The 70,481-nt window shown below is 48.7% G+C and overlaps 3 protein-coding genes and 1 pseudogene across 3 annotated transcripts; 2 read left to right on the top strand and 2 right to left on the bottom strand.

Moving 5' to 3' along the window:
- Window positions 1–1,298, bottom strand: part of LOC141471193 (TRPM8 channel-associated factor 2-like) — a 19,562-nt pseudogene extending 18,264 nt beyond the window's left edge.
- A 10,817-nt stretch (window positions 1,299–12,115) lies between these two features.
- PIGU (phosphatidylinositol glycan anchor biosynthesis class U) lies at window positions 12,116–30,884 on the top strand. Its single transcript, XM_074156906.1, has 12 exons — window positions 12,116–12,245; window positions 13,957–14,021; window positions 15,696–15,755; window positions 16,692–16,754; window positions 18,282–18,391; window positions 20,089–20,189; window positions 22,184–22,281; window positions 25,661–25,815; window positions 26,310–26,453; window positions 27,230–27,354; window positions 29,156–29,298; window positions 30,771–30,884. Exons 1-12 carry the CDS (start codon window positions 12,116–12,118, stop codon window positions 30,882–30,884), a joined length of 1,308 nt encoding a protein of 435 aa, XP_074013007.1.
- Window positions 30,885–33,840: 2,956 nt separating this feature from the next.
- TLDC2 (TBC/LysM-associated domain containing 2) lies at window positions 33,841–36,521 on the top strand. Its single transcript, XM_074157612.1, is given in 7 exon segments — window positions 33,841–33,895; window positions 33,898–33,956; window positions 33,958–34,257; window positions 34,821–34,973; window positions 35,175–35,270; window positions 35,913–35,986; window positions 36,386–36,521. Coding segments are annotated over 7 exon segments (873 nt in total).
- Window positions 36,522–40,847: 4,326 nt separating this feature from the next.
- Window positions 40,848–69,098, bottom strand: SAMHD1 (SAM and HD domain containing deoxynucleoside triphosphate triphosphohydrolase 1). The gene is made up of 16 exons (XM_074156905.1): window positions 68,898–69,098; window positions 68,739–68,805; window positions 63,377–63,449; window positions 62,068–62,228; window positions 59,543–59,658; window positions 58,863–58,933; window positions 57,699–57,854; window positions 55,543–55,643; window positions 55,325–55,433; window positions 54,643–54,734; window positions 53,109–53,224; window positions 50,099–50,238; window positions 46,613–46,702; window positions 45,332–45,436; window positions 44,849–44,986; window positions 40,848–43,006 (listed from the first exon to the last, which is right to left on the bottom strand). The coding sequence occupies exons 1-16, from the start codon at window positions 69,091–69,093 to the stop codon at window positions 42,884–42,886; spliced, it is 1,854 nt and encodes a 617-aa protein (XP_074013006.1). The 5' UTR covers window positions 69,094–69,098; the 3' UTR covers window positions 40,848–42,883.
- Window positions 69,099–70,481: the final 1,383 nt, after the last annotated feature.

The raw sequence follows: 70,481 nt of genomic DNA, 5'->3' as shown, positions 1-70,481 counted from the left end.
GCCGTACCACACCTGTCCAGGCTTTGAGCGCCTTCCCCCGCCTGTCATTGTGCCACCCCCCTGCACTCACCAGATGGCTCCAAGCCCTTGCCTTTGCCCCTCAGGTGCTGCACAAAGCCCACCAGATGGCTCTGCACCTCTCCCCCTGCCCCTCGGGGTGTGCCACCGTGCTCTCCCAAGACCAGACCCACCAGAGCCCTCCATGCCCCTCCCCCACTCCTCAGGGTGCCGCCCGCGCCCGCTCAACCTCTCCGTGCCCTTCCCCCCGCCACTCAGGGAGCTGCACCGGGCCCACCCGATGGCTCCGCACCCCTCCTCCCACCCATTGGGGTGCCACACCACACCCACCAAAAGTCTTCATGCCCCTCCCCCTCAGTGTGCTGCACCACTCCTGCCAGACAGCTCCACACCCTTTCTCCCCGCTGTTGGCTTACCGCCTGTGCCTGCCCAATCTCTTTGGGCTTCCCCTGAAGAAGCACTGCGGCAGCCCAACCTGTCTGCTCCCCTTGCCACGCCCGTCAGAGTGTCACAGCATGCCTGCCCAATGCCTCCAATCCCCTTCCCCCACCACTCGGGGTACCGCACAGCGTGTGCCCGAAGGCTCCATGCCCCTCCCTCCCGCCCCTTGGTGTGCCGCACCACACACGCCCGACGGCTCCAGCCCCTCTCCCTGCCCCTCGGGGTGCCACATCATGCACGCCCGACCCCTCAGTGCCTTTTCCCCTGACGCTCATGATGCTGCACCAGACCCACCAGAGCCCTCTATGCCCCTCCCCCCACCGCTTGGGGTGCTGCACCGCACCTGACAGATGCCTCAGCGCCCATCCCCTGCCCCCTGGGGGTTCCACACCGCGCTCGCCAGACCTTTCTGCGCCCCTACCCCCACCCCTCGGGGTGCCCCACCGCACCTCCATGACCCCTCCATGCCCCTGCATCTGCCCATCTGGGTGCTGCACGCGCCACACCCACCTGACAGCTCCACGCCATTGCCGCGCTCCTTGAGGTGCTGCACCGTGCCCTGGACCCCTCTGTGCCCCTCCCCCTGCCCCTCAGGGTGCTGCACGATGACTGCCCAACCCTTCTGCGGCCCTCCCCCCAACCCTCAGGGTGTCACACGCACTCCCACCCAACCCCTCCCTCAGGTGCCCCTACCCCCATCCCTCAGGATGCCCCACCGCGCCTCCACAACTGCTCTGCGCCGCTCACCCTGCCCCTCCGTGTACCGCACCACGCCCGCGCAATGGTTCAGCGTCCCTCCACCCGCCCCTCGGGGTGACACCCCGTGCTCACCCGACCATTCTGCGCCCTCCCCCCATGCCTCGACATGCTGCAGCGTGCTTGCCTGATGCATCCACTCCCCTCCCCCTGCCCCTCAAGGTGCAGCACCACGACCAAACGATCCCTCCAACCCCTCCCCCTGCACCTCAGGGTGCTGCACCACACCCACTCAATGGCTCCACGCCTTTTCCCCTACCCCTCGGGGTGCCGCCAGCACCCGCCCAATCTCTCCACAACCCTCGCCCTGCCCCTTGGAGTGGCACGCTGCACCTGCCCAAACCCTCCGCACCCCTCTCCCCACTCCTCGGGGTGCCGCACTGCACCAGCCTGACCGCTCCGCACCCCTCACCCCACCTCTGAGTGCCACACCGCACCTGCCTGACCCCTCCATTCCCCTCCCCTCACCCCTCGGGGTGCCCCACAGTGTGTGCCCAAAGGCTCTGCACCCCTCTTCCCGCCCCTCTGGGTGCCACACCACTCCTGCCCAACGGCTCTGCGCCCCTACCCCCACCCCTCAAGGTGGCACCTGTGCCTCTTTGACCTCTCCGCACCCTTTCCCGCTGCCTCTCGAGATGCCGACTGTGCCCACCCGACTTGTCCGCACCCTTCCCTGCACCCCTCGGAGTGCCGCACTGAGCCCGCCCAATGGCTCCCCGCCCTCCCTCTGCCCCTCAGGGTGCTGCATCGCACCCGCCCGATCCCTCCATGCCCCTCCCCCTACCCCTTGGGGTGCTGCACTCTGCCAGCCCGATGGCTTCACGCCCCTCCCCCGGCCCCTTGGGGGTGCCGCACCACACCCACTGGACAGCTCTGCACCCCTCAGGGTGCCACACTGCACCTGCCAGACCCCTCTGTGCCCCTCCCTCCTCCCCTCGGGTTGCTGCACTGCAACACTTGACCACTCCGCACCCCTCCCCCCTCCCCTCAGCATGCCGCACCACACCCACCAAACGGCTTGGTGTCCCTCCCCTTGTGGTGCTGCCCCGCGCCTGCTCCTCCCCTCCACACCCCTCCCCCCATTCGTCGCCTGTTGCACCACACCCACCGGATGGCTCCACACCTTTTCCCCTGCTCTTCGGGGGGCCACACTGTGCCCGCCCAAGCCTTCCTTGCCCCTCCTTTCCCTCCTCAGGGTGCCGCACCGCGGCTGCTTGACCCCTCTGCACCCCTCCCTCTGTCCTTTGCAGTGCGACACCACAGTCACCCAAAGGCTCCGATTCCATCGCATCACCCCTCTGAGTGTGGCACCACGCCAGCCCAACCTGTCCGCACCCCTCGTCACGTCCCTCAGAGTGCCACAACACGCCTGCCCAACCTCTCCAATCCCCTCCCCCCACAACTTGGGGTGCCGCACAGTGCATGCCCGAAGGCTCCATGCCCCTCCCCTCCGCCCCGTGGTGTGCTGCACTGCGCACGACTGACAGCTCCAGCCCCTCTCCCTGCCCCTCGGGGTGCAGCAGCGGGCCCTCCCAACCCCTCTACACCCCTCCCCCACCCCTTGGGGTGCCGCACTACACCTGACAGATGGCTCAGCGCCCATCCCTCCGCCTCTTGGGGGTTCCGCACCACGCTCATCAGACCTTTCTGTGCCCCTACCTCCACCCCTCAGGGTGCCCCACCGCACCTCCATGACCCCTCCACGTCCCTCCGTCTGCCTGTCTGAGTGCTGCACATACCACGCCCACCTGACGGCTCCACGCCATTGCCCCACACCTTGAGGTGCCGCACCGTGCCCGACTGACCCCTCCGCGCCCCTACCCCCTTCCCTCAGGATGCCCCACCGCGCCTCCACAACTGCTCTGCGCCCCTCACCCTGCCCCTTGGTGTACCGCACCACGCCCACCCAACACCTCTCCCCCCGCCCCTTGGGGTGCTACACTATGCCCGCTTGATGGCTGCACGCCCTTTCTGCTGCCCATTGAGTTGCCCCACTCCACCCGCACAATGGCTCTGCAGCCCTGCTGCAGCCCCTCGGGTTGCTGCACCGTGCCCACCCTACCCCTCCATGCCCTTCCCCCCTACCCTCGCGTTGTCAGGTTGCCACATTGCACCCGCCCAACTCCTCCGCACCCCTTCCCCACCCCTTGAGGTGCCGCACCGTGCCCAGTCGATGGCTCCGCGCCTCTCCCCCTGCCCCTTAGGGTGCCACACCACACCCACCCAACCCCTGCATGCCCCTACCCCCGCCCCTTAGGTACCGCACCCACCCGAAGGCTTTACACCTTTCCCCTACACCTCGAGGTGCCGCACTGTGCCCACCCGACCCCTCCGTGCCCCTCCCCCCATCCCTTGGGGTGCTGCACCACACCCACCCGATAGCTTCTCACCCCTCCCCCTGCCCTTCTGGGTGCCGCACCGCACCCACTTGACAGCTCCATGCCCCTTCCCCTGCCCCTCTGGGTGCTGCACCGCACCCGCCCAACCCTCGGGGTGCTACACTGTGCCACACCGCGCCCACCACCAGGCAGCCAAGATGGCTGCCTAGCCCCCCAAACCACGACTACCACTCCCAACAGGCTCCGTGAGCCAATATGGCTGCCCTGTGCTTCGGTCCAGTACTACCACTCCAAGCAGGTCCAGGAACCCAAAAGGAACCCAGCTGCCTCTGGCCTTTATTACCACTCCCAGAATGCCCCAAGAGTTAAGATGGCTGTCAAAGGCCCCGGGCCAGGACTACAGATCCCAGCAAGCTGAGAGAGCCTGGCTCCCTGGGCCTAGACTACTACTCCCAGCAGGCCTTGGGAGCCAAAAGGCTCCTGTGCTCCATAGTCAGGTACTACCACTCCTAGCAAGCCCAGGGACCCAAAATGGCCACCGGCTGCCTCTGGCCATGACCACTGCTCCCGGAAGGCCCCAAGAGCCACGATGGCCGCCAAAGGCCCTGGGCCCTGACTACAGATCTCAGCAAGCCACTAGAGCACAGATGGCCACGAGTTGCCCTGGGTCTCGACAACCGCTCCCAGCAGGCCCCAGGAGCCAAGGCCCTGGGAAGGAAATAATGGTCCCAGTAGGCTGCAAGAGCCAAGATGGCTGCCAGGCACCCTGGCTCTAGACTACTGCTACTATTAGACCCTGGCAGCCAAGATGGCCACCAAGCATCCCGGGCTGCGACTACCACTCCCAACAGGCTCCAAGAGCCAAGATGGCTGCCATGTGCCCCAGTCCGGTACTACAGCTCCCAGCAGGCTCAGGGACTCAAAGTGGCTGCCTGCTGCCTCTGGCCATGACTACCGCTCCCAGAATGCCCCAAGAGCCAAGATGGCCACCAGAAGCTTTGGTCCGTGATTACCGCTCCCAGCAGGACTTGGTAAGCTAGATGACCGCTTGGGGCCCCGGGCCGGGACTACCCAGTCCCAGCAGGCCCTGCAAGCACCAATGGCCACCACAGGCCCCCAGGTCGGGAATACAGCTCTCAGCTGGCCCTGGGAGCCAAGATGGCAGCTGGAGGGTCTGGGCCATGATAACCACTCCCAGCAGACCCTGGGAGCAAAGATGCCTGCTGGGCACCCTGCTCAGGGACTACCACTCCCAGCAGGCCCCGGGAGACAAGATGGCTACCAGTCACCCTGGGCCTTGATTACTGCTCCCAACAGGCACTAGGATCCAAGATTGCTGCCATAGGCCCCAGGCTGATGCTACAGCTCCCAGCAGGGCCTGGGAGCCAAGATGGCCACCAGGCATCCCATGCAAGGACTACAGGTCCCAACAGGCCTCGGGAGGAAAGTTGGCTGCTGGGGGACTCCTGGCTGGGACTACAGCTCCTAGAAGCCCCAGAAGCCAAGATGGCTACCAGGAGCCCCATGCCAGGATTACAGCTCCCAGCAGGCCCCGGGAGCTAACATTGTCATCAGACTCCCCAGGAAGGGACTACCGCTCCCAGTAGGACCTGTAAAGGAACATGGCCTCCAGCTGCTTAGGTCTCAGGGCGAGGATCCCAGCTCCCAGCAGGCCCTAGGAGGCCTGATGGCTGCCGGAAGCCCCTAGCAGGCACCCTGGCTCCCGGAGGACCCCACAAGGCCAGATGGCCGCCAGTGCCTCAAGTGGGGACCTCGGCTCCCAGGAGGCTTTGGGAGGCCATCTGGCCACCAGGGGCCCCGGGCAGAGACCCCAGCTCTCAGGAGGCCCTGAGAAGTAAGATGGTGGCCAGGAACCCCAGGCCGGGACTACAACTCTCAGCAGGCCCCAGGAGGACCAATGGCCACTGCAGGCCCCTGGGCCAGGACTATGGCTCCCAGCAGGCCCCAGGAGCCACGATGGCTGCCAGGGGCCCCAGGACAAGACTAGAGCTCCCAGCAGGCCCCAGGAGCCAAGACAACTACCGGGGCCCAGGGCTGGGACTACAGCTCCCAGAAGGCTCCGGGAGCCAACATGGATGCCGGGGCCCCAGGCCACGACTAGGGCTCCCAGAAGGCCCCGGGAGCCCCAGTGCCTGCTGGTAGCCCTGGGCTGGGACTACAGCTCCCAGCAGGCCCAATAAGGCAACATGGCCACCAGGTGCCCCAGTCTGGGACTATAGCTCACAGCAGGCACTGGGAGCCAAGATGGCTGCTGGAGGCCCCAGTCTGGAACTACAGCTCCTAGCAGGCCCCGGAAGCCAAGATGGTGGCCAGGAACCCTGGGATGGTACTACAGCTCCCAGAAAGCCCTGGGAGCCAACATGGCTGCTGGGCACACCAGGACGGGACTACCACTCCCTGCAGGCCCCAGGAGCCAAAATTGCTGCCAGAGGCCCCAGGGCCAGGACTACTGCTCCCAGCAGGCCCCGGGAGCAAAGATGGCCACCAGCTGCCCCTGGCCATAACTACTGCTCCCAGAAGGCTCTGAGAGCCAAAAAGGCCACCGGGCACCCTGGGCTGGGACTACAGCTTTCAGCAGGACCCAGGAGGCAATATGGCCACAGGGCACCTTGGGCTGGGACTACCGTTCCCAGCAGGGCCCGGGAGCAAAGATGGCTGCTGGAGGCCCTGGGCCAGGTATACCGCTCCCAGGTCCTCCTGGGAGCAAACATGGCCACTGGGCACCTCAGGCTGGGACTACTGCTCCCAGAAAACCCCAGGAGACAAGATAGCTGCCAGGCACCCCTAGCTGGGACTACCACTTGCAACAGGCCCTAGGAGCCAAGATGGCCGCCCAGCAGTCTGTGGGAGGCAAGATGGCTGCTGGAGGCCTCAGGGCCAGGACTACAACTCCCAGCGGGCGCCAGGAGCCAAGATGGCCACTGGGTACCCTGGTCCTGGACTATAGTTCCCAGCAGGCTCCAGGAGCCAAGATGGCTGCCAGGCGCTGCAGGCCTAGACTACAGCTCCCAGCATGCCCTGGGAGCCAAGGTGGGCACCAGGGGCCCCGAACCTGGACTACCACTCCCAGCAGGTCCCTGGAGAATCAATGGCCGCCGCAGGCCCCTGGGCCGTGTTCTACAGCTCCCAGCAGGTACTGGGAGCAAAAATGGCTGTCACTGGGAGTACTGCTCCCCACAGGCCCTGGGAGCCAAGATAGGTGCTGGGGCCCTGGGCCAGGACTACAGTTCCCAGCAGGCCCTGGGAGCCAACATGACCACCAGAGGCACTGGGCCCGGACTACCACTCTCAGAAGGCCCCGGGAGGCAACATGGCTGCTGGGGGCCCTGGGCTTGGCCTATGGCTCCCAGTAGGCCCCAGGAGCACCAATGGCCACCAGGTGCCCCAGGCCAGGACTACTGCTCCCAGCAGGCCTTGGCAGGCAAGATGGCTGCAGGGGGGGGCTTCAGGCCAGGACTACAGCTCCCAGCAGGCCCTGACAGCCAACAGGGCCACTGGGCGCTCTGGGCTGGAACTATGGGTGGCCACAGGGACCTCACTGGTGGCTACGGGGACCTTGCTTGTGGCCACGGGGACATCACTGGTGGACAATTGGACCCACAAGTGGTTACAGCGTCCTAACAGGTTGACACAGGGACTTCACTGGTTGCCACAGGACATAATTCGTGGCCATGGAGACGTCAAGGTGGCAGCAGGGATGTCACTTGGGGCCCATGGGACCTCACTGTTGGCCACGTGGCAATCACTGGTGGCCACAGGGATCTCAGTCCTGGGGACTTGGACCCCACTTTTGGCCATGGGGACCTTGCTGGTGACTGCAAGGACCTCACTGTTGGGCACCAAGACCTCACTGTTGGCAACAATGACTTTGCTGGTTGCCACGGGGACCTCGCTGGTGGCTACGAGGGCCAACTGGTGGCACTGGGGACCACACTGGTGGATACGGGGACTCCCTTGGTTTCAATACTGACCTATGAGTGGCCACCGGGACTTTGCTTGCAGCCACGGAAACCTCACTATTGGCCACAGGACCATCACTGGTGGCTACGGGGACGCACGGGTAGTTACAGAGACTTCACTGGTGGCCACCGGGACCTTGCTTGTGGCCACGGGGATCCACTGGTGGCAACAGGAAACTCGCTAGTGGCCACAGTCATATCACTGGAGGTCAGAAGGACCTCACTAGTTGTCAAGGGGACCTCGCTGGTGGCTGTAGGGACATGACTGGTGACCATGGAGACCACGCTGGTGACCACAGGGACATCCTAGGTGGCCACAGGGACGACAGGTGGCAACAGTGACCTCATTTGTAGCCACAGGGACCTCACTTGTGGCCACAGGGACATCACTAGTTTCCAAAGGAACCCCCAGGGTTACACAGGGACATCACTGGTGGCCATTGTGACTTCGCTGGTGGCCACGGGATCATCAATGGTGGTCACGAGGACCTCGCTGGTAGCCACGGGGACATAACTGGTTGCCACAGAGACCCATGGGTTTCCACAGGGACATCACTGGTGGCCACGGGGACCCAGGAGTGGTAACAGGGACCGCCCTGGTGGCCATGGGGACATCACTGGTTGCCATGGGGGTCTAGCTGGTATCCAAGGGTTTTCAGAAAGCTTGTAGGAACCCCCGAGTTTTTTAGAGGTCTCATTTAGCTGAAAGTGGGTTCAAAAGTTACTGCCAGACAAAAGGCAGCACCACACAGTGTGCGTATGGTTATTTCAACTCCTTAAAGACCCAGGTGTTGTGTGAAGAGGAAAAATAGTTTTGGCAGAAAATAAACCCCCTTGCGTTCTAACACTCCTCACCGAGGTGGGAGGCTAGGGGCAGCTGGGTTTAAATTCTGAGTGATGCCCAATTCACCACTATCAGTCCAGTTGCGTTTAATATATTAAACTTGCACGATTCCGGATACAGTAATAATGGACTGCACCTTCTATGCACTGCTTCTTCTGCACCTGCACATCTAGTCGTGCTCATGAACTAGCACGGCCACACTTTAGTGTCTGGTTGTGTTCAGTGAGAAACCGAAACGGCTAGCTACTTAAGCAGTGCAGTTTATTTAAGCAATAGATATAAAGGTTCTTATGGTTTGCCGGTGATAAATACACTGTCTGCAAAGCACGAGAAGTAAAAATATTGTTATAAATATAGTTAAAATATTGTTAAAAATATTGTGCGACAAAGTTCCAAACAATACAGCCTGGCTATAAATGTAACAGGTAACCCTCTAGAGAGATTTCTAAGTTCCCCGAGGAAGCACTCGGTATAGTCTAAGTCTTACCCACAGGCGTCCCTATTGGGGGGGGAAGAAAGGCTCAGCCCCTCGACTGGTCCCGCAAGTCAAAGGCAGTCCGTGATGGGGTCCTCCCTGACTTGTTCACGATGGTGGCTTCCCTAGCATCCCCCCTTTCTCAGGCTATTTTTATACTATTTTTTACCTTCAAGGTGGAGTTTGGGTGACTCTAATCATAAATACCTTTATTATGATTGGTGTAAAATTCTCTCGCCTCGCATTTAAAGGTATAGTTTACAAAAAATTCAGGGCGCAAACTCAAGGAGGAGCGGTCCCACCTTGGAGGCAGGTAGCCTTCGGGCTGGAGGTGTGTTTTGGTATTATAATGACATTATAATGAGCAAAGTTCGCACAAAGGACAGCATTTCATCAAAATCTGACAGACTGTTGGCTCAGGGTAGCAAATATGCAGCTTATCACTTCCATAGGATCACCTTGTTCCCTTATGTGCTGTGTAATCACAGAGCTTGGCCGTGGAATCTTCACTCCACTCCATCCTCCGTGTTGCTTTGCAAGCAATATTGTTCAGGGAGTCATAGATGTAGCAGATTCCCCACGTACCAGGCGCTGCTGTGTTCCACCCTGGAAATGTTTCCATTTCACACCTTTCCTTAATGTGTGAACAATGCTATATTTTTAATATAATTTTATTTTAGGAATTATTCCACACCAAGTCTAACCCCGAAATTAGTGTCAGCCTGTAGACAGATACCAAGACTCTAGCACTAAACCTACCCATGTTTGCCTTCTATATCTGATACTTTCAGGGGGCTGAACATGTGGACTTAGCTTATGAACTTGACTCCATTGCTAGTCCAGAATCTCCTACTGGAGAAACATTTGAGCAAGCATATGCTACAGAAATAATTGCTACATTTGTCATGAATTATTCTTTTGACCTCTCTTTTTAGTTAGCTTTTGCACTCAAACTAAATACAGAGCAATTGTCGTGGCATGAGTTCACATCTGATTCCTGGTGCCCTCAGAGACTATCTGAATTTCCCCAGGGCTTTCATTTCCCTGTGCTGCATCAGATGGTGCTGGAAAGCACGTGGCACAGATCAGACTAGCAAAATCAGCATCTCGGAGCAGGGCAGCTTTAACCACACAACTGTATCCCAATTATGCAGCAAAGTAGCACTCTCAGGCAACTGCTGTCAATTACATTGGATCAGAACTGTCACTTGGAGAGCAATCAGTGCTGAGAAAAAAAGCATTTCTGATGAGAAAACTCAAGAGAGCATTGTTAACAGCTGCAAAGAAGAAGCAGCAGCATTTCTGGCTTCTCATCTACAGATGTCTGCACAAATAAATTAACTTGAACAAATCCACTCTGATTAATCAGAGGATGTGTCAAGCGCAGTCAGTCCTGGGGCCGTCAAGTCCCATGGCCAGCTCACGCTCATGCTAACAGGAAATCAGTTGTACCACCTTCATGCCTGCTGCCTGAGAGCAGAAGAGTTGCCCCATGGTGGACTGAACACCGAAGCTCCCTTTATTGCTTCAGGAGCAGGTTTGTTGTCCTGTGGCAGTGGATAGGACCACATATGAAGAAACCCCTGCAAAGGCAGCAGCTGAACAGATACGCTGCCTTACCGCGGCAAGGGAGTGAGCACAGCAGGAAACACACATTGGACCATCTGGCTGGTTTTGCAGCATGAAAGCGTTAGTGCTGTTCTAAGTACCTATGGTCTTGGTCCAGAAAGTGAATATGATTTACCAGCTAAATCCACCAGTCTCTCCAGTCCTGGGGAGTGTATATGCTGTGCCATCAGGACCTTTAAGGATCATGTCCCAGAGGCATTCAGCCTTTCTCCATTCCTGGAGGTGGGTGCAAGTCTACACTATGGCTCTGAAGCTGCGTAAATGCAATGTAAATGTGACTTGGACATTATCCATCTCTTATAAATCACAACCTCAGTACTGTCAGCAAATCCTACTTGTCTTCACATATCATGGTATGAAGTGCATATTTCCATTCTGTCCCTCAATTTTCTAAGAGATTACCTGGTCTTCCTTCCATTTGTCTCCACTCTAGAGGAAGTGTTGTAAAGGCTGCTTCCGTGAGATTGTGTGAATGGGCTGTGCAAGTACCTGTGGATGAGGATGATGCAACAGTTATCAAAAGACAGCAGAAAAGCATGTGCTGGGAAGGTAGTGTATGAAAGTCTCCCAAGAACTCATAAGCTCTGGAGACTGATGGTCCTGTTGAAACCACACAGACTGACATCTCAGTTTGCCAAGAGCCTGCTGAAACTGTACAAGGCCACCAGCACTCACTGCCATCAACAACAGCTGTGTAACTGCCTATAGCCAAAAGTGTGGTGGCAGCTACATGCAGGCAAAGACTACAGGGGTGTACATATCTGATGAAATAACAGCCTGAGGGACTTTCCAAACACCTGCCCAGAAGCCACTGATCCTCCACTTCTGAGTATGCAGCTGGGCTCAGCTGCCAGCCTCTGTTCCAGCGGGGCGACCTTGTGAGTGGAAAGCAAATGCCACGTGCAAGTGGCTCATGCTGGGAGGCAGAGCTGCCATCCAGAGGCACCTCCATTGGCTGAAGAAGCGGGCCAAGAGGCCCCTGATGAAACCCAAGGACACATACAGAGTCCTGCAGCTCAGGAGGAGGAGTGCAGGACTCCCACGACGCTCAGGTGCTGGAGCACCGGCTCCCAGGAGAGGCTGAGGAACCGGGGCCTGCTCCGTGCGGGAGGCAAGACGGCTCCTGGGGCAGCACGGTCCCCCGCAGACACGGCGCCAGGCCCTCTACAGAGGCGGGAGGTCGAAAGGCTATGGCAGGAGTGGGGAGCGGAGGGCCTTAATGAGGCGCTGGGACAGGCCCGGGCTCTGCCGCGGGGCCACACCGGCCGACCGGGGAGCGCAGAGCTGCCTGGAAAGGGGCGGGATGAAAGCGGGCTTACCCGCCGCGCACCACCAATAGAGTGGGAGACCCCCCCTTCCGCTACCGGGCCCGGCCTGCCCAGCCCGCCCCCGCCCCCGCCCCCGCCCCCGCCCCCGCCCGGCGGGACAGGGGAAGCCGCCCAGCGCCTTCGCGCTCCGACTAGGTTGGCCCCGCTGCGCTCGCCGTAGCGCTCAGGCTGTGCCGGGAAGCGGCGGGGCGGCGCGGAGCCGCCTGGGATATGTAGTCTTCCCGGCCGGGCCGGTGCATTGGCGCCGCGTTCTCCGGCGCCGCCCGGGAACTACAGGCGGCGGCAGCCGGTGTCTGCCCGCGAGGATGGCGGCTCCCTTGTTGCTGGTGGTCCTGGTGGCCGTGACGGTACGGGCCGCGCTCTATCGCTCCAGCCTCGCTGCTTTCATCTCCGAGCGGGTGGAGGTGGCGTCCCCGCTGAACGCCTGGAAGCGAGGTGAGGCCCGGCGGGCCCGGGTCGGAGCACCACTCCCCGGCGCGGCTGAGGGGCCGAGGCCTGCAGGGTGCCCGTGGGGGGGGACCCGCCGGGCCGGGAGCGCGGCTGCAGGCGGGCAGGGGCCTGTCCCTACGCTCGGCCCACGGGGAGAGCGCTGGGCTGCAGTCTCGGGGCTAGGGACGGGCCCCTCCGCTCTCAACCCGCCCGAAAGCTGCTTGAAATGGGGGGTGGAAGTTGTCCCCCAGGACAGAACGAGGGTCTGTCAGCGGCAAAGGGACAGGAACGACACCGGCCTGAGGGCAGGAGGACGGGAGTTTAGCCATCGTGTGCGGCCTGCTTGCACTTGCACAGGCCGATTGTTTCGCCCATGTCCATAAAATGGAAGAATGATAAAATTTGGCAGTGAATATGTAGTTTCAGTAGCCTTGATTGAGTTACTTTCCTCATGCACAAGCACTGTCTGCCAGTATGAACATGACAGCGTGTCTCCAGTTTGTGCAGAGATATCCGCCCTTTCATTTTCCTTGCTCAGTTTGTGGCCCCACACATTGTCACCAACATGAGTCAAAGTCTCTTCTGAAGACTGAGGTACAGTCTAATTGAGGCTTTTTGGTGGCATTGATCTCTGTAGCATCTGAGCCCATTAGGAACCTTCATTTATTTTAAAGACAGCCCTTTGGGAAAATAATATCCAGTAATTATGCAGGTAAAATTATTTGCAGTTTTTGGAGTGAAACAGTGGTACAGAGTAATAAAGGTCAAAAGCATGAATGCATTTGATGACCTGAGGCCTCTGTTGCACAGTGTGTAGCACTTCACACTTCATCGTTTCAAAATACAGCTCCCAAAAATTCCCTTGCAGCAATGGATACTTTCTAAATCTTACCATAGAGTGTAAAGGTGGTCATCTAGAGAGTAAGGAGCACAATTAGGATCACCTCGAAAAGTCTGGGCTGTCATCATACGGGAACTTTGTGGCAGAGACAGAATCTACTTCTCCAGCATATTGCTGAATGGAGACCCTCTTGCTGCCACTTGCAGTCTCCTGCCTCACTTCCCTCTGAACAAATGGACCTGTTTCCCATAGCTTCCACTGCATATGCTGGTACCCAGGGAACATCTTTGCCCTATAAAGGGTAAAACGTGCCTGCATTGCAGTGCAAGCTGTAATGACATTGCAAAGGATCTGAATTAAGTTTGCAAAATGTCAGGAAGTTTCAACGGATAATGCTTTTTGCTTTGCCTGGTAATATTTCTGCTCTTTTATTTTGGTTTTGGACATTTCAGCTCTCTCTACATCTAATCTGGCAAAATAGTTCAAATTCTATAACATATTCTGATTTGTCCTCTTAGAATTAAGTATTTCTCCAGCATAGATACCATGTATCAGATAGTAGGTGACTTAAAATCAGTAAAAATCATACATGCGATTTATAAATAGTTAAGTGCTAAACACTTCAGCTATAACATTTTTAGCTGAAACAAATAAATAGATTACAATGAACTATTCAGTTAGTAAAGAAATTTGCATGGCAAATGTAAGAAAGCAATCGATTCTAGCTGGCTGTTGGATTTGTGAGATTTTGTCACCCATTCAGATGGTGATTCCATGTGAGATTCTTACCAGTGTGGATATTTTTAAAACTACAGTTTTACCATCATGAGATTTTTCTCTTCCCACATTCTAATGCAGGCGTTTTGTGTGTTTCAGTGGTCGAAGGATTAGCTCTGCTGGATTTAGGGGTCTCTCCATATTCTGGAGCTATTTTCCATGAGGTTGGTATGCATACTTCATTTTAAACATGATATTCAAGTGGCACATTTCTCAGTCTTACTGCTCATGGACTGGCAAGGACCAGGGACCTCTCTCTCGTCCCAAAGACTTCAGAGAACTTGGAGTTCTGCAGTTGCCTGTGCAGTACTTGTACATGCAGTGACTAGCACAACGAGAAAATGCAGTTTGTTACTGAATACTCATTGCTGTGCAGGTGATAGGCATCGTAATATTTGTTACTGCGTAAGTAGAGTCTGAAATAGGGGAAATCTGTAATAAGTAAAATGCTCTATTCACATCCAGATGTTTCTGTCAGCAGAAGCTGGAGCAGGGATAGACAGTGTCATTGTGAGTCTGAACACAATTTTACTGGATAGCAGCATCTTGAGTTTCTACATTTGCAGAAATACTAACATTAGCACAAGCATGCAGTACATTTATTCCTTATCTTGAAAACAGCACGTTCCTCCAAACACTTAAATGCCTCTGGCGTTTTGTGCCCTTGAGTGTTCGTTCTCACTGTTATGAAAGCACACTCACACCTAGTGTCACCTAGGGGGAGGCAGATACTTTGTATACCTCTGAAAACTTGTTTCTCTTTATTAAATTCTTCTTCTTTAAACAGTTTTCTCCCAGACTGTGAAATATGGTCTAAAGTTGTGGCAGGGGAGGTTTAGATTAGATATTGGGAAGAATTACTTTACTGAGAGAGTGGTCAGGCACTGGAACAGCCTGCCTGGGGGGGTGGTGGAGTCGCCATCCCTGGAGGTATTTAAGAAACATGTAGAAATGGCACTTCAGGGCATGCTCTAGTGCCCAAGATTGTTGGTTTGCATCTGTTTGTGGGTGGGTGTGGTGTGTGGTTGTGGGTGTTTGTTTTGTGTGGTTTTGGGTTTTGTTTTGGTTTTGGTGTGTTTTTGTTGTTTTTTTGTTGGTTTGTGGGGTTTTTTTGTGATTGGACTCGATGATCTCAAAGGTCCCTTCCAACCAAGAAGATTCTGTGATATTTTTCTATGCTTATTTATACCATCACATTGTTTTAAAAGTATTTCAAAAGAGATATATTTTCTCACAGTGAAGACTGAATTTACAACATGTAAATGTACTACTTCCAGATTAACCTTTTCCATCAAAGAAATGATTCAGAAACACACTCTTTCTCTTACCATAGTAGGGAAAAGCTGTGGGAGTAAGAGGATGATAGGACTGTAGTCCTACTGCTTTATGTTTTAACATGCTTTCTTCTTTTTGCTTTATAAGAGACTCATCTGAATAGGCTAAACAGTGAAACCAGCTATGTAGGAAATGCTCTCAAAAGTACCTGCCAACAACCTGAAAAAATAGATTCTCTGGAAAAAAATATTTTCTAAAGCTATTCTTTGTATGCTTTCTATTGTAACTCTACCACTATACTAGAAGAATTGAAAAGTTGGAATAGAATAGAATTTTCAAAGTTGATAGTGTCTTTTATAAAGCATATTGAGAACTTTGGAGGGAAAAAGACTAGTAAAATGTGCTTTGATTAATCACTTTGCTCTGATGTAACAGTGTTGTAGAAGAGGCTAAGGAAAATTGCCTTTTGCAGCCTGTCATAGTACTACCATTTTTCTCATCAAATCGCCAGTTGTTTTATCTGGACAGTAATTGACGTGGTTTTCCCTGCTGTTCTCTTTTAGACCCCGCTGATAATATATCTCTTTCACTTCCTGATTGAATATGCCGAATTGGTGTTCATGGTGAGTGCCCCTGGAAAGTTCCTCTAGAAAGGTTCCATTCTGTGAAGTGCTGAGTATGACTTTCCTTTTACTCCTGCAAGAATCAGGGACCTTCAGCCTCCCTGTGGTTCAGATTCCTGCTGAGCTCACAGTTTAATTAGAAGGGCAGCTTTGCCTGTACAAACCTACATTCAGGCTTTTCCCTTGTTGTACATATTCCTTCTTTTTTGAGAGTTCTTGGCTAGATAATCATCCTCACAGAGGGACAAGAAGTTGGCATTTGGTTTCAAATTTCAAACGTTACCTCTTGAACATCAGAATATTTTGTCCCAATCCCTACACTGCGGTGTTTCTCACTAAAACCCACTGCCAAACGCCAGGTCTGCAAAGACAGCACAAACAGGTAGTCCTCCAGACATCTCTTGTAAACTGTTGTCGGAGTTCTGCGTAATTCAGAAGGACAGAACTCATAGCAGGTGCCATCTGGTGGAGCCTCTGTGCCCAGGTCCCTGCTGGGCAGGTCTCATGCAGAGCTAATAGCTGTCTGCGTTGTGCTTATGCCGATTGCTCTGATAACTGCTGCTGCCTGGGAAGTCTGGGACAGCTCAAGGGACTGTCATGCTGGATTAATGGACAGGTGGGTTTAGACTGCCCCACTGTTGCCTGTGCTCTAATTAGACCAGTGATTCTATTACCCTCACATATGACTTTCCCCTTATTTCCCCATTCTCGTTTCATAGATATTGATCTTTGATACATTTCATGGCTTCAAGGTTAAGCAGTGCTGTGTAATCACAGTGTACAAATCAGCAATCTCGTGTTTGTAAAGCTTGTTTTTTCTTCTCGCGAGTGGAGTCAGATCAGAGTCCTTATTCAGCATTGCAGTACTGTCCAATATCTTTTTCTCCATTTGTTTATTTTGCTTACAGTCAGTCTGTCTATGCCTTGCTTTTTTAGATAACTGATGTGCTAACTGCTGTTGCCCTTTATTTGGCCATTCAGGACTTCAACAAAGTTGTGGTAAGCTGACATGCCAGTGTTGCTGATCCTCTTCTCCCAGCAAATATAAATAAATATCTTGTACCAAAGAAAAACATGCCAGAGGGTGCAGTATCAACCAGTCCTTGTTGCAGTAAAACTGATCATTTGGTCGGGGACCAAATGTGGTAAACAGTGGGGATATTTAAAGTTTTGTTGTGGCAGTATTATGGTATGAAACAAATTAGTGTCCGTAGCTACCACACTGCACTTGAACGATGATCACAGCAGCGTGGAGTCTTTAATCCAAAAGCAGTATAAAGAATTTGAGAAATCTGTGAGAGTGGAATAGCCAATGAAATACAGAAAAGTGTAGGGTCATGGTACACAAGATGGGACGTGAGATTTTAGAACGTGCTGAAAACTCATCTTCAGTTGTTGTGGCAGTTTGCAGTACGCAGAATTTAATTACTGGACTATGGATTTGTCAAGACTTGAGCACTTCCTTTTCTCACCTCTGCTCCTGCTACAATCTTCTGCACATTTCCTAGCTAGAGCCTGGAATGTTTTACCCTGAACATGGTTTGTGTTGCACACAGCATGAGTTAATACACAGACCAGAACTATGTCAAGGAAGGAATAAACCTTCCAAGGATGCTGAGGTGACATAAATCATTCTACTGAGCAAGGTGAAGGTCTGACACCAGATATTACTTGTTCCCTTCAAAGTATAAGTACATTTATTTCAAGATGAGTGATTCTTCCCATTTCTGTCATAAGTAACTCAAAGACCATTTTGTGTAAGCAGCGCTGTGCTGTCTGAGATCCTGGAGGGATGATTCAAGATCAACATGGACAGGGAGGCTGCATTTTCTACAGCATCTGTGTGGTCTCCCATTCAGCTACATACTTGCTCCTTGTCCTCTGACTTTGAAGAAATAACTGCTGATAGAACTGCAAACCTGTAAAAATACTGCGTGCAAGTTACTTTGCTTGCTGAGAATTTATTGCCAGCATCTCTCTTTCTGTCTCACCATGACATAGTTCAGTAGTTTCATAATTCAGATTTCTCTTTTGTCTCCATAGAGAGCATCATAGAACAAAATAGACTAGAGAGGGTGATCTTGGGTCCCTAAAGGAGATTTGGCGTAGGGGTATCCAAAGAACAAAGGCTGCATACCTCTGTGACTTAGTTTCTTAGGGGCTTATATGTTCAACAGTGAATTTATAAAGTCAGCTTTTCGTTGGAGCTCCAGACAAGCTTTAGGAAGACTGAAAGTATTAACCTCCAGTGTGGTGAATTCACTGTCAGCTGTGTCAAGAGTTAGACACAGAGAGCTATGGAAGTTCAAATAGAGATTATCTGCTTTCTCATGACTTCCACTTCAGTTGTTAAATGTTTGGTAAAAGGGAGGGGGGTTTTTGTTGTTTGTACAGCACCTCACATAACATGAGTTTTGGCTCACACCTGGGGCTCACATGTACTGTTCCACTGTAGTGGAAATCCTGAGTAATTAAAAGTAATGACTTTCCTAATCTGACAGTCTTTGGTCATTCTCCCTTTTTCAGTTCAAAAAGCAAAAGCTCCTGATAGAACTGGATAAATATGCACCAGATGTGGCTGAACTCATCCGGACGCCCATGGAAATGCACTACATCCCCCTCAAGGTAGCACTATTGTAAGTATGGCTTCTTGCAAGCTGCAGTGGGCTTCTTTGGTTCCACAGCTCCCTTTGGGTTTTATTGGTCTGATTTGGGGCTTTAACATTTGTTGAAGATGTTGGGTTTTTTTTCCAGAAATTCTGAATTTCCTATTATACATAAAAATCCCCTCAGCTCTGAATACTCTGTTTGAAAGTGAAAAGCCGATGCTTTTCCAAATGTTTGTTGCCCACAATTAAATTCACGCACGGCCTCTAAGACAAGCTCAACAGCATAAGGCCATTAATGTGGTAGCAAAAATGTTGTATCTGCACAGATCACATTCCCACTTATTTTGCTTGTATGCTAATGTTGACAAAACTGATTTTATGCCTCCCAAATATCTCAGGTTTCTTTTCAGAAAAGTTAGGGGAATTTTTGAGCAGTCGAACAAAATGTTTGCTGAATATCACAACTTGAGTAATCCAGGATTGCTTATAATAATTCAAATATATTTTCAAGTTGTCATCTTAATAATGTCATGTCTTAGTGTTCCTCTGTATACTAAGCATTTTTTTTTTTATTTCAGAGAGCTTCAACTAAAATAAATAATATAGAAGTAAGGTACTAAGTGTCAAAGAATTAATTGGGGGGGTTGATGTGAATGAATCATCTGAATTATTCTGTGTCAGAGAGAGTTTTCTGTTAGATAAGTTGTTATCTTTTCTTCTTTTTGTATGAATTTTGTAAAATGGTAAATTCTTCAGGGCGAGAAGGATAGAGTCTGTAAATTGCTGACTGCTTTGTATTTAACATCATTGCACACAACCACAGCAAAGTTGGCATTAAGTTGTACCTACTCTGCTGTAGGCTGCCTCTCTGGAAACACAGAAAAAACCAGACCGGGACTTGGAGAAGTAGGAAAAATGTTTATGCAAAGAGATAATTTGAAAATCATCAGCCCTGTCTACTCACTCTGATGATTGATTAGCAAGGCTGATCGATAAATTATCTTGCTTATTGTATTAGTAACCCTTCCAAATATTTTTCTGTGCTTTTGGGGTTATTGTAGTTCTCATTTCCAAAAGGAGCTGGCATCCTTACTAAGTGGAAGGTAAAGGTGTTCAGAGTTTGCTGTCTTTCCATAATTCCAATTCAAATATGCCAGATTTTCCTAGCTGGCAGGTTTTGTGCTCAGATCATGTTGTGGTGAACATAAATGATTGCTCTGCCATAGCAGAAGCGTGCAGGTGCAGTTGGGTTGGGAGAGACTCTGCTAATGTCTCAGGATTTTTTTCCATCTTGCTATTTTCTTATTTTAATTACGTTCTCAGAGACAGTAGATGTGAGTAGCAGAGAGAGTTTACTTTGGACCCAGTATTCCTAGGTCTGACTGAATAAATGCACAGTGTTTCTGCAAAGAAAGGAACATTTTTGGTAGTCTTTTTCTACGATAGAACTTCTATTTTAGACGTCTTCTGAACCGTCTCCATTTCTCTAGTGTGCTCCCTGTGGCCACTATGTCCAAGGATACAATCCAAGGATCTTTTTTTTTTCTCCAGACTAAAGAACCTGTTCATTTGAATTAATTTGATGATTAGAGGATCCCATCAAATGTGAATAAACAAATAGCAACTGTTGCAAATTGCATCTGTTTTTCCTTTTTACACCTCTTTAATTAGATGGTGTCTCCTTTGAATGGCATGAGTGTAACTTGAGCTTTGCTCTTTTTCAGCTATTTGTTAAACCCCTACACTGTGATGTCCTGTGTGGCAAAGTCCACCTGTGCTATCAACAATACTGTCATTGCATTCTTCATTTTAGCTACAATAAAAGGTAACACAATGAAGAAAAAATGCTTCGTTATGTCTTTCTGTAAAGATCAGAAAATGAGCAGAAATTAAATCAAGGTGGAAATGTACAAATATGATTGCTACAAAGATCTCAGTGAAACACAGCAGAAACGGGGACTGGAGCAAGGTCAAAGTTCTGCTTGAAATCACAAGAGATCAATAGACTTTATAGTCAAGTCAACACTTGCTTTCATCTTCATGTACCTAGGAGTTTAATCTGTAAAGACTAACTCCTTTTCCTGGATGAACTTTGAATAGTTTTCTGTTTATGAAGAAATGCATGTCTGTGTGTAGGAGCCTTTGATGCTCATTCTTTTGTACATGAATATGCCCTTAAAGTATTGTATACAATTTATTTTCAAAGTATATCTTTGAACTTCTATTCAAAAGCAAGCAGTTGCCTGCAGCTGTTATTTGCCTTTCACTCTCTGTTGTAACCTTTGGTTTGAAATTGGGTGATTGAGCTTTGGGAAAGCAGAAACAGTACCCAAAGACCCATTCTGGCACAGTTAAATAGATGATGACAGAATAGCTGTTTCATTCGTTTTGTGCATAATACCAGTTTTCTGTTTCTTTCATAACTGCCCAGTGCTAAAGTCTTTTAGCATGTATGATTTGTACCAGTCACCTAAGTTTTAGGAGTTCTGTGCTGGATCAGAGGAAAGGTCAGTCTCTTGTCTCCAGCAGTGCCCAGACCCAGACATTGTGAAGAAAGCTGATATAGGTTGGTATTATTAGTGTTTCCAAAAGAAAGTTTTCCTCCAATTATTAACTAACTCAGAAGGAGTTTTGATTTTAAAGCATTTGCAAAAGCAAATGAGTGGGATTCATTTAGTTAAACTGATTTTTAACTGTTCACTGATACCATAAGTTCGGTCCTAAATAAAACTGTAGTGGCTGTCCTCTGTGTTTGCTCCCTGACTTGGGAGTGTCACAGCTTCTAGGTTTTAAAGTGGACAAAGAGAGGGTATCAGATTGTGACTGTGATTCCTGGGTACAAATTCTTTAGAACTGTGCAGAATTGAACACTCAGTAAAGTACAGGATAGGGAGGTTTCTGTCTAGGAGAGTGTAGTTGAAGAGTGGAGAAGGCTCATCACCAGGTAATTCTATATTTTCTCTTTTGAAAGGTGGAAGCAGAGAGATGCTTACCAAGCATTTGATGTCAGTAGGCTGACCATTAGTCCAATGCACTGAGTCAGGATTCTTGCTGTCTAAGCTATATTTTTACAGATGACTTCCATGAAGTGACATATGACTGAAGGCTAAAGCCAGGCCACTGCACTGGGTGCTTGTCTTTTTATTGTTTAACCTGGGACCTTTCGGACTTGATTTCTGGTGTTGGTAGTTGGGCAATTTGAGTACTCGGCACTTAGCTCAGCCTGAGATGCCTCAAATAAAGCTTCCTCAATAAAGGCTTTCATATTTTTAAGATCCCTTAGAAAAGCTATGCTAATCCTTTCTATGTCTCAGTTGTGGTATCTGTATAGTAGGGCTAATGCCACTGCATTCCTTCAGCTGCGGCCTTTCACTTGCTGTCTTTCACAGAGTTTTGCTGAGGACCCTGACACATTCTGGTGATGAGGTTATCCAGCATGTCCAGTATGAGTAAAACAGCTGTTTCATGCGGATATGACTTAAGTGAATGCATTCCCATGCATAAACAGCAGCCAGTGTGGTCTATATATAGACTGAATTGCTGGAATCTCTTTCTGTATATGAATGACAGGAGATATAAACCAGTCAGGGGCTCTTTCTTGTCAGAGAATTGCCTTGGTATGAGTTCTCCATTTAAAATGTAGTTAAGAAAAGGACACACTCCAGGATACATTCTGCTAAAACCGCCTTTAAGTGGTGTTCTGATAAGTGGTCTAAAGCCCCTGCAGAGGGTTATGCATTTCTTCCCATTTGGACTTCCGCCTGTAAGGCTGTTTATGTTAAATGTTCCTTACTAATGAACTTTTTTTTTTCTTTGCAGGTAGTGCCTTCCTCAGTGCTGTGTTCCTGGCTTTAGCAACATACCAGTCACTCTACCCTCTCACATTGTTTGCTCCAGCACTCCTTTACCTTCTACAGGTAGATGTTTTCTAACTGTTGGTACCTGTCCTCTTCATGTAGCTGTGCAGTCCTTAGTTATTGAGAGGGCATGTCCTGAATTTCAGAAAAAGTGACTCTTCTCAAGCCATTGGAAGTTTGAAGCTTCAGTGGGGATGCCTGTGCATAGAGAGAAGGGAGCAGAAAGTCATCTAAAGAACTGGCTAGTGTTTAGCTTGCTGGAAATAAGTGCTATTCTTTGTGTTGTGTGAATAGCAATAAGGATTTTAGACCTGGAGAGGAGGAATGAGGAACTGTATGTTTGAATCACTCAAACTTAGAAATAATGATTTGGAACTTAATGGCAAAAAGCATGTGCTTGTGAAAGTGGCTGGTTGCCTTTGTCCTTTCTCCCTCCCCGTTAACAGGACCCCTGAATTCCAGCAGGGCTGACCTTGATCATTCAGGAGTGCATAGTGCCTTGACAGACACCCCTCCAGGCAAAACAAGCCCAGCACCAGGCTGGTGGCGCATCTGCAGGCAGGGCTGGGGCTCAAAGCTGAGACAGCTCTTTGCTAGTGAATGGATTCATCACTGTTTTGCCTGCATGATTCCAGCTGGTCTCTCTCAGCTTTTGTGCTGATACTGTAAACAATGCCTTAACCAAGAGCCCAAAATATCATGCGCTTAGTGAGAACTGATCATTTGCTAGTCTTACTCTGATATGGGAGTGAGGTGAGGCTGTGACTGCTAGCAGAGGACTCATCCGAATTCACAGACCACTTGGTGATCATTTTCATTATTTTTGCCATTCTGAAAGTCCTGCTGTTGAGTGTTTTGCCAGTCTGTCTTGGTTGCTTCTGTCCTCTCTCCCTCATAATTTTTGTATCTGATCTTAACTACAGGTTCATTACAGCCTATTCTCAAATCTCTGAGCATTGAAGGAGAGTGTCCGTTCTAGTCCATTTTCTTTCCCTGACTATCTGACGTGACTGTTTCTTGCTTTTTTTTAAGAAATGTTACTATTATTACTTTTTGCAAGACAAGAACTTCTACAGTCAGTGTTGCTTTTTCAGTTTGATAATTTTTAGGAGCATTTACTTTATGTATTTTGTATTTTGGTTTCATTTGTTTTCTTTTAACGTTAGTCAAAGTATAAAGTGGCAGTAAAGTACAAGCATTTTGTTCACAAGCAACAAGAAGTGCTTTGATATGTGAATGCCTTATTTGCAACTTTTAAGGGGGATCATGTTAATATGTATTCTTTTATCCAGATTTGTAAATGAACTTTCCTGGATCTTTATACAGAATTAAGTAGCTTTTCTGCAGCACTTTCTATGTCACCTGTCAAAAATCCTTAGTAAACTTGCTTACATTATTCCAGCAAGTGGCGTTAAACACACCGTGGCTGAGAAAACAGAGCATGCTTTACACAGACCCCAAAGCAGTTAGAGCTGCCTCCCTGTACATCTGCTGGTGTAAACCCCAGTACCAAATGGAAAAGCTGCATCACTGACTTAGAGCTGCAAAACTGAGCGATTCCCAAAGGTGTTTGTCCCTGTGTCTTTAGAATTTGTCTTTAGAAGTGCAGTCAGGGGACCTCTTGGAGTAAGATACCTGTATGTCATGTTATGTGACAAGGGCTTGTGGCTGACCTATCAGGACATTTACCTGGACATTAGTAAGGCCTTTGATACAGTCTCCCACAGTATCCTCCTGGAGAAACTGGCTGCCCATGGCTTGGACAGGAGTACTCTCGGCTGGGTTAAAAACTGGCTGGAGGCCAGGCCCAGAGATGGTGGTGAATGGAGTTAAATCCAGTTGGTGGCTGGTCACAAGTGGTGTCCCCCAGGGCTCAGTATGGGGGCCGGTTCTCTTTAACATCTTCATCAATGATCTGGATGAGGGGATCGAGTGCACCCTCGGTAAGTTTGCAGATGACACCAAGTTGGGTGGGCGTGTTGATCTGCTGGAGGGTAGAAAGGCTTTGCAGAGGGATCTGGATAGGCTGGCTGGATGGGCTGAGGCCAGTGGGATGAGGTTCAACAAGGCCAACTGCTGGGTCCTGCCCTTGGGCCACAACAACCCCAAGCAGTGCTACAGGCTTGGGGCAGAGTGGCTGGAGCTGCCTGGCAGAAAAGGACCTGGGGGTGTTGGTCGACAGCTGGTTGAACATGAGCCAGCAGTGTGGCCAAGAAGGCCAACAGCATCATGGCCTGTATCAGGAACAGCGTGGTGAATAGGACTAGGGAGGTGATCGTCCCCCTGTACTGTGCACTGGTGAGGCCCCACCTCAAGGGCTGTGTCCAGTCTTGGGACCCTTACCACAAAAAAGACATTGAGGTGCTGGAGTGGGTCCAGAGAAGGGCAACGAAGCTGGTGAGGGGTCTGGAGCACAAGTCTTACGAGGAGCAGCTGAGGGAGCTGGGGTTGTTCAGCCTGGAGAAGAGGAGGCTGAGGGGAGACCTTCTCGCTTTCTACAACTCCCTGAAAGGAGTGTGTAGCCAGGGGAGGTTGGTCTCTTCTCCCAAGGAACAGACGATAGGACAAGAGGAACTGGCTTCAAGTTGCACCAGGGGAGGTTCAGATTTGACATCAGGAAATTTTTTTACACAGAAAAGGTTATTAAGCCTTGGAATGGGCTGCCCAGGGAAGTGGTTGAGGCACCGTCCCTGGAGGTATTTAAAAGGTTGACATAGTGCTCAGTAACATGGTTTAGTGATGGATTGTTGTGTGTTTTGGGGTTTTTTTGGGGGGTGGTTTGTTTGTGGTTTTTTTTATCAGAGTTAGGTTGGTGGTTGGACTAGATGGTCTTAAAGGTCCCTTCCAACCTACACAGTTCTATGATTCTATGATTCTATGTGGCAGTGGCAGGACTGCAGCAGTTGACTTTGTCCGAGGAGGTGACCTTTTAGAGGGGTTCCTTTGTGCTTAGGAACCCACTGGATGTCCTCTTTCCGTGATTCAGCAGAGCAAGAGTGCCAATTCATGTGGTGGAGACCTGGCACCACAGGGTAGTGGGTCGTGGAGCAGGACTCTGGGTAACCCAGTTGATGTGATTCATGCAGTAGAAGGCAGGCAGCAGTACAGTATTGCAAATATCTAAGATGCAAGTAGCTGTGAGGAGGTGTGTGTAAATCGTACCTTGAGTGCATGAGACTTGACTCGCTGCAAGCAGAAATTATTAGCTTAGCTACTCTATTTTCAAGCACAGTTGTGGAAATACATACAATGTGTGTGACTTAATTAGCCAGAGTGAGGAACATCAAGCAAATTGTGCTTGAGGGCTGCTCCTTCCAGTGCCATAGTCCCATGTGTGATGCTTTCTTTCATCGATTTAAAATGATGTTGTGAACACTTAGGCTTTCTTGTGACTTTCCATCTGATGAGGCATATCTGCCTGCTTGTATTTCATTTTCAGCGTCAGTTCATACCAATAAAACTGAAAAGTAAAAGCTTCTGGCTCTACACCATGCAGTATGCAGCCCTATACCTGTGCAGCCTGGTGGTGATCATCTGCCTCTCCTTCTTCCTCCTCAACTCCTGGGATTTTATCCCATCTGTTTATGGGTTTATGTAAGTATAAGGATTCTTTCTAGTTTTTCTGTCTAGCTCGCCCTATGTTGTTTCACACACGGGTGCCCCACTCCCTGTCCTAAGGAGTGTGTGATCTATGATTTTACTGGCAATGCAAGAAAAGAAAAGAGTGTGTGGAGGAGAGCAGGCATTAGCCAACTTCTGTTAATTAAGCAACAGCAAAAATTAGTGAAGACAGGAAATTTTTCCCACTAAGTTTATTGGAAATAGATTTGATTGTTGAGCTACCATGGCTGTGAAATTTTCATCTCTGGAGATATGTCTCCTTGGGAATGGTTTAAATCCTGTTGGGGCAGAGGGAAGGATTAGTCCCTTTTCTCTTCAGGTTTGCACCCCTTTTGTTTCTCTTCCACTGATTTAAAATATAGATCCTCCATCCAGTAGCACACAATGATTGATAAATGTAACAGAAGCAAGGCAATGAAAAACAACAATTTAAAAATATTACTTCGACTTTTCTTTTCAAATTTCAGCCTATCCGTTCCAGATCTGACACCCAACATTGGCCTTTTCTGGTACTTCTTTGCAGAGATGTTTGAACACTTTAGTCTTTTCTTCGTATGTGTGTTTCAAATCAATGTGTTCTTCTACACCATTCCCTTGGCAATAAAGCTAAAGTAAGTATGCTTCTCCGCTGGCTTTTTTACTCTCGATTGTCTGGTGGAAGCTTATAATGCTGGCATCAGATGTCTGCATCTACAAGCCTGAAAAAGATAGGTTTTTTTAACAGGGCCTGTCCTCCTCATTTCCCAAAGTTTCGATCTATTCCTCTGAAATGGGGGGGTTAGGCTCTGCAGTGCAATGCGTGTGTTACAGACATCAAAAGAAAGAGCAGAAATTTAGGCTATAGAGGTGCCTGCTCCCTGCCAGCATAAGCCAATGTAGTCAGAAAGCAAGAACTCTTGGCTGGAACTTCAAGGTCTTTATTGTCAGAAAAAAAGGTTAAAACTTGGGGACATTTCTAGTGGACTGCGCTGTCAACATTGCCCTTCTTTCTGATAAAAACATCCATTAACACACCTGGATGCTCAGTGGGCATACCCTGTTGACTTGGACTGAATACAGACATCATGACGTACCAGGGGGATAATGATGGGCTTCTCCAACTAACCTTCAGAGAGGAGGTACTGATTGCTTTTTGTTGAATAAGAGAAAGCTGGCCAGATGGCCAACTAACTATAAATGTATGTTGAGTTGAGGCACTAAGTTTCCGTGTGAGGGCAGAACGGTTCAGTCTACCTCACCCAGCTCTCAGGGGCTTGTTTGGAGAGACCAGGGGTACAAGAGCCTCTTTGAGCCTAACCCACAGTACGTTTGTGCCCTTGCTGGTATTTGTTTCCAGTTTCCAGAGACCCTACTGCATCCTCTTACCCTTTGTGTATTACCCTTCTAGGGAACACCCTGTGTTCTTCATGTTTGTCCAGATCGCAATCATTTCTATCTTCAAGTCCTATCCCACTGTGGGAGATATTGCACTGTACATGGCCTTCCTTCCAGTCTGGAGCCACCTTTACAGATGTAAGTTCTTTGTGTTTGATTGTTCTTTATCTGGAATGGGAAAAGGCCTGTCCGGTAATTGTCACCACTAAACCAAACCAGGCCCACATTCACAGGCTCTTGTGGCCTCCTTTGGGTATCTGAAAGGAGGCTTGATTTTTCTGGTGATAGTTTCTAACGTATCTTTAGGACTAGGGTTGAAATTGGTCAAGGAGAGAATTTTCACTTGTGCCTTATCTCCCTCCTCTCTCCAAGTTGTTCTTAATATTAACATTTTTGTAAGAACCGTTTACAGTCCTGCACAAGGGATGTGCCTTATTTAAAGCACATCTGTCCTTTAAATGCTTCACTGCCATTTAAGGCTGTGTGATTTGAACACTGCAATTGGTGAGTCCCCCAGCCTTAAAATCCTGAACCCTGTAGTGGTTCTTTGATTTGCATCTGCTTGTTTGCTTAGAGTGAAAGTAATTGAATAACTCCAAGCAATTGTCCAGTTTTTCTTAAAAGCTTCATAAAAAAACTCTTTAGCTCTTTAAATCACTAGAGAGCTTCCTGATGGTTTTCAAACTTAGTCTCTAGAACCTGAGAGACACAGGGGAGATTTGGAAGTGCTGTGTTTTTCCTGGTGTTTCTTTCTTGAGCCAACTGCTTTGACCAACCCTGTGAGGTTGTTTGGGCCTGTTACTGCCACCTTCTCTAACCCAGGCCAAGTGGGCTTCTGGACAGCCAGCCTGGCTGATGTCAGGAGACACAATCAGAAGTCAAGAGACTTGGAGACCATCTGCTCTGTTAGTTTCAGACGAAAGCAGACTAAAGCAGCTGTGATAAAACAGGGCAGGGAGCCCCAGGCTCACCCTGAGCATGTCGCAGCCACAGCAGGTGATTTACTTCTGAGAAGTCCTGATTGGGCGTAGTTCAGTTGCATGTTCCAAGCATGCAGATAAGGGGACTATGACCGGTGAGAGGGACAGTCTGTTACAGTGAGTGAATAGACCTACCAAACAAGAAGTTTAAAAAGCTAGGTGTGAACAGGTTTGGATGTGACAACGCTCTTAAAATGTCAGCTAGCTCCCTTCAGCTGCAGAATGATGAGGAGTCTTTCAACTACCTTCAGGGACATTGGCTGAGCTTTAGCCAAGCACAGCAACACCAGTACCAGGATGAATTATAATACTGCTGCCAAAGGACAGGCATAAATAGTTCACAGAAAACAAAATCCCTTCTGGCCTAGTAGTTCCTACCTCTTTTAGATATCTGCCACACACTCATGCAGACTAATGGATTCTGGCCTCACTTGTGCCTCCTAAGGTCACATGTTTGTCAGTGCATTTGGCCTATGTGAATTTCCTCCTTTTCTGGTGCTTTCATGGCCTTATCACTTCCTGAGAAACTGCCTCTTTTCCTATGGCCCACAGGTTCATTTTCTTCCTTTGTCATCACCTTCATGAGGTTAGGGAACAGCATGCTCTACCCTCTGAATCATGGTGGAAAGGCCCTTCTCAAAAATGCTAGTTAATATAGTGTAAACACCAAAGAGCCAAGTCCTCTGAGCAGGAGTGTTTGGAAGCAGGATCTAGAAGGAGCTACAAGTGAAGATTTCACATTCAAGCAAAGGCAAAAGTAGTTATTTTAAAGGGAAGTATAGTGGATTTCTTATAAAAACTGCCCAGAAAATTATTAAAGCAAACTGTGAAACGTTGTTGGAGAAAAGTATGTGTTGGCAAGTGCCTCTCCCCCACTGCACATACCCTAAATACCATTGCTGGTTGTGTGAGCACGGCTGCTCAATAGTGCGTTTTAACAGCTTGGTTTTCTTTTGCAGTCCTCCGGAACATGTTCATCCTGTCATGTGTGCTCATTGTCTGCTCCCTCCTGTTTCCCGTTCTGTGGCATCTATGGATTTATGCAGGAAGTGCCAACTCCAATTTTTACTATGCCATCACATTGACTTTCAACATAGGGCAGGTTAGTAGAGCGATGTAAACAAGGCTGCACTTCAAGTAGGTCTCTGGATCAAGTGTCCTGTCAGCAGCAGTGAATTCTGCAGGATGTGTCTGGCTTTTTGCATCCTGCATAGTCCTGCATGCAGCTTCCTGCCTCTCCTTGCTCCAGCTGAAATCTGCCTAGTCCTCACCTGCTGGCACACTAATTGGAAAGATTTCTTGTAGTATTTGAGCTATAGTGTAACAGTCCAACTAGGCTGTATTGCAAGTTGCATGGCCTGTTGCTTGATAGCAGAGAAAAAGCATCTGAGTATGGCACACGTGAATGGAGGTGGGGCACAACAGCACAGGGGCAGGAAGGAAATGCAGAAGTGATGGGGGTGAATACGTGCTTTTATCTGGTGTTGCTCCTGGACATTGTGCTGTGAAGCCACAGCCTTGACATTCCAGCTCTTCTCTTTACCCCTTAACCTGGTAAGTATTATTTTCTTAAACTGCTAAAGCTTTTGTTTGCTAAGGCTGACCTTGGGAGCTGGGGTATTGCGGCTGCTGCCTGCTGGCTTCTTACCCTGCATGAGTAGGCAGTTAAAAAACAATCACAGTTGAAAAGTGCATAGTAGCAATCAGCAGCAGACTTTCAGCATTTGGGTTGAGCTGCATGACGGTGCTTGGATGGAGGGAGTCCTGTGGGTGAGGGTGAGATGGTCTGTAAAGCTGCGACCCTGGTGGACCTGCCATTGTCATATCTTTTGGCTGGTTTATGGAGCTATTGTCTCCTTAGCAGAGATGTCTGTGAGAACACTCTTGTAGCGCACCAGATAGATTTGTTTAAGTCTCCCTTTAAATAGTTAAGGCTTAAATAGTTTAAGTCTCCCTTGGCTTAGTGCTGCAAGGTAATGGACAAGGAGTGATCACAGTGTCTCTCTTACAAAGCGTGATGAACTTCTTAAGCCCCTTCATAGAATCATAGAATTGTCTAGGTTGGAAGGGACCTTTAAGATCATCTAGTCCAACCATCAACCTAATTCTGATAAAAAAACCAAAAGAAAACCATACAAAAAAAAAAAACTACATTACTAAACTGTCTCGAAGCACTATGTCAGCCCGTCTTTTGAAAACCTCCAGGGATGGTGCCTCAACCACTTCCCTGGGCAGCCCATTCCAGTGCTTAATAACCCTTTCCATGTAAAAATTTTTCCTAATATCCAACCTGAACCTCCCCTGGCACAACTTGAGGCCATTTCCTCTTGTCCTATTGTCTGTTCCTTGGGAGAAGAGACCAATCCCCGCTTCTCTACACCCTCCTTTCAGGGAGTTGTAGAGAGCGATAAGGTCTCCCCTCAGCCTCCTTTTCTCTAGGCTAAACAATCCCAGATCCCTCAGTCTTTCCTCATAAGACTTACTCTCCAGACCCCTTCAGGGTCTGTCAAACACGTCCCTTTTATTCCTTGTTCTAAAACGTTACTGATGTGTCTGAACATCTCACTTCTGCAGATCTTGCTCATCTCGGATTATTTCTATGCCTTCCTCCGGCGGGAATACTACCTCACTCATGGACTCCATTTGACAAGGCAAGATGGAACAGAGGCCATGCTTGTTTTGAAATAAGGATTGTGCCCACCATTCCCTGGGACATGGACCACTCTGAGGAACATGCAAAGCTTGGGATATGTGGGGTGGGTGGGGAAGGTTCCCTGAAAGAAATCTTGACTTTGGGAATATGTACTGAAAAAAAGGGCTGAGGTTCTTCTGGAGCTGTGGGCTCAGTGCAGAGACTGTAAGAGCTACAAGTAGGAGGTGCAGTGCCTCCGTTGGAGCATCTCCCTTCTTCCCTCAGCTGTGCTTCTCACTGCGACCTCAGCCATCGAGTCTGGGCAGTCCAGCAGGAACTGGAGAAAGTGTCTGAGCTGAATCTCCAGGTCAGAAAGAGCTCAGACCATAAACTTTACTATCACTGCTTATTGGAGATGTTTTCTCTCCTGGAGGTTTCCCCTTCACTGCTTTGACCAGTAATGCTCCTGCTCGGCCCGAGGCAATCTCTGAGGACCTGATGCTTAAGCCCTGGCTGCAGATGCCATTTCTTGGTTCTCCTACTGGTGTGGGATCTGGAAAAATCACGGGTGCTGTGAAAGAAATGGTGACCAAGGATGGAAGGAGGACAGCTTTAGCTGCTCCCACATTTGGAGCTCAAACACTAGTTAAGAACTGGATTTGGAGTGAAAGCAGGAGCTGCTGCATCCCATTGAAGCAACACAGACGCTTTTGTGTCAGGAGCTGCACAGTGGCATCACAGGGTCTCAGAAAAAGGAACACTACTGTGGAGATAGATTCCTGCTGCTCCTTGTTTCTGTACTGTGACAGAGCTTGGCAGCACAGAGTCACACTATAATGTTGGGATTGCTTGAGGCAGCAGCCTGGATGTGGAAGAAGCAAGCTCCTGTCTGGGCTGGGGACCAGAAGGGGTAAAAATCTCCCCTATTAAGACTGACTCCAGACCAAATCCAGAAGGAGCTTTAGCCACTGCTGTTGTGGAGCTGTTGGGCTGCAGGTGTTCCACACTGGGATACACTATAGGATATGCACTTCCCTATGTACCACTGGAAGTGCAGTGGTGGTATCTTGTGTCTGTGTGCGGAGGACTTGGTTAAAGCATTACCCCTTGATTCCCCCACGGTCCTCTCCCTCTGTGCTCAGACCTGCTCGCTTCATAGCTACTGCTGACCCCATGAATGTGACCCACAGGGGTGAACCCACCAGGCTGGCCTCTTGCTCTGCTGCCTGCGTGGTGGCAGAGAAGTGGTGACCACAGTGTGAATTCTCGCTGGTGTTGGGGCAGCAGCTTCCCCACAAATCTCAAAGAAACCTGAAGGGCTGGGAATGTCACAATGTTAAAGCCAAACTTGGTACAAAGCAACAAGAGACTGATATGCCCAGGCAGTTGTGTAAACAGCTCTTCTTTCTTTCTGGGCAGTTTTTGCCTTACTGCACTGCTGTTAGCGCTTTGGTGGGAGGGTGTTAATGGGTACCCAGCTCAGCTGCTGCGGGACAGGGGGGCACAGGGAGCAGGGCTGCTCTCACTGCCGGCTGCAGCATGGCAAGGAGCATAATAAACTCTGCAAGTTTTAAACACCTCTTGTGTGCTCTGTGTTTGGAAGGGGGAGTAGGGGATGAGTGGTGGCTCTGGGAGGCACCAAGAGGCACGTGGAGGGGTCGTGAGGGGACAAACACAGGCATCAAGAGGGAAAACAAGCGGGCCTGGGCCATGCTGAAATGCACACGGCTGTCTCTGGGCACTAAAACCCACTCTGGATTTAGGAGTGCACACCCACAGCTGTGCACAGTTCAACTCAACAGCAATGTGAAAAAAGTAAGAGGATGAACAGCTGAGGCTGTCCGAGGGCTGGCCATTTCACAGTCTGCCCTCTTCCCCCAAAGTGGAATATAATTCACCCATCAGGAGGGAGATGACGTTGACAGCAGGACTGAGCCAAGGGGCCACAGGCAGCAGCTTGGTCCTCTGGCTCCAGCAGCTGAATTTGTTCCTGTGACTGTGCCCAGGGCCACACTTGGGCCACCCACCGCCCACCCAGGCTGGATCCATCTAGGTCTCCCAGGGGAGCAGGTCCCAAAGCTGGACTCAAGGGAGTCCTGAGAAGAGGCAACAGTGTGAGCACTGGATGCAGAGGAAGATTGAGGGGCGCGTCATGGACAGGGGCCTGGGTCAGGGACATGGACAGTGCAGGGGAAGGGGCAATGGGCAGGAGCTAAGACAGGGAGCATGCAGGGTGTGAAGGAGCTGATGGCCACCACCACTAGGCACCTGGCTGGAGGGGGACGCCTGCCCACCCATCCCATGCCAGATTTGGCTCTGCAAGGGGGATGTGTCCCGGACGCCCCCCACACACACACACAAGCCAGGGCAGACTGCCCACATCCCCACTCACCCATGTCACGCATGGCCAGGGAGGGGCCAGCATGAGTGAACATTAACCACCAAGGCAGTGTTGAGGACTCCCTGGCAGCGTGGCTCCCAGTAGCACCCACACGGCCACAAATGAGGAGGTTCCGTGCCCGCTACCACCTCCTGGTAGGTCTAGCGTGGCGTGGTGGGGTCCCACATGGCAGCATGGGCACTGGCAGCAAGCCCCAGGGTAGTGCTGGGAGGCACCAGCCAGGCTGGACGCATGGCCAGCCAGCCAGGGGCTGCCCTGGGGTGAGTGAGGGGCTGGGGAGGTGCAGAGGGTGATGGGCATGCTCAGGACCTGCCCCTGTAGCCCTGCTACCCCCTGAAGATTCAATGATGCTGAAGGCCAGGAGATCTCTTGCCACCTGGGGCTGCCCTGGCTCATCTCTCTTGTCCCCTCAGGGTGTTTTCTGCTTGTCCCCCATGGCAGCAGGGAACTACTGCCCACATGCCTTCGCGCAGGGGCTGCACTCACAGCCATACTGAGTGTGTGGCCGGTTGACACACTTGTCACCAGCTGCCACCAGGATCAAGGCATATCCCTGCCCCCACATGCACTGCAGAGCCAGCCCAGCTGTGGGTACGGAAGGGAAGCCATGGATGGCCTTCACCCCTTCTGCTGGGGCTGAGGTTGTGGAAGCCTTCTCTTCCTCCTCCTCTCCCCTGGGCTGCCCCACACCCTTGAACTTCTGTGTGCAGTGGTGGCATGGCCTGACAGGCACATGGCACAGCATGATACGGCTGGGCTCTCAGGAGCTGGGCTGGAGGCTCAGTCTACTGCCCATCCCTGTGGCCTTTGGGCCCCTTGGCCCAGCCTCTGGACACAGGATGGGTTCGAGGATGCTCACCTCCACCTGCCTCCAGCCCAAGGATGACAGGGAGCTGCCTGTGGACTGTGGGGAGTCAGGCTGGGAGGGAGCCCCAGCTGCGGCCCTGGCCCTGGAGGAACCATGCAGGCTAGTGCTGAGCACACCAAGCAGCATCCTGCGGGATGAGGAGATCCCTGCAGGTGATGAGGTGAGGGACCCTCCCGCCAGCATGGAGACCCCACTCTCACCTCCCCTGCACTGCAGAGCCATGGCCGCTGTCCTGCCAGGAACTGTTCCAGTTCGAGGCCAGATGGGTGACATTGCCCTGTCCCTGGGGACAGCCACCTCAGCAGCATCTCTTGGGGGGGGGTGCCAGGGGGAGGATGCTCAGGGAGACATCTCAGAAGGATTTTCAGAGTGAGGATGCTTGGGGGGAGCATCTTGGGAGGCTGCTGGGGGGCCTGGGAGCTTGAGGATACCCCTCAGGAGCATGCTTGGGGGGCAGGGGGGATGCTTGGGGACAGCTTTTGGGAGGACACTCAGGTGGGAGGAGGTTTCTTGAGAGGATGCTGGGTGTGGGGGGAGGGGTAGGATGGGGGGAGCAGGGTGTGTGTTTCTGTGTGTGTGAGTGCACTTTGGGAGACCTCTTGCTGGGGTGTGCTTGGGTTGGGGGAAAGGAGGATGCTTGGGGGTGGAGCTCTTGGTGGGGGTGCTCGGGGCAGGATGATCAGAATTAGCCTGCCAGCCCTCGCTGAGACCTCTCTGCCCCAGCTGGGCCCCCACCTGCCCCCCCGGCTGACACAGCAGCCATGGCACCTGCTGTACTGCAGTGGACAGGACGGCTTCAGCCTGCAGACCCTGTACCGGTGCGGGGCCCAGATGGGCTCCCTGGCCCTGCTGCTCATCAGGGACATGGAGGCACAGGTATGGGCAGGCCCTCCCCTGCCCCACTGCCCCATGGTGCTGCGGGCATTGAACCTGGTGTCACCCGGGGCTGGTCACAGCCCTGCTGCTGATAGGATGAGGGATGCATTCTGGCACTGGGGAGTCCCACCGAGCCCTGCAGCATGGGGCACCTCACCCCCCACACTCCCTCAATCCCTCTTCACTCTCTGTCCCCCCCAGGCCTTCAGTGTCTTCTCTGCCACCACCATTTGCTGCAGCAATGGCTTCTATGGGACGGGGGAGACCTTCCTCTTCTCCTTCTCTCCGGAGCTAAAGGTGGGGGTGGCAGGCTTTAGCCACAGGGTGCCAGCCACAGGGTGCCACTGGGTTGGGGTGGCCCTGGGACCTAGCCACACCAGGCAGTCCCCAGGATGCTGGGGAAGGGTCTGGGGTGATATGTCCAGACTTGGCTGGGCATGGGTGAAGCTCCCTGGGGGGGGGGGTGTCCCTGTAGCCCCAAGGGTTTGTTCAGGGCTGGGGGTAGAAGGCAAATCCCAGCTGGCCGCGTTGGGAGGTGGGGCTCAGGGAAGGGGATCCTGCCCAGCTCAGTGTCACGGGGGCCTCTCCGCATGTCAGGGCAGTCAAAGACCAGCCTTGGTGGGATGTGGAGGCAGCTCAGCCACATCTGCCTGCATGGCAGGGGGTGTGTGTGTGTGTGTGTCCATGCATGTGATGAGGCGAGTGGCAGCTGTCCTCTGGAGTGGGGGCCGCAGGGCTGCTGGGGAGGATGGGCCAGCACCAAGATGGTTCCCACAGGCTTGGGCAGGTCTTCCTCTGGAGAAGCAGGACACTGTGGGGACAGGCAAAGCCAGCTTTGCTCAGCAGCCCCCAGGTGTCCCTCACAGGACAGTGACAAGGATGGGGACAGGGACACTGGGCCCCAGCCACCAGTCCTGGCCAACTACTGTCCCCATGCAGGTGTTCAGGTGGACAGGCAGGAACAACTTCTTCATGAAGGGGGATGTGGACCTGCTGATGGTCGGTGGGGGCAGGTAGGAGCTGTGCTGGCAGCTTTAGCAGTCCACAGGGTGCCCAGTCCTGATGGCCACCGGGGCCACGATCTGAGCCCAGGTTGCCTTGCGGAGCCAGGTCTGGGTGGTTTGAAGCCAGAAACACTGGTGGAGGTTGTCCAGCAGCACTGGCCATTTCATCCTCCCTGACCCTGTTGCCAGCAGCCCTGCCCACCCGCTGCCTGTGGGCAGGGTGGCAGTCCCAAGGGTGGCTGCTGATCTTGTCCCCATTTTGCTCATCCCTTTTGCCTGGCATCCTCAGCAGGAGCGCACCCAGGAATGGGAACAGGGAGGTGGTTGGTCCCCCAGGGGGTGGCTGAGAAGGTCTCCAGGCATGGTGGAGGCAGGTGAGGGGACCCTCAGCTGTTGGCACCTTCCCAGTGGTAGATGTGGGCTGTGGCTGGATGGAGACCTGCACCACGGGGGCAACCACCCCTGCAAGACCTTCGACAATGAGACCCTCTCACCGCGGGAGGAGTTCTGTGTCCAGGACCTGGAAGTGTGGGGGCTGGCCTGACCCTGTGGCCCACACCTGGGACAAAGATGGCATCAGGAGGACACTATGGGACAGATGTGCACAGCTGTTCCCTGCCAGCACCCACCAAGCCTGCCAGACAGCGCACAGCCTCACCCCTGCCTCCCTCCACCCTGTCCCCACCAATGTCCTCATTTCACATGCCAACAGCCAGAGGGCAGTGTGATTGGGACAGGCTGCAGTGGGATCTCAGCCCCCTGCAGTGCTGTTGTCACCACATCGAGGTCCCTGGGGTGGCTGCAGGACAGCCCCCCCTCCCCCACCACTGATGACCCTGCCTGGCTGGGACAATGCAGAACGGACCAGGGAGGAGGTGCGTGTCGGGGTCAAGCACTGCAGGGTCCCTAAGTGGAGGAGCGAGCTTCCAGAGCAGCATGATGCTGGGAAGACCCAGGAAGCCTCTGCCCCACCAGGGCTGGCAGGGGATACCACTCCTCAATAAACAGGCAGAGCTGTGCTCCCAGCCTGGTCTTTGCCATGGAAGCAGGAATGGTGCCGTGAAGTTGTGCAAAGCAAGTGGTGGGGAGCAGGCCAGGAGCTGTGAGACCCCTGGCCGTGCCCCATCCCAGCCCGGGGCTGTGTCCCCACAGCAAACACAGGGGGGGTCAGCCCAGAAGTCTGCAGGAACCCGTCTCCCCTCTGCCAGAGTCCACACTCTGTCCATTCTGTCACATCCTGAAGACCAGGGGCTTCCTTCTCAGGGGTGTCCAGGCTACGCTGGGTATCTTGCCCCAACCTGCTCCCAATAGGGAGGGGGACAACAAAAGCCCTCCCTGGTCCCCTTCCCACCTCCCTCCAGGACGTGCTGCCTCTTGCCTGGTTGCCGCTCCTTCCTGGACACTGGGCCAGCTCTCCTCTTCCATCATCCCTGCCCAAGTAGCAGGACCAGCCCCAGGTGTGGGATTCAAGGCAGAGGTGGGTAGCCCAGGAGTTTTCATGGGAGGATGAGGACAAGGACCTGCCTGGTATGGCCACATTTGATTTATTTATTTTGGGAGCATGGCCAGACACTAAGCTGAAGCATCATTCCATGACCTCACTCCCTTGTCAGCTCCTACCCTAAACCTGCCATTTTGTGAAGCCTGGATCCCTTTGAGCCCAGGCTGCAGGACTGTACATGCACACCCCCATACTACGTGTACCTGCACTGAACCTCGTCAGCCATTTCCCTGCTGATTCCACCTCCCATGGCCCTTGGGAGATGCTCTGTGGTTGACTTCTTTCTCTCCTCATGCTATTTGACTACTCGTTCCCTTTCTGAAGTCATTGACTGAGCTGGCAAGCAGCCCCAGCGATGGAGCTGACCCCATCCTCCTGCTTCCCCCTGGCTCCTCCTCCTGCCCATGCCTCACTGCCTGCTTCCCTCTGAGGCAGAAACTGCCTGGACACAGCCACCAGCATGGCCCTGGGACCACCTGATGGGTGTTGAAGGACGTCAGGAGCTGCTGCCTCCTTCAGCTACTCCAAGCCCAGGACCCTCCTGCCCAGCCACTGGAGCCCAGTGTCTACCCAAGAGATGCGGCTACCTCACTCTGCCTGGCCCCCTGCCCACACCCTGGTCCTCTTCTCCCCACCACAGCCCCCCACATGCCAGATGGTTCAGCTTAAAGTTTGACTGCAAATGACACCCTCTCCATCCCCTGACACCCGGTTTGGGGATGATACTGCTACTTGCTCCCCCAGCAGCCAGCACTGGGACCTCCACCTGCTCCAGTAGCTGACACCACAGGCCAGGGGTGCCTACAGTCCCCATCTGATGCCAGTTGCTGGCCCCAAGCCCACTCACACCAGTCTCTCCAGCAGCTGGCACCTGGTCCTTGAAGCACATCTCCACACAGGTAACATGAGATAAAGGCAGACAAGAAGGGATTTAAGATAACAGGACAGAAGACAAGACAGATCGGGCACAGGGCTCAGGCAGGCAACACACTGACTGGCCCTGTTCCACACGCAGCCCTGTGATACCCCATGTTTGCCTTCCCATGCTTAATCCTTCCCTCCCTCCTCTGCTTGCAGAGTCCCACCGACCCCTCCAGCGTTCCACACCCACGAGGGACCTGCAGCTGGATGCCCTACCAGCTGCAAAGTCCCAGTTGCCTGTAGCTTCTTAAGTCATCAGTTAGTGGGGCTGAGGTTTGTCTCCCTTTCTGTATCCTCCCAGCTGAAAAAAAATCACCATTCTCCTGCTCCCCACGCCCTTCCCAAGGAGTGCCACTGACTGGGCCTGTCCCCAGCACCCCCCTGACTCCATGTTGGGAGGGCTGGCTCATGGTGGCATTGTCTGTGGCTCTTCTGACCAGGTGCCCTGAGGGGAGCAGACCCTTCCATTCCCACTGTGGCTGCTCAGGGCGCCTGACCTGGTAGCACCCAGCACCCCCTGATAAAATGCGCTGTGCAGCACCATCCCCTGGGGACCTTGATGTACCATATAGTGCCCACGTGTCTTCCTCACCAAGGCCACTCGCTGAAGTGCGATGTTTGCCGCTGTCAACAGAGCCTGCAAGCGTAGGTGGAGGCACACAGCAGAGCCACTGAATTACCACGAGCACCCCACACCCCGGGGTGCCATGGGGCTGGCAGCCTGTGGCCCCCACCTTCAGCTCTGCGAGAAGAGGAGGAACATCTCCCCCACCCCATAGAAGGTGTTACTGCAGCAAATGGTGGTGGCAGCACAGAAGGCAAGGAAGGCGCAAGTCATCACCAAACAAACTGGGGAAAGGCTGCAACAACGCTTGCCCCCACAGGAAGCTTCCAGGGACCGTTCCTCTTGACAGGCCTCTCAGCACTGCCTCACCCCTCGCACACATCCCGTGACTTCAGGCCTATTTCATATTTCTGCCAGTAGCGCTGGGGCATGATCACAGAATCACAGTCTGGTTGAGGCTGGAAGTACCTCTGGTGAACACCTGGTCCAACCCCATCAGGGCCATCCAGAGCCAGCTGCCCAGGACCATTTCCAGGCAGCTTTTGAGTACACCCATGGATGGGGAATCCACCACCTCCCTGGGCACCCTGTGCCAGTGCTCAGTCACCCTGACAGTGGAAAAGTGTTTCCTGATGTTCAGAGGGACCCTCCTGTGTGTTGGTGTGTGCCCCTGGTCCTGTCCCTGGGCACCACTGGGAAGAACCTGGCTCCATCCTCTCAGCACCCTCCCTGCAGATATTGATGGGATCCCCCAGAGCCTGGTCCGCCCCAGGCTGACCAGTGCCAGTGCCCTCTCCTCGTAGCAGAGGTACTCCAGTTCCTTCATCACCTCCATGGCCCTTCGCTGGACTCTCTCCAGTCTGTCTCTGGTCTTTCATCCTGGGGAGGGCAGGACTGGACCCAGCACTCCAGGAGTGGCCTCAGCAGTTCTGGACAGAGGGGAAGAATCACCTCCCTCCCCTGCTGTGACACTGCTCCTGAGGCAGCCCAGGATACCATTGCCATACTTTGCTGCTCATGGTCAACTCGTGTCTCCACCAGGACCTCTAGATCCTCTTCTGCCAAGCTGCTTCCCAGGTGGGTGGCCCCCAGCACATACTGGTGAACGAGTCTAATCCTCTCCAGGTGCAGGACTTTGTACTTCTTGTTGAACTTCATGAGGTTCCTTATCAGCCCATTTCTCCAGCCCAGCAAGGTCCCTCTGGAGGGCAGCATGACTCTCTGGTGTATCAGCCACTCCTCCTCACTTGGTGTCATCTACAAACTTGCTGAGGGTGGACCCTGTCCTATCATCCAGATCAGTAACGAAGACTACTGGAACTGCACCCAGTATTGACCCCTGGGGAACACCAACTAGCCTCCATCTACATTTTGTGCCACTGATCAACCACCCTCCAGGCCCAGTCCAGTTTTCAGTCCTCCCCCTGTCTGCTCATCCAGACCCTAATTCAAGAGCTTGTTGAGGGAGACAATCTCCACTGCTCACCCCTGAGCTCCCAGGCCAGCAATTCCATCGTAGAAGGTGGTCAGGTTGGTCAAGCATGACTTCACTTTTCCTGCACAATAGTTGAAGCAGCACCTGAAGCCAAGCTGGCCACTGTAAGGATGCCAAAGTCAGAGCCCTACCTGCTCTGCCCAGGCATGACAACAGCTGGCGGTGGCAGTTCCACCACAAAGCACCAGGAGAGGATGGATCCTCCATCCCAGCACAACCTCCAGGAGGCTCCCACCCCATAGTTCCTTACAGCTGAGCTGGCTCCACTGCCGCTACCGCTCACACTGCACGGGAGTAAGCATAAAGTATGAAACCATCTCCTCAACCTGGAAGATCTGCACTTCCACAGAGCAGCATTTGTCCTTTAGAAATACATTTGGCTGTTTATAAGTGTGCAGTGAGACAGTCTTTAATAAAGTTCACGCACTGCAATTCCTTAAAAGAATAGTAAAATCAATTGTTTATAAATTTATTCTTAGTCCAGAGAGGCTCAGATTAACATGTTTGAAAAAAAGAAATGCTCTGCCTCAGAACTTAACATTAAGTACAAATTTTGCTTAAACATAAGCAAAAAATATTTCCCAATTATAAAGTGCACCTTTTATAACAGATTCAAAACAAACCCAAGCAACAATAACAAAATTACGTTATTCTTAACAATACTTGATTTTACATAGATAAGGAAGGATAAATGCCTTCACTCTATGATGATGCTATTTCTTGAAGCATAATAGTAAGTTCTTTAAAAGCTTTTAAAGAGGTCACAACCCCTTCTAACAGATATCTGGTACAACTGCAGATCTGAAATACTGTTAAAGAAATGAACAGCAGAGGTGGCGCCACATCACCTTCAGACACGTGAGCACAGGTACATGAGAAAGCAGCAGAGCGAATAAGCGAATAACCAGACATCTGGTTATTTCAACAAATGAAATCTGAGCAGATGAATACTCACTGTCCTTCCCCTCTGCCTAACAGCTATCAGTTCCCATGATAAAAAGGGCAAAGTAAAGATAATCAGATATGAAGAGAGTTCTGCAGTTCTCTCACAGTGACTTCCCACTGTGCTCGGTTTCAGACACTAACCTATTTACCCACGCTTGGCTGCCAAAATTGAATGCTGAACGTTTCTTTCTCCATTTGAGATACAGAAATCCAAAGCTCATTTCAATTTCTGAGCATTACCGAACCTTGCTTTGCATTTTTAGTTTTGATGGTGGGCTTTTTCAGGCTTTTCAGTTTTATTTAATGAAAGCAGCCTTCCTCTTAGACCTGAGTAAAAGATGAGAGGACAAAAGTCTTCCTCTTTCACTTTTTCAACTGGACAGACATTTGGCAACACTCACATTAGTACTGCCAGTAAGGGAAAAATGTGAGAACTCTTATAGTTCTACAAGGGAGAGAAAAATTACACAGGAACAGCATTCAGAGATTCAGGAGAAACAGGGAAGGGACACAAGAATGGAAGGGCCCCTGAGGAGACTCTCTCCCTCGTACAGTGTAACGCAGAACCAAGGTGCGCTCGGTGCAAGGCAGAGCAGAGGCTGCAGCGTCCTCTGTGACTCACCAGCTGCACCAAGGACCAGGCACTGGCGCATCAGCCTTAAACATCTGGGCAGCTCCACTCTCCCACAGCACTCAAACAACGGACATTTTGAGCAGTTTTTGCAGTTCAGTGTAATAGTAAAAATATAACATTCAACGTATCAAAAATACACTATAAAACAATTAAAGGCTGCATGTGACTACAATGCATTGTTACTTCAATAAAAATTGTGGTCACACTTATAGCAAGAGGCCTGCATCTTCATCAGCTTTTTGAATACCGGAAAAGTAATCTTTGGTTATTAAAAAAAGATTCTCCTGTCCCCCAACTTTTATTTTTTTAGAAGGAAATTAATTTTGCTATTCTTGGAAGATGCCATTGATGGTTATTTCAAAATTCTATTTATCTCACTATATTTTCAGAAGCATACTTACTCCTCTCTTCCTCAGGTACTGAAAAAAAACCACAAACACACCAAGAACCTGAGCTGGAAGTTTTTCTGCTTACTCATGCAATACCACAATCATCTGAAGAAGGGATCAGGACTAGAAGGAACAGTAACGTGTCTTCAGCACTTCTTGTAACAATGATGAATTGCAATTTTTAAAGTTACTCTTGCTACAGAGTGCAAATACATTCAAAAATAAATGAGAATTGAGTTTGCTCTGCTGTAATAGGTTGTTAATGTTTTTTAAAAAGTCCCTTTGGAATATGCACTTCGTTTAAAGTACCTACATTAAAACATACTGTATTGTAAAATGCATTTCTGTATTGTTCTATACATTTTTACAGTCCACCCAACTGGCTTTCAAAGGAGGTGCTGCTCAGGTTTACTCATCTTCTGAAGAAGCAAAACAAATAGTGCAAAATTCAGTGTGTTACTTATCAAAAGGAAGTCTTTGTTTGCAGCTGGGCTCAGAAGCTGCCATGTGTTCATTGTCTCTTGTGTTATTCCAGCTTTCCTTCATTGGAGTTAGATGAGGGGCAACCACATCACTATCCTATTATTAAAAGTCAGAAAAAATTAGCAACAGTACATTTACTTTTGATTTCCATCCTAAAGCAGAGGAAAAGCAGCTCAGTATCAGACTTAAGAGAAAAAATAAATGCAAGGTCTGCTGAAGACATCCCAGAGATGGAAACTGCTGCAGTCAGTGGTAGCATCTGGTGGGGAGAAAAAAAGTCGTCCACATATCTGAGAAGCCTTCACCCACGGGGAGTCCACCTCTTCCTAAATTATTACCAGCAAACCTAGGAAGATCAGCAGGCCTGTGTTTTGGGCATTGGTATACGAATCGGAAACATTATTGTAAGTGTTTCCTCTGAATTGGCCACAGTATCTCATTTAAAACTGTTGCAATCCGCCAGATGTAGGTGCTTGGATGTGCCTGTCACTGTCCTAAGGTAAATAATGTCATTACAGTAACAGGTACAGGCTGGGGCAGTGGTGCTCATCCTTGCCAGATATATATGTTAACCTGGTGCTGAGGCACTGCATACACAGACAAGAAGCTTAGAAATAAGCTGATGAGATGCATGTTGTTTGTTCTGTAACATGCCATGGCCTGCGAGGTGGATATGCCAGAACTGGAAGGATCTGATTGTAGGATACAACAAAACCTCCACAAGCTACATGCAGAGAAAGCTTGCTGCTTGATACATTTGTAAAAAGCCCTTGGAGATTTTAACGTAAGCATTTCTTTTACTTTGAGGCTTGATCCCGGATAGTAGAAGATAACTGAAAAAGTGCGTGGAACTGAAGAAAGCTATTTCTTTCCCTGGTACGACCGTCAGACAAACAGAAGTGAAAGCCAAACATTAGGGGAGAAACGTAACAGCCGATTTGCCAGCACATCTATCAAACCTACTGACACTGCCAGCCTAGAAGCCCCGTAGCTTGTGCACTCAGCAGAGTGGCTCCATTAGTACTTTCTACTGAGAAAAACTTACTTGACACAACCATAACTGCTTCCCTACAACGATGGATACACTGGAAGTATCAAAACATAGTAACTTTTTTAGATGAAAGCACCCACCTTCCTGCAAGGGGGATGTGATGGGGATCCTGTATCACACATCACCAGTTTACAGCTACAATAGTTACAGGCTTCTCCACTTCTGGGAGAACACAGGAGGAATCCAAAGCAAGACACATGGACCCAGGTTCTGCTTTGGGGTCTCCCTTTCACTTGCCAGCTCAGCTCTGGTGCTGTTGCCAACACAACATGTCAGATAAGCTGTAACATTCCTTCTTCCTTCCTCACAGCTGGAAACTTGTATGTTCTGACAGCTGACAGGAAGAGAACAGATAAGGACTTCCAAGCACTCAGACTATGGACTAGTTGCCAAGAGAGTAGAGGTTTGCAGTCTTGTTCCTGCAGATATTTTCCATTCTAACCCAGAGGAAACAGACCGACAGTAAACCTCCTGGGGCACGAGTGAGTTTAACAGCTGGTGAACAAGGAAGGAAAGCAATAGAAGAACTGACCTGACCTCTTCCCTAGATCTTTTAATCCCTCAGTGCTGTTTCAGGCCTTTGTATGAGGGCATCCATGCACATCCATGCATCCATGAACTATCAAGTGTCTCTGGGGATACTCCCTTTGCTATAAAAACATAACTTTTCCTAAATTACCTAAGTTAAATCAATGCAAATCCACCACCATTTCAGTGAAACCAAAGTGCACCCAGATGCAAGCCACAATAAAACCAGAAGTGAGGTTAGTGAGGAGTGGCCCTGCCAGAAAGACAAGGCCTAAATGCCAAGTTTTGTAATTAAAGAACAAGCTTATGGACAAAGGTGAAGAGGTCTAAGAACAAGAAAAATAACGTGGATTTGTTACCTGTGGTTTGGTGAAATCCTTCTCTATACACCACTGAATAAAATACTGTTTTGCAGCTGAAACAATATCTGGATCCTGACTTCTGCAATAAACCCGGATAACCTGCTCTGCAAACCTCATGGGTAAAAGCTTTGAAACCTTTGGAATAAAAAAGAAATAAGCTTTAGTATTTCTTGGAATTCAGAGTCCACTGAACTTCAATTTTTTAATCTGAATACAAACTGAAGGCAGTAAAAAACATCCTACTACAATCCATAAGCTTTATCCAAATCAACTGTATTTTTTCCTAAGACTTCCTGGGTATTCAAGTTAAATACTGCTCATATGCAAAGGCTGTCAGGACTTCAGATTGCTGTAGTACAACACACACGGAAGACCTGCAAGGACATGGATTCTGCAACCCCTTCACAACTACTGCAAGAACTGTTATGAAGGACTGGAATCACTTCCATCACAAGCCAGTTGAGGAAAATAAAAGACTACCTGTTCTTTGCTGATCTTGACTGCCTTGGAAGGATCAGCCTTGCAATAGAAGAGAACATTATCAATGGGATTCTGTTCTTTCATTCCATAATCCATATTGATAACCTTGCATGCAAAACAAAGAAAATGGCATTTGTTAATGTTTGTCTTTAGTTTTCACACAGTAAGTCCAAAAGGATACAGACTATACTTCTGTAAATGACATTAATAAATGATTACTTAATAAAACAATCTGCTATTTGCATTTTACAGCTTTTCTTCCACCACCTTTCACTCTGAAGCTGCCAGGTGAATATTCACATTTACAGCAACTAGTTCCCAGTCACACTCTGTAATGCTCCAGTCTCAAACAGCAGAAGCATGCTGGTCCCTTGGCCAGCCTGTGCCTCCCCAAAACACACAACCTGCAGAGGCATCAGAAGAGTGTATGATTTTAAACAGGAAGTTTAGACAACATTATTTACATCTGCTTGGTACACCAATAGTTTTGTGGTCAGCAGGGAGGAGTCCACTTCCCCATGACCTCAATTTGTGAGACAAGAAAGCACAGTCAATTACTTTAACGTTAAGTAACCGCTACAATTTTACCCAGCCTGAAGTGACTCTTCAATGCAAGGGAGCTTTAGAGGTGACTTGTGATGCGCTCTATGGAAAGCCATTTGTTACCTCTTCCCAGAATTAACCAAGAACAGGGATTAAACTATTGGATACTTGCAGACTGCTCAAGCTCTCTCCTCCATCTCAGGCTCTCTTCTTCCCACCAGTGCTGGCTGGAGACTGAGCTGTGGCAGCAAGGTGCTTCATGCAGAAGACAAAATCCAGGAGTGACTGCCCTGCATCAGGCATGCAACACCAGAAGCCTGGAAGTCACTGTGCCTGTTACCTTCCCACTGGGGCCTGCAACTTACTTGCCTTCATAACCCGCAGCAGTAGTCCCTAAACTGCTGACTTTAACACCCATATGCTAAATCCCAAAGGTTTTCCTACTGTTGCTTTTCAAAGCAAGGACAGTCTGGGAGAGCACATTTGTCACTCAGAGCAGAAGGGCCCAAATGAAGCTTCCTGAAGCTTCTGCCCCAAGACCCTCCCAGCCACAGCAAACCTCCCACCGGGGGAAGCTTGTTGCTCTCAAGAGCCTCACACTGAACAACCAGAAGAGCAGGCACCCCTGGGGTTTTGTTTTTTCACTTTGCAAATGTATTGAAGTGTTATTCCCAATTTTCACAGGGCCCTCTGTGATTGAGAAGTTTTTACTCTGAACCCACTCTGAGAGATATTTACATCAATTATGAAATCTTCAGCTTTAAGATCCACATCTGGAGGATCCTTTTCTGGCTTGGAATTAGCAATGCTTTCTGCCAGGCTATTATTCTGAAAAAAAAAGAAAAAAACAAACAAACAAACAAACAAAAAAACACAAAAAACAAAAAACCAAACAAGTAACTCAGGTTACATTTATGCACTATTAGTCTAGACCAAGGCAACAAAATGCATGACAGAACGTGTCACTAAACTAAAGCTTTTGTTTCTTCATAGCTTGACAAGACTCTTCTTGCAGCAATCTGGTTGTTTGAATCCTTGTATACCATAGCTGTAAGTTTTCTACCAATTTTTAGAAACAAAACAAGCTTATATAATTGACAAGAGCCAAATACTGCCAGCCTGTGGGTGAAGAGTTTTACACCTGATGACAGGAAGAAAGGGGGAGGGGAGGAAGAGAGAAGTATCTACCCAGGATGCTGAAGTCATCATGAAAGCAAAAAATAAGTACCTTCAAGCAATTGTTTTACTAATACAAATGTTCTGCAATTAAGTTCCCTAAAGCTGAATACTAAATGTTTTTACTGAAGTTTTGAGGTTTTTTAAATGAAGGGCTGCAGGATCTCACCATCTAATAAAGCTTTTATATCTATACATTGAAACATATAAAAAAAAAAACCAAACCCAAGAGACAGACAAGATCAGTAATGTCATTGATCACTATAAAAAAAACAAACTCAGAAGCAGCAAGTTCCTTGGCAAATTTTGGAGGGGATGGTGACCTAGTTCGAAAGCTGAAACCCACCAGGGGGTTTTGTCTGGTTTGGGACCTGAAAAAACATACCCCGTTGATAGCTAGGCTAAAGCCCAGCAGAGGAACACAGTGTGGTAAGGAGCAGTTGTTCATGGAACCGTAAGTTCTCATTAAAAGGCTGTGGCTGAGCAGGACAGAGAAGGTGGCCTGTTCACCTTTGTCCAGGACTGTTGTGTTCTAGGGAAGATGCAAGATTTGATGAAGCAAGTTTTCCTGGGAGCAACTGAGACTCCTGAGAGAAAAGCTTCAAGTGCAGCACAGAGCAGCCAGGAGACAAGTCCAGAAGGCAATGAATTTAACCAGCAGCATTTCTTATGCTGCTACTTTGTGCATTGTAAAGACAGGGAGATTGCTAAAAAGAGCAGGGAATCACACATATCACCAAGCTGAGGCAGGTAAGTGGTTTGTTGTGACTCAAGAAGCTGAAGAAAGGTTTAGACTGAGAGCAAACCTAGAGGAAAGAACTGCCAGGAGGCAGCCTATTTATAAGCTATTCTATTCTGTATCAGAATGTACGTATGCTAACTTTCTCTTTTTTTGTTGTTGTTGTTTGCTTGCTTTTTTTAAGTCACCTCTTCCAGTTTGCATTAACTGGAAACTTAGCTTTGAATTTCAGAACTCTGTAGTTATTTGGAATGTTCTCCGGGCTCTGGCCGGCTTGAGGATTACAAAACTAGACAGGGCTTTGAGCAACCTGCTCTAGTTGAAGATGTCTCTGCTCACTGCAGGGAGTGTGCAGTAGATGGTCTTTAAAGGTCCCTTCCCCCCAAACCATTCTGTGATTCTAACCATGATGGCATCATGGTCTCTTAAGAGCAGAACAGACACAGCTATGTCTTGTCTAGCCACTGCTCATCTCCAGCACTTCAAAGAAGATGAGCTTCCAACAGTCCTGCAACAGGAACCTCCTGCACCACAGAGGAGCATCAGGAGCTGCAAAGCATCAGCTGGGTACAACCACGGCACCAACAGTGACCCCTTCTCCCTTCAGAACAACACACTGGATATACCAAGACTCAACACCTCCACATGGATTTTCAAAGTGAGAGTTTTTCTTTTCATTAACCAAGCTTCTAAAAGAAGCTGTTTAAAGGAGGAACTCATGCAATTCACTCTCTTGCCCACCTCCTTATCTGTCAGGCTGTGTATCCTGAACTGCTCCTCCAATGGGCAGAAATCAATGTACAGCCATTTCATGTTGTACTGACCTCTGTCTGAAGGTGTTCTGCTTCCTCCTACTTTTTTAATACAGAATCTCTTAATGCTACTTTTTCTTAGACAAAGAACACAAGCAAATCTTCCCTTCAAACAAAGACGAATAGAGCAGTAGAACCATAGAATCATAGAATGGTTTGGGTTGAAACGGACCTTTAAAGGTCATCTGGTCCAATCCCTCTGCAATAAGCAGGGACATCTTCAACTAGATCAGGTTGCTTAGAGCCCCAACAAACCTGACCTTGAATGTTTCCAGGGATGGGGCATCTACAACCTCTCTTGGGCAACCTGTTCAGTGTTTCACCATCCTAATTGTAAAAAATTTCTTCCTTCTATCTAGTGTAAATCAATCCTCTTTTATTTTAAAAATTTAAGATTTTAAAAATGCTTCCACTACTTTGGCTGGGGCTGTGGGTAGGTTTTCTCTGCTGAAGCCAGAGTTTAGCTCACTTACTCTGAGGTGTATTAAGGGGAAACGGCGACAACAGTTCAGTGCCATGGAGAAACGTGGGCAGCAAACAGCCCCAGTGGAGACCAAGGGGGTTCTGCACAGCTACGTGCAGAAAGGTGTCCGTACGCGGCACCACACTCAGGTCAACAGCTGTGTCCCAACAGAAGACGAGACACAGACATGTTCAGAAACAGTACTAGTTGTCAGTAAGACAAGTAGTACCCCTTCTCTAACTTTTTTCTTGGAAAGAGCGGAATTTTTTTTATTAAAGCTTTACAAATACGTCTGGAAATTTGGCATGGAAAGTTTTAAGCAAAAGTCACTGAAGTTTAGAGATAATTAACTGATGATTTGATAACATGGTATAGCACATTACAAGAAAATCTGAGCCACCAGAAGTAACGTCAGCTCTAATACAACATTATTTTGAAATAAGACAGCAGCAATTGAACTGATGTCTGATGAGTGCTTTGAAAAGCAAACACTGGAAAAATTACATGCGTGCTTATGCTCAGTATTTAACTGAATTAAGAAATTCAGAAGTTATTATTCACTTGTTTGTTCTCAAAATAAAACACACAAATTACAATTGAAAGCAAAAGTGTTCCTTATGATTTTGAAATTTTAATAAATACAAGATGGTTGTAATAATCATTTTAACCAGATGGACTGTAACAGCTTTTTATGCAATTTTGCATTTTTCAGAAAACTATGTTTTCTGGAAATACCTCTGCAATACCTCTGAATTTCCACTTCTTGCCATTCTTCTGGCTGTTTGCAGATAAAACTCTTCCCAGTTTCCTATAATGTTTCATGACTCAGCAACATAAAGACAGTAGGAGAACTTCTGACACTATTTTTGGAATAGCAGCTAAGCAAAAAAAAAAAAAAAAACCCACAAAAAAAACCCCCAAACCCAAAACAAATAAACAGAACCCACACAGAGATAGAGAAAAAAAGATGCTCAGCAACTTAGAAAACATTTTTAGAGGGAGAGAATTCAGAATCTTCCACCAATGGACATTACCTTTACAACTTCCCTCGCTGTTTCAGGTTGAGTTTCTCCCAAAAACTTGTATAATTCACGCCGTTCTATTTTATGCAAAATTTCTCGTGCCTCCTTCAGGTCTGGACAACTTGAGTGCAGAATTTCCAAGTAGATATTATCTGCCAAAGTTGCATTCATTTTTATTAAGCATGTCAAAATCCAGCGTCACAGCAAAACACATGTACAGGGACAAAGGTTAAAGCAACAAGAAAAACTGCTGGTTCAGGAAAGACACGCTCAGAGAATGACTGAACATACTAAGTCTGGCAACTGAGAAGTCACATCTTCATTATCATCAGATTCATAACAGTTGTTGACAGAAAAACTAGCTCAATTCTCACTCTTGCAACAAGTTTTATTATTTCAGTGGAAGTTGCTTCCTCTTGTTCAGCAGAATATGCACCAGCACTGATCGGTTCGAGGACAAGGGTACTCCATCTTGTACAAGAATAAAGTACTTCCATTAAACCTTCAGAATTTCTCAGACTTCAGATGCCAGCAAAGTCCTTCCTCCTGTCTCCATGTGACAGTGAAGTACACAGGGTGCTCCCACCATCAATAGGAGCAGGGAGACACAGGTTTCTTTTGGTGTGGCTTTGGAGCAGAAAGTTTCTTTTTGGCTGTCCTAAAGAAACTGCTGCTGCCAGGATGCTGCTCGCCTGTCACAACCAACGCAGCTGTCTATTCGCGTTCCCCAGGTCCCGTGGGACCGCAACTGGCATAAGAAGCTCCCAACACACTCCAGAAGCAAACTATGAGCCATGCACCAAAACACCTTGAACTGACAGGGGGGGTCTATGGACAAAGTAGATCAAAGTCAGGAACCTCTTCACAAGGAACAACAGACTAGGTCTCTTCAGATTGAGAGCAGAGATAATGTAGGGGAAAAAGAAACCCATGAACACATCCATTGTGCAAAAGCACTAGTGACAAGGAACGGTTTGTTGTCTCATCCTTTACTAGGATTTGCTGTCAAATCAGGAGTCAACAAATTAAAAACTAACAGTGGTTCTTCACCTCTCATGCAAGAAAGTTAGGGAACTTTCTGCTGCAGAACCTCACAGAGGTTTATCATTTGCAAAGATCCAAGAGGCAACTGGACAGTTTCACAGAAGCATCACTCATCATGGACTACTGAAAACAAGCCTATTGCCCTCTCAGAAGCCCCTATGGTTGCAACCACCAGATACAGGGAAGACAGTGCCTTGGTTTAAGAGGAAGAGAACATACTCATCCTTGGTGGTCCACTGTTACATCTGATGTTGGCATATTCCTCGCATCAGTCTCCTTGTTGAACAGCACAGTGCCGGCAAGTAGCTCCTTACTGTGGCAGATGGCAAGAGGCAGGGAGCAGTCCTGGTACCGTTGCCCTGAGCTGTGCTCCCCACCAGGTACTGCAGGTCAGCAGGTGCTAACTTGGACCTGCTGGCACAGGACTGTGGTGCTAACTTGCCAGCACAGCTGATCTTACAGACCAGACAGCCACCAGGGAACAGATCCTAGCCCACAAAGAACTTCATCTCAGTTCTTTTTGCCTTTCTGCCAGCCTTCCACAGCCCACCCCTGCAATTCATGCTCTCCAATCACTACTGCCACTCAGAGCCAGCCACTCCTCCCTGGGGCTGGCAGCATCAGAGGGGCCAGGCAGCTCCTCACCTCAGCGCTCCATGCAGCCCCCCTTCAACCGCTTGAAGCAGCAGGTCAGGCTGAATGTTGCTGTGGCAGATGAAGGCTTGTCAGCAGAAGGCCTTCTGCACAACATCGGTTAAGGCACACAGGATGCTCTGCAACAGTGCTCTCAGCCTGTTCCCTTGTCCGTAGACCAAAGACGGAAGTTCTTGAGTTTCTCTGTTGGCCAGTCAAGGCTTGGTGATGGAAACTCGGGAAAGTTGTCTTGCCACTCAGGAGAGACACCTTGGGAGTCCTCGTGAGCTGTAGTTCACAGGTACTGCAAGAGCTGCCAGTACTCAGGAGCGCTCTTCAGCAGGGTCTGCAGCATCCTCTACCCTGCAGTCACCCAACCACAAGTCCCTCAGTGCAGCAGGACCTGCCCTGCTCCACGCTACCCTCCACCCCCAACACTGCACCAAGCCCTCAACACCAACCAGAGGAACGCTGGTGTGCCGCACAGCGAAGACCAGGAAGAGCAGACAAAACCAAGATGCCATGGTGGTGTGAAGACGTGGAACTACACAACAACACAACTCAAGCCAGTTTCCATGAATTCAGTACTTTCTCTGTGTTTCCTCTTCACAACACTGCGCCAGACCTTGAGAACTGGATGCCAGCAGTCAGACTATATTTCCTTGAAAACATATTTCCTTGAAAACATCACAAGTCTCAGCTCTTGTTTGCTTCACTCTGTAATCACACTGGAGTTCCCCTGCATGTCTTCAAGCAGGTTGGTTCTCGTCAGGTGAGTACACTGAGTAGCATTCTCACAAGCTCTTATCCGAGCAACCAGAAACTTGCAGCAGTAAACTAAGTTTTCATATATTCTGTTTTCTTCTGTTATATTTGCAAGCAGGGTAGCAACATCTCAAGCAAATCAAATCACACCACATCAAAGCCCTTTGAAATCTGCCTTGGGGTTAGTTTCACACTACAGCACACATACAGTACTTGTCTACCTGATGTAGCTACACCTTGGACCTGACTTACATCCATACAGGCAGGACCTTGTGACAGCATTGCTTGCAATAATATGAATTTGAATGCGTGCAGAACGTAAGAAGTTGGTGCTTCTCTCTCCTCTCCCCTGTCTCATAAAAGTAATTTAAACTAGATGGTCTTGCTCTCCCAGCAAGGTATGAGAGCACAGAGGTTGGATGGTGCAGGTCTGCCCCACCATCTGTGCACAAAAGCAATACTGCTTGGGCAGTGGGGCAAGGACTCAGGTGTAAAACCAGCATTTTAACAGGTACTCATGTTCTTTTGCTTAAAAAAAACAAAAACAAAACAAAAAAACCACAGATCCAAGAGCTCATACCAGTTAGCTTAGTGTAGGCTTCCATGTCCTCTATTGCTGTAGAAATCTGGTACAGTTTTCCTCCAGAGCCTTCTATTTTTAAAAATTTGTCTGCTTTTTGTAACGCTTCTGTAATCCTAGTTTGAGACAAAATTCAGACTTAAAGAAAGCATTTTGAAACACCTTGTTACTCAAGAGCTAAAAAAGAAATGCATTGGTATGTTATAAATAGAGGACAACAGATGAAACTGCATCCCAAGCACACAGTAGACCCTGAATGCACTGCAATTTGCCCTGTCTCCACACTGTCATTTCACACTTCAACAGCCTTTGCGTTTACTGAAACCAGGTTCAGATCAGACCTTAACCTTCTTTCAATGAATGAGCAAGTACACTTTGTTCTGCTTCAGACTATGAGCTTAACATCGCTTAGATCGCAGAGCCCTGCAAGACAGTGACACGGTCACTCAGCTGCAATGAGACTGCCTCACAGATGACCATATCCTTGTATAGAGTCATTGCTCCAGGAGTTAAATGAGAGAACACAAAGCATTCTGAAGGTAAAGCATCATGAACATGTGTTAATTTCAGGTGGGAAAACCTAACAATCCAAGTTCTTCCCAAGTTGCCTGTACCTCTTGCTGTCATTTCCAGCTTGTATGCTCATTTGCATAAGCTGTTATAATTACCGTAAGCCAAAACCTAAATTTCTTGGCTGTTTTATTCCTCACATGTAGGTACTGTGGTACTGTCAAAGGTACTAGGTATAAACAAAGGACAAGGTACTGTCAAACCCTAGCGTTTTTAGTCTTGAGTTTTAGAGGATCGCTAAACCAGGAGCTGAAGTTTATGAAAACAGTCATGAATCGCTCTTGTACTGTGTAATCCTCTGCGTTCTTTTTTTCCAAACCCAGCATGATGGTTACTCAGAAGCCAAGATCCTAACGAAAAACTATTTGTGGATACTAGTATTTTTGTTTTTGAAGAAAAGTAAAAAGAGTAATGCTATAGGGAAATTTCTGTAGACACCAACAAGAGAGATACAAATGCAGGCAGCCAGCTCAGCTGGTCCTGAACAATTCCTGCTGTGGCATTCCGAAAACACAAAGCCAGGCCTCAGCAGAGCTTTAGTATGTTTGCTCATTACTCTACTCTGTTAGTAACTTTGCTCTACTAACCAGACAGTTTGAGGTAAGTGGTTTCTAAGTTGTAGATTAAGATTTGACTTCAGCTGTTGACAGTTAAAACAGCATAAGCACACCCTGGTCCTACACTACTTCAGGGTTCTAGTAAGTTTCTTCTAATTGAATGTCATGTGGAAGGATGTTGTTGTCCTCCTCTTGTTTTTGGTTTGTGTTGTTTGGGTTCTTTTTGTAACCACAGCCTCTATGACACTCTAAGCACTAAGCCTTGCCACAAGAATCGGATTATATAGCCCAGTGGCTTTTACTGTATATCACACCCTTCACACATTATCTGAATATTCCAAATGGATAATCAGCTTCAAGAATTTAAAAATAAATGGTATGCAAGAAAAGGAAAGTATAATACTTGCATTATTTCAATGATGTTGCCAATCTTATGCTGGTATGCTCGCCGGTGCAGGCAATTCCGTGTGTGGAACATATCATACAAATTTCCAACTTCCTGAATCAAAAAAAAATCCAATCATCTTTTATTTTTGACATTGTCTCAATTGGAAAACTAGAACAATGAAGGAATCAAATGAGTTGTCTCCTTCCATTTGCAGCATACAGCAGAATGGTTATCTTTCATAATTTACACATTTTGAAACAGCCTCAGGCTGCTGTGGGAGAGCAGAGGCCTGACAGTGACCCCGGGCAGCCTGGGCAGAGAAGAGGACGTCTTGCAGCCCCTTGCCAAAGCCACGTGCATCTATTGTTCAGAAGACCTAGCACAGGCTTACGCACGACGGGTGGCTTTGCAGACTCTGCTCTGGCAGGACCCGCTACAAGTCCCTTCAAATAGAGACTTGCTCTGTTGCTCCCTTCTTAAAACAGTTGCTTCTGAGAACTCTCGGAGCAGCAACTACTTCTTCCTCCTTGGGCTAAAAAAAGCATCCTGCAGGCAACGGCAGCATCCCCTGCAATGCAGGGCGCAGCTGCACCACGCTGCCCGAGGTGGGCTTTGCCATGCCCCACATGTTCTCCATGTGCTGCTACTCCTCGCGCACATTTTGCTGCTGAGCGTCCCCTTGGTTCACCCACACAGCTTACCTTGTCACGCGTACAGATATGCTTCTGGTTTTTTACTTCACAGACCCGAGTGAATTTAAGTAATCGCTTATAATCAAAATTATTCTGGATTCCTAGGTGATGGCAATCCCTAGAAATATTCCACAGAGAGTGTTTAACAATGAGATCATACTTGTACAAACAGTAGCATTGTTGCAGTAGGAATTCATAATAAAAACAACAGCTGTGAAGATCTGTACCTTGCAAAATAATCCCATTTGTCAACATCAATGCCATTTTTTTTGTTAGCTACTATCTCATACAGGAAACTTTTCTCCTTTTCTCGACCGCGGTAAGGCCACTAACAACAGGGGAGCCGAGAAGGAAAAAAAAAAAAAAAAAAAGAAACAGTAAGGAATTAAGTGTGCAAACGTTGCCAATACAATTTTTTAAAAACAGTGGCAATACACTTTGACTTTGCCTGTGATAAACATCCAACACTGAGGTAGAAAAGAACACAAAAACAATAAAAGGGCTTTCAGAAGCTGTTGGGCATTAGAAATCCAGAACCAGGGCTTAAGGAGCTGACTTCGTGGAATGTCAGGAAGAATAAAAGCCACGTACACAACTATTTCATTTCCCATTCTACTAAACTGAAATGCCAAAAAAAAAAAAAAAGCATAGTAACAAAGAGGGGAGAAGGTTCGAATCATTTAATCCTCAGGGAATCAGTTAAACCCACAAACGCATCACTGTCTTGCAGCCTTCTGCAATCAACTATACAACTGTATAGAACAGAGTTTTAAAACAATTTGTTAGATGTTTTAAACAAAAATTGTTTAAACAGCCCGCTGCTTAAACTCCTAAACCACAAGGGATAATTCAGCCATGAGGAAGTAGGAAATCAACGCCAAAATATTAAGACACATTTCTTCAGCTAAACAAAAAGTGCCAGATAAATGGCTTTCATGTTACCTGCATTATTCATATAAATGTTAATATTTGTGTAAGAATGGAAATGTGCAAGCAGCAGGAAGAGAGCACATCATAAACAAAAACATCCTGTGCTGATCACAAAGAGCTCTGCTACTGGGACAACGTTGAGGACACTGTTTACGGCCAATGGATTAACAGCCCTTTGTTCACGTCAGGACCAGGCAGCACCATGGCACAGATGCCTCGGATGCCTCTGCTGAGACACCACAGCACAAACGACTGCCAGTGGAAGGTCCTGCAACCTATCACCAGGAGGGTGACAAGAAGGTTGCCACGTATCGTCTGTGACGCTCCTTTTCCAGTTATCCTGGTGTGAAACAGGCACAGAATCCACACAAGGAAGAACAGATGTTGGGTATGAACCCAGCACAAGATCAATGGAAGTGACAGCCAGCAAGATTTGTGTGCAAATGAGTGCACGTGGGTAAAAATCAGCTTGCAGATGGGTAAATGAATATCCCCTTCCTACAAGATCTCAGACTGAACTTTATTATGCTAAAGTGCCCTACATTTGTCATCAGAGTGCTGGAATGCACATGGTAGAACCACACACTACTATAGCAGAAAATAATGGGAAGTGCTAATACTTGTGGATCGTTTGTTTGGGACAACATGCAAATTCTGATTAGAACCAGGTTGTCACGACAGACCTGCTACTGATGGGTTCTTAATTCTGCTAGCAACTGAAGGGGTGTCCCTGAAGAGATGACAAGAATTGTAAAGTGAGGAGAGAGGACTGAATTCTTTCACAGAGTTGCAAGGAGTAATAATCACGACCTCTTCTTCCTTGCCTCTTAAGGCAACACATTTCTTCAAGTCTTATCCCTGCCTCTCTGTTTGTTACTGCAATAAATCCAAACATTTTGCTGCTGTCATCAAAGCTGATGTGTTTCTGTCACTTGGGCCCCACTTTGCATTGCTCACTACCTCATCTCTGCCAGTTCTCAGTTTTGCTATCCATTGTCAGCTTGTTACCCTAAACTATCACTATGTCTTCTTCACAGGGCCACCTGGAAACAGCACCACTGATTATCACCGCCTTCTGGCATACAGTAAATAGGCTGTTATCCTAACCCACCCATTTAAGGTTTCCATTAGAAATTCAGTCTACCAACCTAGTTACAGTGAATTAGGTTCACTAAATAAAAATAACATTCTGAAGCTTTCCTCTAATCTGAAGTCTCTGAAGTAAGAACTTCTCAGGAAGATGTAAGCACATAATGTAGTGAAGCGACCACCTCCTGCCAGCGCTGTAAGAAATAAACACTACACTTATCTAGCATCTCTTGTGTCAGGATTCTTGCAATTTCATGGAGGTAAAAATAAATAATAAAACATAGCAGAAGCAAAAGTTATCCACTCTTTCAGTAAAATTAAAGACATTTATTGGGATAACCACACGAGCAGTACACTGACTCACCGATTTCCCACAAGCGGTTTCATCTATAGGCCCTCCTATTTGTTCCTTGATGAAGTTCATATCTTCTTCCAGGACAAGACCATATGACTTCATGACTTCTTCTAGTTTATTGGAAGTGATCAGGTGCTCAAACATTTTAACAGAAGCAGTTTCATGCTGCGAAAAAAACCACCTAAACGTTACATTACACAGTTTAAACATCTTTCCTGCAGTGTCACAGCTTTCTCTTAACCTGGCAGCAGCACTGCCTCTCTCCTGGGCACGGTGGTCTCAAAGTGCAGCACTTGGGTGATTTTCTATTCATTTTCTATCTAACCAAACAGGGAATCAGCCTGTAGACAGAGTCCAGGAACACACTCTTCAGCAGAGAGCTGTTAATTTCGTATTTTAACAAACACCAGTAAGACAGTTACAATGCTAAATGGCAAAATAACCAGTTCTGCTGTGCGGAAGATTAACAAGTTTACTCAGCTGATTTTGCTTAGCAACTATAAGCAGAGAGAGGCCTGAAAGGACTGCATTACAATTCATTCACAGCAAACAACCTTTGAAATGCTGTTCAAAGTTTCTGAAAGTTTAAATTCTAAATGCTGTATTAAGTATTCTGGCCTTAAACCAGAAAGGAAGCTCCAAGTTGGTATTTTACATCTGTAAAATACTCTGAAGAAAGGCCAATGCTGGCTTAAAATGATCAGCGCAGTCTCAACAAATTCTGCCTCTTCAGAGACACACTCCAGGCACTGACAAGATGAGACAGTTCATTTCTCCTCACCTGGCGTGACATCTGCAGGAAGAAGACACGCATACACAAATGGATCTCATGAAAGTACACAGAAGTTCAAGAGCATTTGCACTTTCAGGGAAGAGATGCTGGTGACAAACATCTGCCCTCACTTACTTGTCCCCACACCTCTTTCTGCTTTAGCAAAGTAAGGCTGTATCTGCTCATGGTCACCCTGAGGGGGGTGACGCTTCCCAGACAAACAGTTAAAGAGAACATTTGAAGATTAGAAGACAACATTCTGGTTATGCCCTCAAAATGATGCAATAAAAAAAGGCTAGATGATCACCATGTTCTTACAAGCAATGGCAGTCTTTAAAGATTAATTATTCTCCCTTTAAAAATTTCAGTTTTCTATTTTTACTTTAATAGTGAAAGCCTACCTTCCATTTCAAATCTGGACGAGTGAGTGGAATAAATCTTCCATCAAACATGTGTGAAAATGGCCCATGACCTTAAAAATAAAGGTTACACAGGTTTAATCTGAGACATGCTTGTCAGTAGAAGTATTTTGAGCAAGCTAAGGATCTGGTTTGATCTCTCGTATTTGACTTGATCTTGACATCACCTACAAGGAAGTTTCAGCTATAGCAAGTACACTTTCAGTACCACTGCACTTAATGCCAGTTCCATTACTTACACTGCAGGCAAGTACTGCAGTAACACTGAGTACAGTAATTACCCCGAGCCAGCTCTGAAGAAAATAAGTAGTTATAAAATAATCATAACAATTCTTGAAAGGGCCACTAATTTTCACTCTGAAATGTTTTAAGATGCCTGAGGACATCACAGAAGAAAGCACACACTTCAGCCACTGAGGGCAGAACTCTAAACACCGTATGGAAACAAGACCAAAAAAACCAGCTAAAAGCGGCTACAAATTCACCTAGTGGACTTGCCTCCGCAGATATACTCTGAACCAAAAAGGAACAGAATAAATCCTGTCTCAGAATGTGGCCACACAATGAGCAACCCAAAACTGCTCTCAAGTTCTGATCTTGCAGCCAGCTTTTCATCCAGGTTAGCTTTCAGAGAGCAAGAAGCCATCTGAAGTGTTACCTACCCAAATCATGACAAAGCCCAGCAATTTCTACACACAGGATATCTCGCTGGGTTATATCCAGTTCAGGTTGTCTCTCCTTCAGTGCACGAACCAGACATCCTGCTAGATAGCCTACCCTGTTACAGGGGAAAAAAAGAGAGAGAATATAGTAGTGTTTTAGGCTGAAAAGAAAAAGAGCAGCTCAGCCATTCTATGTCACTCCATTAAGTCACAGCCCTTGTCTGAGAGGCAGCACACAACAAAAACTCAAACCCTAACTTGCAAGAGAATCACAGAAACAAACTATTTCCCGTAGTAGAGTTTTAGTCATCAGTAACACATTTGAAAGCAAAAAATACAGCAACCTGCAGTATTTCATAAAGCACAGCCACGGAGTACTTGTGTAAGGGAACAGCAGTGCATCACTGAGTGTGCATCTTGAAGCACCAGAGTTACGAGTCATCCTTTGACTACAGTCAGTGTGACTGCAAATGTCCACAGCAGTCACGAAAGCATTCTGTTCTTCTTTCAAGTTGCTAGTTTAATAATAGCTTATGACAATTATTTCTCTTCCTTTCATTCATTTTAGATTTGACATTTAATTTCACTGAATGGGACCCTCTATTCTCACGATACAAAAACAGCAGGAACAAACATAGGGCACAATCCTATAAACTGTTTACAAGCTCTACACCAACTTCTTTGTCTACTTGCCTCAATAGTCACAACAACCCCAGGCAACGCTACAGGCTTGGGGAAGAGTGGTTGGAAAGCTGCCCAGCAGAAAAGGACCTGGGGGTGTCGGTGGACAGCCGGCTTAACATGAGCCAGCAGTGTGCCCAAGTGGCCAAGAAGGCCAACAGCATCCTGGCCTGTATCAGGAACAGCGTGGCCAACAGGAGTAGGGAAGTGATGGTGCCTCTGTACTTGGCACTGGTGAGGCCTCACCTCGAGTGCTGTGTTCAGTTCTGGGCCCCTCACTACAGGAAGGACATTGAGCTGCTGGAACGTGTCCAGAGGAGAGCCACCAAGCTGGTGAGGGGTCTAGGGAACAGGTCATATGAGGAGAGGCTGAGGGAACTGGGCATGTTTAGTTTGGAGGATAGGAGGCTGAGGGGGGACCTCATTGTCCTCTACAACTCCCTGAAAGGAGGTTGTAGAGAGGTGGGTATTGGACTCTTCTCCCAAGTGAGCAATGACAGGATCAGAGAAAATGGTCTGAAGTTGCAGCAGGGGAGGTTTAGATTAGATATTGGGAAGAATTACTTTACTGAATGAGTGGTCAAGTACTGGAACAGCCTGCCCAGGGAGGTGGTTGAGTCGCCATCCCTGGAGGTATTTAAGAAACGTGTAGACATGGCACTTCAGGGCATGCTCTAGTGGCTGAGATTGTAGGGGGTTTTTTTGTGTGTGTATGGTTGGACTCGGTGATCTCAGAGGTCCTTTCCAACCATGATGATTCCGTGTGTCCCCCTTGCAGAATATCTTAAAGCAAGACAAGGTTCTATATGATGAGGTAGCAGCTATTATTAGACCAAATTTTACTGTTTGGTGTTTTTTTTACTAGACCAGTAAGTACACAAAGCTCACTATTTCTATTTTAACACTATAGAAATCTTCAAAAAGATATGCAAGTTGAGAACAACTGTCCTAAGTTTAACTATATAGATTAATTGAACTGTTTGAAAGAAAAGGTTGTTGATATCACTGGAGTTTTCAGACCCCTGTTGTGAAAGCTTCATTTATATCCCTCACATTTTTGTCTTTTCAGGTTTACCAGGTGCAATCAATTCCCACTTACCTCACTGATTTGACCCCTTTTGCAATAGCTATTTGTATCTTGTTAGTGTCACAGAGCAAGGGCAGAAGCCAGAATTACTCCACAATATTTCAGCACTAACAAAAGCAACTTTAGGCTGGCCAGATCATCTGAATAAAAATCATTGACTAGTTTAATTCCTCTGCAACTTGGAACAGACCTTTAAAACAAGCATAAATTTGTCATTATGGGAATCCTCATGTCCATCATCTGTTAGTTACTGTTTAACTTGTGAGACAGCTAACAGCCTAACAACCTGCCATTAACTGCATAAAGCACACAACTACAAATGCAAACATTATAGATAAAATGGGTTTTAGCTGTACTGGACAATGTAAGGGGATTACAACTGTCTGGCAAGTCATTTATAGTATTCCAGGTACCCTTCCCAGGTTTATGCTTTAAAACTCAAATTTTGACCAGGGAGAACATAAAGCACTCACAGTTTTTAGTTAACATTATTCTTAGAAGAAGAAGGTGAGGAAACATAACATTGATCCATCTTGCAGGTTTCTTTATCTGTCCTTATTAAATGAAGTTCAAGGGAACAGACCATAATCACACAGGATATCCAGGAACATTTGTGGGACCCAAAAAATGCCACGATAGCAGTTTTCACCAAAGCTGAAAGACGGTGATGGCTCTTGGCTGGCACTCTGTGTCAGTGGAACCAAACTCGGCGAAATGCAAATGCAAGAGATGTGAATGCAAGACATCATCACCTTACCCTATAGAGTGCTCAAAACGGTTGTGAGAGGCTCCGGGAAAAACAAAGTAAGTGCCACCAAGCTGCTTAATGTATCTGAGGCGCTGAAACTGAGGAGTGTCGATGATACGAACAAGAAGGGGATGTATTTCAATGTGCCCGTGAATTGGATCGTTAAAAACCTATAAAAGCCAAACAAAAGTGTAATTAACATTTAAATTTTAACTTTGAAAAGAAACAGACACCAAGGTAAAGGTTATCTAGAATGGTGAGGTATTTGGTGGGAGAGGGTAATTGTTTTGTTAAAATAGCCATATCCTGCCTACCCTATATAAAGATTTATCTTGGAAAACTATTCAAGCATGACATCAAAAAAGACAAAGCTGCATATTTCAGAGGGCAAGGGAAGTAAAGTCAAAATCTCTAAAGATGTTATCTGCACCTGTGTAATTTCAAAACTTAACACTTGAGAAAACCACTGTCTTTATTAATCTGCTGTTCCAGCTAAAGCAGGATACTGCAACACGTCTGAGATGCAATAAGAAGTGTTTGGTTTGACATTGTTCATGTTTTTAAAAATCAAGTGAAATTTTTCATAGTGGAAATAATGATTTGTACCTTTTTCATCAAACAAAATGCAAAACCCGAGATAACTGAAATATGTAAGAAATACTCCCTGATCATCCCTAAGCACACACTTTAAGAGACATCTGAGTAACTACAGTGATTTACTGGAGAAGATAAACACACATTTAATCCTTGCCTCAAAACAGCAGATAAAACCACTTCATCACACACATATCTTGTTAAAATACCAAGGCAATTATGGTTTTCCTGCATTCTCTTTACTCTCGGTCCCTGAGCTGACACAGCTCTAGCAGATGGGCAGACGACTAAGGACCAGGTGCGGCCCTGGCCTGAGTTAAACCAACAGACACCACTGTGAGAAACTGCTGGACACGGCAAACAGCAGAAGTGAGGAGCCTGTTAACCCAGGCCTGGGGCTAAACTTATTAAAAAACAAAACAAAAAAAACAAGGGGAGGCTCTAGACAAAGAAAGACATGAAAGGGGAGCTTCTCAACACATTTCAAACAGCTCATCTGTTCATTCAATCTCTCACAACCGCCAGGTGCCCACATCAAGCTCTTAGCTGAAGATTTGAACAATTTTTCTGGTTAGCGTGGTTTTTCAAAGACCACCTGCTGTCAAGAAGAGCTCTGCAAAGGCAAGGCACCACCGCAGCACCAGCTGGCACCACCAAGCAAGGATGAGAGGCAGAGAGAGAGGGAGAGGCCCTGGAAGCGGTGTCCTCCCCACACCAGCGCTACCTTCATCACATCCACGTGCTGTTGTCTCAGTTTGTTCAGGCAGGCCAGCACTTGCAGTCTCTCAGCCGGGCAGCTAGAAAGGAAAAAAAGACATTGAGAGCAGTTCACAATGCATTTCCGTTTACAATTTGCAGTACATATGGAATTACTTGTAGAAGTTCATATTATTCTGATATCCATTGACTCTTTTACAGACATACATATTTATGCAGCTTTTTCAGAAAAACATTGAAAGCATTTATCCTTCTAAAGTAGAGAAAGAAGAGAACAAATAGGTACAGAAGTTGTCTGTAAACCAGTGTAAGTGCTTCTCCCACTTATACAGAACCAAGAAATAGAAACACCAGGATATAAATACACAGGCAGAACAAGTCTGGAAGGAGTGATAACACTATTACAGCCACTTTTATTAACTCTGTCTGCAAGTCTTGTCCTTGAGCAAAATGGTTTCAGCCTCCCTATGACAGCAAACACCTTATCACAAGGAAGTACAATTTGTTACCTTTTATGCCTTTCAGCAGTTAACCATCCTGAGATCAGTTTTACATCAGTCTTTCAATTTAAACTTTAACAAAAAAGTAATACTATAAAATGTCAACTATTACAAAAAATTACTCCCAGATGTACTACATACTGTCATCTGAATCATTTAATAATACACAATCCATAAAATATTAAACACATATGATGTCTGAGCTGCTGATGAGCACTTTTTGTCTTAACCACTCAGTATCCCTGTCCCTAACAGGGAGCTCCCAGGCTGCAGCTTCTCCTGCTCAGACTGTCATGAGTCTTCAGCTGCCGCCACTTGCAAGACAGAAAGCACCAAAAGTGTTACTCCACATCCCAAGCAGCTCAGTCTGTAGGAACAGTCAAAAAACCCCAGATCCCGAAAGATCCCACTATTTACAGGACAAGAGAAAGCAGCTAACACTGAGGACAAGAGAAGGGCCACCTGCATGTGCCCATCCTTCTTGCTCTCTGCTAAAAAGAGAGCATGAACTTTGGCATGGTGGAAGAGCTGAGAAACTCTTCTGGGGCCAGCAAACCAGTAGCTTGTACACACTTATCCTTACACTCCCAGGAAAAGCAACTGCCCTTTGAGGTCTGTCCTGAAGATGGGACCAAGAATGTTTAACTGCTGCTTATAAGAAACGTGTAACCTTTCTGACCACAGGGATGGCCAGCTCAGGGAGGACTAGCACCTGGGCTTGTAACCGAACATCTCCACCACCATCCTCAAAAACAGTTCAGGGACAGTAAATTCAGAAGTGATCTGCTTCCAGCCATCTACATTCATTTTACTTCTGCGGACAAGTTCTCTCTCAAGACACTCACCTAACATGCAGAACCACATCTGGACTAGGGCATCTTTAGGGCATCTTTGCTCTAGCAGACTTGAAAAATTAAAACCTAAACTTGATGTACAGAGATAACCCCCATGTTCTTAATTACAACTGAGGTCTTCAGTGGATATCACTTCAAAGCACGCCAATAATGGATATCAAAGATCACAAGCATATTTTTGAATGAGCTGCAAGAGGCACAGTAGCACCACTACAGTCATGCAGCAGACCTCAGGTAACAATTGCCCAAAAAGATACTCTGGGTCATGCAAAGTACACAAGGTAAGACGTGACGTCTTTGAGAAGGTGAGGCAGTGCAAAGCAGCACCCAGTGTTAAGCGAGGGATAGCACTGCTGAGTGCTGAGGTACAGCACCACTTCAAGCCTGTTGATTTGAAGCATTCATTATAGTTTTAAATGCCACAAAAATTTAGGAGAAGAAAATCAACTAGAAACTAGTCAGGTATGTAAGGAGGAAGACATGTGGGTGCCTACCATCTTGAGAAATTACCAGTGACTGCAACTACAGGAACAGCAGACAAAGGACAGCTCAGTACAGTTTATTATACAACTACCTATGCAAATGTCATCCACAAAGAGCATAGCCAGGTGTGCATCTTTGCTCCAGAAACTGACCTCCAGCAGGGCTGAACTAAATGGTGCTAACACAGCCCTCTGCACTGTATCACACACCTGTTGGAGCACCCCTGGGATGGATTGGCGCTGATAATGGGGGAGAGAGCAGCAAAAGTAATTGGCCTGACCAGGGAGGCTGGGAAGTTCCTGCCTGACATGCCACCTCAGTGGCCTGTGTGTCTTCTCATCTTGCCCCACCTCCAGGAACACTAACCCCTGTTTTCGGTTTGGCCTCCAGATGACAAAGCACACTGTCAATAGAGTACTGGCATGACTGATCACCTGAACTCTCTCTCATCAGAGAGAGCTCTCTGTCCTTCTTCACATAGAAAACATCAGCAGGGGATTTTTTCACCTGGTGTCTACATGGTAAGACTGCCTCAACCAAGAGTTTACATACAAATCATGTGTTAGTACTGTGGTTTTCCAGGGCTCTGCAGGCTTAATTCCTCCAACAGCCAAAGCAGCAATACTGGTGGCTGCCTTTGAAAGTGTGAGAACTGACATTTCCCCATCCACTCCCCTCTACCCCTCCCCTGCTTTGCCCACACCATCCCTGATGCCACTGATGTTGAGGATGAGAAAAACCCTTTCCTGCACCCCTTAGGAACTTGATTACTCCAGAGAGGTCAGCCAGACAGCCCTACTCATCACCTGTATTTAACGCACAGCATACCACATACCACACACAACATCCACTCCCAGGAAATTGAGAATGTGTGGGAAATCCATAGCACTGCCTCCAGGCCCCCACTGTCCAGAGCTCTCCCCGCTGAATGCCCAGGAATGGCAGAGAACTAAATATATGCATTCATTAGCAGCTTGTCACAGAGAAATGATGAAAATTACTGTAGGACACAGCCTGCAGTGGAAAGACGTATGCAAAAGGATCATTCCTTAGTGCAAAGCTGAGATGGTTTGAAAAAACAGAAGGCTCTAACAATTTCTCATGCAACTCACAGCATCTTCAGCTTAACAAAAACAAGATGTCAGATCTCACCAAAGGAAACACCTTCTAAAATAAAACCCACAAGCATGTCACTCCATACCCCCAGTGCCATCCACTCTCCACACCGAGAGCTCTACACAGCTGTTTGACTCCATCACCAGTACCCAAGCTTAGAGGGACTTCCTGGGTCCCTCATCCTGCCTACACTCAGCACTGGCAGAGCCTGACCAGCCTCAGAGCAGCCTGCAGACGTTCGGTGTATCTGAGCGTCTGCATGGACACTCGATGCTCAAGGTACTCGAGCTGGCAAGGTATTAAAAACAACCAGCCTCCTGGGAGTCTCTAAACAGAAAACTACACATCTGCTTGTTATTTCAATTAGACAATTACCTAACACTTCAGAAACAAATAAAGCCTTTAGCTGCCTTCCTCATGATACCACACTATTTCTATCTGAACACTTCAAACAGCTGTAGTTAAAACCCTTTTTCCAAATAAACCCAAAAGATACCTTAATGACTCCTGCCAATGTCTTACCTCATCTAAAGCGCAACCCTTCTGCCTTGTCACCCCGAGTCACATCAGCTTTTCTTTCTCCTACTGATGGCCACACCCAGATGCCCGCTCTTTCAACTCACTTTTTGCAATCTGTGGGCGTATCTGGGGTGCCTCGATACAACAGACATCAGAATCATAGAATGGTTCAGGTTGGAAGGGACCTTAAAGACCACCCAGTCCCACCCCCTGCCCTGGGCAGGGATACCTCCCACCAGACCAGGTTGCTCCAAACCCCTCCAACCTGGCCTTGAACCCCTCCAGGGCAAACACAGCTTCTCTGGGCAACCTGGGCCAGGGTCTCACCACCCTCACAGCAAAGAAGTTCTTCCTGAGATTTCATCTACAAAATCTCCCCTCTTTCAGTTTAAAACCATTACCCCTCATCCTATGGCCCTTCATCCTCGGCACGGTGTGAGCTCTGACAAGCTTTCAGCCAAGGAGCCAACCCACACACCAAAGTACTCAAAACTCCCCACAGAAAGACAAGTAGAGCTCTGCACTTGTGGGTGCCTGCCAGAAAACCACACTCCAAACTGTCTTAGGTCCACTAACCACAATATTAGCTAACAGCTTAAGCAGAACAGCTGGTTTTGAGAGAAAATTGGAGGAAATAGCATAAACAAGGTTAGCAAAGGAGTAAGGAAAAGACACTAAAAGATTGAAAAGCACCAGGAAGTGGTAAGCATGCAGGCTCATGCAGAGCTGATCCCAGTGGGGCAGAGAAGGGACAGTGCAGGCCCTTCAGACACGTAGGATGACAGGAGACATTTATACTCTCTTCTGTTTCAGAAGAGCAAGAAACTATATTCACTGCCAGAAAAATGACAAGGTTTTTGGGGCTAGTCATTTCCCTCACTGCTGTGAACAACCCTTTACATGCTTTAAGACAGCATTGTTTTCCTGTACTCGTCTCAGGTGACTGCTACCAGGCTGTGAGTGAGACTGTGCCAGGCTGCCTGCTCTCCGCACCCAACTGCTGGGGCTGCTCACAGTGGCCACTGAACACCGCCACTCGCCCACAGGCCTGTATTCTGTCAGGACACACAACAAAACCTCTTTTTCCCTAACAGTCCACCCTATTGTAACAGGTACAACAAAGAGCAAAGTCCCAGCAACTGTTGCAAGATTAAAATTTCAACACCAGCATTTGTCTCAAGGAGACGGGTGAAACCCAGTTTCCACAAAGCAGTGCCTACTCACTATTTTAAAAATTGCTGGTACTGTCATTACTAGAATTAGAGCAGCATTAACTTTAGGCTGAAATTTCTCACCAAAACCCCTGGAGTTTACGCTGATATTAACACTTAAAAGGTTATTGTGCTACCGGTGGTATTTTCATTAAGGCTTTTTTAAATGGATTTGTCTTCCTTCTCATGGTTACTGGACAACCAGCTTCTACGCTCTCGATGGTACCAGCTGTGCTGGGATCAGCAGGGGAACTGGTAAACCGTTCTGGAGGATCCGAGATCAGCCACCCAGAGCCCGTTCCATCACGTACACCCACTCCGATGGTCCTCACACCCGAACTCTTGGGTATACGGGGTGGGAAGGTGACGAAGCCATCCTGTTGGGTGCGGAAACGCCTTTCTTCCCTTGTCGGTCACTGTAGACGGGGTCTTGCCAGGCATGGACCCGCCTGCAGCAGCCCCCACGACGTGCAGGGACCCCACCGCGGGGAAGTCCCTCGCCAAACACCCTCCTCCCGTTTTAAAGGAGAAACCGTTCCCAGCGTGGTGGGGTCCCCCCAGGGCCGGTCACACCGGCGGACCTGGCGGCTCACCCAGAAAAGGCGCGGCCACCTGAGGGGACCGAGAGCCGGGGCCACCTTCCACTACCCCTCCACCCCACGGCCTCCCGCGGGGGAGGCTCTCACCAGACGCCGGTGATCTCGAAGGCGCAGGCCTGCAGGTCCAGCAGCATGCTCCCGGTGACTCCGCTCTCTGCGGGGGCAAGCACAGCGTCAGCAGCGGGGCCCGGCCGCCCCCCCGCCAGGGGCTGCCCGGGCCCAGGCGCGGCCCCATCCCGCCGTTACCTCGGAAGCGGCGCAGCAGCTCGGGATCGCCCACGCCGCAGCTCGAGAGGTACTGGCAGAGCCGCTGCGTGTCCCACAGCCGCGGGTCGCAGCGGTCGCTCTCCGCCGCCGGGCCCCGCGACCCCTCAGGGTAGCCCTCACGCCGCGCCCGCTTGGCGGGAGCCGCGGCCCAGGCCGCCGCCGCCGGGCTCCCCATCCCGCCGCCGCGCAGGCGCCGCTCGCCTCAGTGCGGCCCCGCTCGGGGGGGACACTGGCGCCGCCGTGACGTCAGCGCCTGGCAGGCGGGAAGCGCCGCGCGGGGCGGCCCTTCACGGCGGGGTTGGGGGCGGGCTGGACCCCCGCCGCAGAGCAGGGCCCGCCGGTGGAGGGGGAGGGGGTTGTCGGTGGGCTGAAAACCGGGGGCGGCGCCGGCTCGGAGGAGTTTGGAGAGCAAACCACAGGCACAATGTCCCGAGAGACCTGCAGCCCCCGCCAGCTGCCGGGCCTCCGCTGGCAGCCCAGGTTAGAGGAGCACCCGCAAAGTGCCCACGCTGGAGGTGTAAAGCAGGTCACGGGGACTTGTTCCTGCAGGGGCCACCTCTAACCCACCCGACGTAGGAGGTTGTCTTCTGAAACAAGCCGTTTTTCACACAAAAGCACAGATCATGCCAATGGAGCCATCGAACAGGCAGAGCTGCTGGAGTGAGAGGAGCGATGCCCCCACAGCAGCAGGTTACTGTGAAGGATTCAGACGTAAATACCTGGAAACCAGCACCAGCAGGGCCCATTCATCCTGAATCCCGGCTGGGTCACAGACTTCAGCCTCCACGAGGCTGCTCCCAAAACACATGATGCCACAATGCTATCACCCTCAGATCGTGCCTGCAAACAGCGCTGCTGAAGACACAAACCCAGCTTTTTCAAGATCTTGTTCCCAAGACATGACAGGCAATAGCACCAGATGCACCCCAGCTGCCAGACTCTCAGTTGCTCACAGCCATGACAACCAGACACCAACAGCCAACACAGAGCCATGCATGCTGGTTTCCAGATATGGTGTCCACAAGTATCACCAAACATCCATGAAATCAGCTCTGCTGTGAAAGCCACAAAGGCCTCAGAAGGGGCCTGAGACTTTGGCTGCCAAGATACAGACCACACAGAGCGCAGCTGGCAAAATCCCACTGCCTTGATACATCCCTGACAGCCTTCTCAGAGAGGCACCTGCCCCGTGTGAAGCTCACACCCTGGTGCCACCGATGGACTGGGTGTTTGCACCAGCACAGCTTTTGGGAGGAGACCACTCACTGCTCCTGGCCACCTCAGGGACTGTGGTTGTGCCTTGCAGACAGCCCACTGCTCCTCTGCCATCACCAGCACCAACAAGGACGTTCCAGGAGATCCAGACCCCCATACACCTCCAAGCTCCCTCCACACCTCAGTGGTTCTGTGATGCCCAGCAAGAGCTGGAGTTACTGTGATGCTGCAGGGCCTCCCAGGGGAGGCTACACGTTACCCCTCAGCAGTATGCACCTGCATTGGGGTTACGTGGCAAGGTTTTGGCAGCAAAGTGGCTGCAGGGGCCTCTGCAAGAAGACACCAGAA

The sequence above is a fragment of the Numenius arquata genome, chromosome 12, assembly GCF_964106895.1.
Source record: "Numenius arquata chromosome 12, bNumArq3.hap1.1, whole genome shotgun sequence".
NCBI classification, from domain to species: Eukaryota; Metazoa; Chordata; class Aves; order Charadriiformes; family Scolopacidae; genus Numenius; species Numenius arquata.
The sequence above is the reverse complement of the archived record's forward strand: the minus strand, read 5'-3'. Positions and strand labels throughout refer to the sequence as shown.

Bases quoted from the DNA above. Each gene is read 5' to 3' on its own strand.
- PIGU (XM_074156906.1), top strand. From the start codon at position 12,116: ATGGCGGCTCCCTTGTTGCTGGTGGTCCTGGTGGCCGTGACGGTACGG. The intron at 12,246-13,956 runs GTGAGGCCCGGC...TGTGTGTTTCAG, and splicing joins GCTGAACGCCTGGAAGCGAG to TGGTCGAAGGATTAGCTCTG. The intron at 22,282-25,660 runs GTAGATGTTTTC...TTTCATTTTCAG, and splicing joins CACTCCTTTACCTTCTACAG to CGTCAGTTCATACCAATAAA.
- SAMHD1 (XM_074156905.1), bottom strand. From the start codon at position 69,093: ATGGGGAGCCCGGCGGCGGCGGCCTGGGCCGCGGCTCCCGCCAAGCGG. The intron at 59,659-62,067 runs GTAAGGTGATGA...CCCCTGTAACAG, and splicing joins CGTTTTGAGCACTCTATAGG to GGTAGGCTATCTAGCAGGAT. The intron at 43,007-44,848 runs GTAACAAATCCA...TTTTAATAATAG, and splicing joins AGGATTTCACCAAACCACAG to GATAGTGATGTGGTTGCCCC.